The 72,089-nt window shown below is 37.5% G+C and overlaps 1 protein-coding gene across 40 annotated transcripts in view, besides 3 other annotated features; it reads left to right on the top strand.

Moving 5' to 3' along the window:
• SOX5 (SRY-box transcription factor 5) overlaps positions 1-33,405 on the top strand; it is a 1,033,147-nt gene extending 999,742 nt beyond the window's left edge. For all 40 annotated transcript variants that reach the window (XM_024449159.2, XM_024449158.2, XM_047429458.1 and 37 more), the window contains 4 exons: positions 16,485-16,593; positions 19,525-19,698; positions 26,240-26,456; positions 28,387-33,405. In XM_024449159.2, coding sequence (XP_024304927.1) covers positions 16,485-16,593; positions 19,525-19,698; positions 26,240-26,456; positions 28,387-28,690 — 804 coding nt within the window. In that variant the 3' untranslated portion in view covers positions 28,691-33,405. The remainder of the gene's footprint in view (positions 1-16,484; positions 16,594-19,524; positions 19,699-26,239; positions 26,457-28,386) is intronic.
• Positions 20,255-20,785: an enhancer, noted in NCBI's record as "NANOG hESC enhancer chr12:23695058-23695588 (GRCh37/hg19 assembly coordinates)". NCBI's record gives its function as "activates a minimal SCP1, AML or CMV promoter by ChIP-STARR-seq in primed H9 embryonic stem cells {active_cell/tissue: H9 hESC(primed)}" and the evidence as "EXISTENCE:reporter gene assay evidence [ECO:0000049][PMID:30033119]".
• Positions 24,098-24,267: an enhancer, noted in NCBI's record as "experimental_26611 CRE fragment used in MPRA reporter constructs". NCBI's record gives its function as "activates a minimal promoter by MPRAs in K562 erythroleukemia cells, with activity observed for both the introgressed and non-introgressed 12:23691661 variant alleles {active_cell/tissue: K562}" and the evidence as "EXISTENCE:reporter gene assay evidence [ECO:0000049][PMID:34662402]".
• Positions 53,443-53,627: a silencer, noted in NCBI's record as "fragment chr12:23662216-23662400 (GRCh37/hg19 assembly coordinates)". NCBI's record gives its function as "represses an EF-1alpha promoter that drives an FKBP-Casp9 reporter gene in an ReSE screen in phorbol 12-myristate 13-acetate-treated (for megakaryocytic differentiation) K562 erythroleukemia cells {active_cell/tissue: K562(+PMA)}" and the evidence as "EXISTENCE:reporter gene assay evidence [ECO:0000049][PMID:32094911]".

The following is a 72,089-nucleotide window of genomic DNA, read 5'->3' as shown; positions in this document are numbered from 1 at the left end:
GCTGAATCTTCTTTAATCAGCATAAGCTTGGATGATATCCATGCTCATATTCTAAGTATTTAGGATCCTGAGCTTGTCATAATATGTTTCCAGTGCAAAACACTGTCAAGTGTTAGATGAGTTCACAACTGGAAATTTTTACTTTATCATAAAACAAAATGTACTTATTAAAAACTTTGACGTTATTTGTATTATAACTAAGGCCAGTGAAACTTCTGAATTTGTCTGAGAGACAATGATTTCAAGCCCTTTTGTCTAAGCCTACATGGTGTTTTATTTAGAAAAATATTATAAGTTGTAAAATCCTCAGAATTATGTACTGTTGGAATAGTTGATATGTTTTGAACTGAAATTTTAAAATGTTACCCAGTGCGCTTTACAGAATCCTCTAGATAAATTGATCCAGTAGATAAGAGAAAAAATGATCAGCTACTTAGCAATAACTGGAAAGTTAATCATAATGGGAAGCTTATGAGTCAAACAGACTTGTCCAGAATGAGCAGATTGCTAATTTGGATAGCTTTCTAGTTTCCAAGGTTTTATGTGGAGTTTGATGTATAATCACTAAGAAGCTGGCAATCTGCATAGGGAAGGTGAAATGTATGGGTGATCCTGCCACAACTGCTCTTTCCCTGGTCCTAATATGATAAAAATTAAGGATGGAGAAACGATTTCAATTCTATCGTGTGTCCAGGGGAGAGAGCAAAGGATAGCTCAGTATACATCCCTTGCAGTGTTACAACATAAGACGTATGACATTGGTGTCCTGAGAAGGGCACATTTTTATAGCTAAGCACCAAAAGGAAGGGGGAAAGCAAAGTGACAGTTCTAAGAAGGAATGATAGCAAGCATAAAGGAATTTATATTCAAATATTTAAACATTCTTGAAAGGATGCTTGAACAGAAATTCCTTTTCTCTGCTCCCCACGTAGAAATGAGTTTAACACTCAGCCAGATGCTAATGCAAAGTGACTCAAGCTATTCCTCGCAAGCATAGCTAAATTGCCGTTATTTGTTAAGCGCATTGAATTCAGCTGTGGATACAGCAGTTGGTTGCATTCAGCAAGCATCTGTACCCTTTTTTTTTTTTTTTTTAATCCTCCAAAGCAGAGACAACTCTACCTATCTCCCCCTTCTCTTCCCCAGTGCTGGCTGGGAATTGTCAAGTGACAACCGACCAAATCCTTTTGGACAGGAAGCCTTCATCCTGAGTTCTATATACTTGCAAAGCAGGCCTTGTGGTTGGATCAGGGAGCCCATTAAAAGTACTTTGATGGTATGGAAATTCATCTTCATGAAGCTCCTAGGCCCCTAAGCAGCGTGCTGTTTAGCTGTGGTTACAGATCAGTCATTCACATCGGAGGGCAATAATTGCGCTGACGGCTTGTAAGGCAATGGAAGTACATAAAATAATCCTAGGCCTTCCACCATGGCACTGTGAGTTAATCTTCTCTAATACAGATCAGCTGTTGTTCTAACACATGACTTTATGCTGGCTTCAGTGACTCTGCACAGCCTTTTGATTAAGTAACAGGAGTGGAACCATCTGCATTCACTTTATTCCATACTTGTCCATTGTTAGGGGACCTTATTGCCACTTCTCGTTCCATCTCCACAGTCATACTTTATTTCTCTGATTAGCACCTCCTACTTGGGTTGCAGGAGTGAGAGTTGCCTCCGTTGATAGCTACTGCTTCAATTTTCCTTTCTCTTTTGTACAGTTATAACAACTTTAAAAAAATCCATTTTTGAAATAATACCTTCCAAAACCTGTTGGACAGTTAAGATGTCTCTGTTCTCAAGATGATCATCATTCCTGAATCTCTTCATCATGTACTTTCAATGCAGTTGAGTTACATCTTGAACTATGGTCTTATAATTTAGGAGTTTTTAAGTGAAAAACTTAAATTATGAAAATGAAGTAGTTTCATCATTGTAGTAGTATGGCAAACTCTTGTAATATAAAAGGAAACCTCAATCAACGGATCTGAATTATCTCATCCCTTATGTTACTCTGACACCTGAAAATGAAATTGAGATTATTGAAACTCTTTGAAGCAGGTATTACTCTAGTTTGTGGTTGACTTTTCCTGTTGAAATAACTTGGGTGTCATTTCTAGAATATTAATGATCAATCTATGTCTGTGTACATCATGAAAATGAGATAATAATGTCACACTTACATCTTTTAATTAGTAATTATTCAACATTAGCACATGCTATGTATTAGAGACGGTGGTAGGTACTGGAGGTATTGTATTAAACCAGAAAATATGAGCTCTGCCTTTATAGAACTTACAGTTTGGATCAAATTATTATCTGACTGCTACTCATTACATATTTATGTGTGTGAGCCCACCTATAGGAATTGAATAAAGACTCCATATTGCTTAGCATGTCAAATCAGTTACATCCTTGAGTTGACAAAGGTAGATATGTTTTCTCTCATATAAACCACATATCTATGCATATAGTGTTATTTTTCTAATACTTATCTTTTTATTAGAGTTTTATAATCACTCAATATTATCTATGGCCAATAAATATGTGGATTAGTAATTGGTTTGAAATTTTGCCATAGAGTTTAGTGAAAGACATAAAAAATATATGATAAATTCCTCTTACATTTTGCACTATTATCTTATATCACTTGAATCCCAAAAGAAGGGCATTTTTTTCTGTCTAAAGTAATACTCCCGGCCAGGCACGGTGACTCAAACGCCTGTAATCCCAGCACTTTGGGAGGCCGAGGCGGGGGGATCACGAGGTCAGGAGCTCGAGACCAGCCTGGCCAACGTGGTGAAACCTTGTCTCTACTAAAGATACAAAAAATTACCCGGGTGTGGTGGTGCACGCCTGTAATCCCAGCTACTCAGGAGGCTGAGGCAGGAGAATAGCTTGAACCTGGAGGCGGAGGTTGCAGTGAGCCGAGATCACGCCATTGTACTCCAGCCTGGGCGACAGGGCAAGACTCCATCTCAAATAATAATAATAATAACACTCCTAACTCCCCAAACCCAGAAAATATGTGTAAGGTAAGGAGTGAGAGAGATAAAGCAGAAAGAAAGAGGGAAAGGAACTGGGAGAAAGGAAAAAAAGAAAAGAAGTTCAGCCGGGTGCTTTACATCAACATAAAAGATATCATGACCTGAGCTCCAGATGATTGAAATCTTGTGGTGGAGATCTGTTTTCTTGGGTACACAGCCTTATACACATTAACTTTTCTTCATATCTCAAATAGCCAGCCACGTGGTTATCCCAGCTAGAAGGTCTTAATTCTGAAAAGCTGTAATTGGACAGTGAAAACAATTAGAGGTGTGAAGATAGGGACTGATGATTTCTCAGTGATATGTACCAAAACACATCATGAAAGTCATTTTTACCGAAACACATTTTAATGGAAGACTTCTAAGAGATTTTTTTTTAACTTCTTTACTTTTCCTGGAAGTGTTTCATCATACCCAAGAACTGTATGTGTCAGGTTTCTTGGAAACTCTGGGACACAGTGTTATTTATAATTGTCATCTCTGGTTAATTGTAGACTGATTGTATATTCAAATAATGTTATCTTTTGCCACACAGCTTTGTCACAGATTAGTGTTGTGGGTGAAAAAGTGAGCTTCTCAGGTATGAAGGAACAGAAAGAAGCCTCTCATATTTTGTTTTGTAAAAAACACACTTTGCTTCATTACCACCCAGATGGCACAACTTTGTTCATAGAGTCAAGTACAGATTCTTGAGCTTGTGTTTGAAAGTATCCATATTAATAAGAGATTATAAAAAGCTCAGTTTTTGTTGTCCTGATCCCACCAGACAGTCTTAATACAATAGAGGCCCAGTGCACTCAGCCGAAATGAGAAACAGACCAGAAGCTTTTCCGTTTGTGTCACTCACTCCATATATACTTAACCTGGGAAGACTGTGCCTTTACTGTCATAGCTGTTAGGAACGAGTTTCGCTACATGTATCAGGAAACCTGAATGTAGTAGCTTAGATAGTGATTCATGGCCGGGCACGGTGGCTCACACCTCTCATCCCAGCACTTTGGGAGGCTGAGGCAGGCGGATCACCTGAGGTCAGGAGTTTGAGACCAGCCTGACCAATACGGAGAAACCCCGTCTCTACTAAAAAATACAAAATTAGCCAGGTGTGGTGGCGCAAGCCTGTAATCCCAGCTACTCAAGAGGCTGAGGCAGGAGAATCACTTGAACCTGGGAGGCAGAGGTTGCGGTGAGCCAGGATCACGCCATTGCACTCCAGCCTGGGCGACAAAAGCGGAACTCCGTCTCAAAAAAATAAAAAAGTAGTGATTCATTTTTATCACATAATTGAAGCTCAGGACTAGGAGGTTGGTGGCATGAGTTCATCAACTTGATATCAGAGTTGAAATCTGTGATTCTCTTGTCTTTTCCCTTTGGGTCACAAAATGGTTGCTGCACCTACAGCTATCCCATCCCCACGAAGGCAGGCAGATTCAGGAAGGAGAAGTCATTTTCTCTTTGCTAACTTCAGTCTTCATTCATACGGGGGTATTTCATTCCTCTTCTCAAGCTGACTTCCACAAACATCTCATTGGCTAGAACTGGGTTATATGAACATCTTTAAGACCATTACTGGCCAAAGGAAAAGAGACTACTTTAAATTGATCATGAATTATTTTTTACCACTAAATTAGAGAGCTAATCCTGTCTTCTCTGAGATCAGGGGATATCTTCAGATCAAAGGTAATGTTAGCTGGGAAGGAAAGAAGGGCAATGGCTACTGGGTAGGAACAGGCGATTGTCAGCCACAGGCATATTACAAAAATGACATCAAAGCTCTCAAATATTTCCTTCATGAAACTGGTTTGTTTTGTTTGTCTTATAATTGTTACCATCTATCTATCTTTTGCCCTTCCACTCTTACATGTCCAGGGTCTTTTTTTTTTTTTTTTGAGGCGGAGTCTCGCTCTGTCACCCAGGCTGGAGTGCAATGGCGCGATCCTGGCTCACTGCAAGCTCCGCCTCCAGGGTTCAAGCGATTCCTCTGCCTCACCCTCGCTAGTAGCTGGGACTACAGGCGTGTGCCACAACGCCTGGCTAATTTTTTTGTATTTTCAGTAGAGGCAAGGTTTCACCATGGTCGCCAGGATGGTCTCAATCTCCTGACCTCATGATCCGCCCGCCTTGGCCTCCCAAAGCGCTGGGATGACAGGCATGAGCCAATGTGCCTGGCCCATGTCCAGGTTCTTATACCTTGTCTGGGGTTCACAAAGAATTGAATGACACAGAAGCATGTGCACAAGAAGACGTTGCTTGATAACAGGTTAAATCTATAAACGTATATTCACATACACACCGTATACATGTTAAGACCAACTTCTGTATTTCTTTTCTTATGTAAAACAGATGTCACTCACAAAAATAAGCATGCATATGTGTGCATATATCTCTTAAGGCAGAGAATTTATTCACTGAACATTAATTGCCTACAGTGTACCTGGAATATAAACATATAATGCATGCTATGAATTCATCTGTCATTATAAATCATAGCTGGAAAAATGTCTTCCTTTTTCTGCTGAGCTTTAGTGAAAATTCTTTGTAATTTTCTGTCAAATAAGATGGAAATTTGGTAAATAACATGTATATTTTAATTAAGAATTTACTCAATAATGACAGTAGTTTCATTTTTGACCCTTTCTGAGTCATATTCATAAGAAGCCTTACCACAGACTATATAGGCTGATTGTAAGTAAAGGTTAGTTTTGTTTGTCTGGCACTTGGAAACTCGTCCATTACAACCACCTCTTTCCTGCCATTGTCCAACCCTTTTCTTTCCCTTTAACAGAGTGCCAAACATGAAATGACAGTGACCAATGTTGACTTAATGTGGATGTTTAATAATAAAAAAAAGTGTGTCATTCCCAGCATTAGTTACAAATGGCAGTAAGTGTATCGGATGGCAGCCCTGTAATAATTTTACATCCATCATTCTTTCCTGATGCTTCGCTGGCCATCTGATGGATGGGGCCAGCAGTGTTAACTCTTCGGAAACTGACACAGTGTATGTAGTTCAGCATTATCTAACACATGCTCCTTCCCTTAGATAAGGAGAAGGGCTGTGAGGAATTGTGAATTACAGGTTTTGCTTTAAAAAAGTGAATATGAAGGAACTCATGCCTCTCCAGTCGGTGGAAGTTGCTTCCATTAATGATTTACGGATGGGTTTTATAAATGTTGCCTTTAGCTAAAGTGAATTATAAAAGTCAAATTAGAAATAGATATTTCAATAGCTAGAGAAAAATTGTATAAAGGAAGTAGGCATGTTAGGTAAATCCTTCTGGAGGAAAATAAGATAGACCTTTGCAACAGTGTGGTAAAGCAGATTTTACTAGGGGTGTGTGTGTTTTTAAAAAATGTTCCCAATGTTTTAAATCCTCTGGTTAGAATTTGCCTAAGAACAAATTAAAATAACACAAGTGATTAATATTTTCTCGTTTTAAAGTGAGCGTATATTATTTTTTAATCTCTACATTTACATGTAATTATTTATTTGGTGACTTTAATTAAAAGATACACAAAACCTGAAGTTGAATATTTGCCTTCTTATTATCAGAGTCTCTCTACCCTGCAAATTTATATAAAATGAAAGGGAAACGGCTTTCTAGGCAACTGATTATTAGAAAATCTAGACCAGCTTTTTATGTGCAAGTTGGCATTTGATCCTTAGGTTTTCTTTTCTTTTGTTTTTTCATTCATAAAACCTTCTTAATTCTGAGTATCTTAGCTAGGGAACACTTCTTATGGGACAGGAGGGGAGAGGAAAACCCCTTAGTGAATATTATCAGCACAGAGCAGCCAGTTTTCAAAGACCATGACAAAAAGGCAAATAGGTATTATGTCATCACCATCCATCACTCTGTATGTCAGCCTTTCAATAATTCCAATCGACATTCTCGACAGGCTGATGCAAGTTAAAGGGGCTGTTTGTTTTTAGAAATTGAGTATAGGCTGTCTATAGCCTTTTGTTCTAGATGGTTTTCTTCTGTGTCTTTTCATTTCTTTCTCTTTATTTCTTTTCTTTTTGGGGGTATTTAATTGAAATACATGCCGAGTCTGCAGACTGCAAAGATCAGAGCTGTTTTCGTCCAGCAGTGGTAACTATGCATTAAACATTTTGATTTGTTTGAGCTTGAAGTTTAGTCCTTTTTTGCCATTTGCTTCATGGAGTTTGTGTATATTTACAGCCTCTGCATTTAATGGCCACATGCCTTATTTTCACAGATGGCCAGTGGAAGACTTTTTCTTTCTCTTAGTATAGCCTGCTTTCAGTTTTGCTACATTTGTCACAGTGCCACTACTTGCAGCTAGCAAGTGCCCACGCTTGGTGGGGAGCAATTATGGTGTGAGTTTTTAAGGAGCTTTTTAAAGGTTTTTTTTTTTTCCAGTAAACTTTTTATGGTTTAATTTTCTAGCCTAGAAAAGCTGTGCATGTTTTCAAACAGAGAGTCTTGTGTTCTTTACATCATTCTGGTAGAGGGGTTAGTGTAGGATGGTCCAATAAAATGAGACTCATAGGGCATGCCAAATTGGGCTTTCAGAGAGACACCCACAGGCCTCTCTGATGATTGAAACTGTCTATTTGTTTAGGGATTCGAGGATATGCTCACAATAGTACTTCTGAAAAGATAAGTTTGAAAACACCATGTATAGAATGATGTTGATTTTTTTAAGTATATTATTTCCATAATGCATAGATAAAAGACTAAAAGAATATACAACAAAATGGCAACAATAGTTTAGTTATGCCAAGGTTATGGGGTTGTAAATTTTCAAATGTATTTCCACATTTCTGAATTTTCTAATTTTCAATAAGTAAAGTAAGACTCACTTTTGTTGTTGGGCCAGAACTGCTCTTTATAAAAGCCTAGCCTATCAAAGAGTGGTCTTTCTTTTCCCCCTTGATTCTTTCCTTCTTCTCCTCAAGATCAAACAGCTGCCCTCAAGACACTTACTTACAATGAAGACACTGAAATAATAAAGGAGAAGTTTGTTTTGCAGTTACTCTCTATATTTAGTAGATAGATTCTTTATTATGTTTATTGCAAGCTATTTTACCAATATGGATTTAAAACTATTATTAGGAAAATAGGAGGAATGTCGCATTTATTTAAAGGGTCTCATTGAATCTTTCCAATCACATCTCTTCTCCTCTTTTACCAATAAAAAAGACTTGCTTATGCCTATGTCATAGGAGTATAACAGCTATTGATATTTATTTTGTACCTTAACATTTTCTCATGGCTTTCCCTTCATATTTTGTTCTCACTCTGTAATGTAAATAGAACAGTATTCTTTGTTTAAAACAATTTTTTAACTTGAGATTTGAGAAGAATAGAGGAATTCAAGTGGCAGATCAGTCTTTAAATTGAAGTCTTACAGCTCAAAGCCCAGTCTCTTTTCTAACGGAATATGGAGAGGGAATTCCAGAAAGTAACGCAGTTCCTGTTCAATTCGCCTGTGCCCCAGCATTGGTCATGTGTAGCCCTTGGCACATTTTTGAGACTTGATCAAAAAAATTTTGTTTAAGCAATCACCATCTCCACAATCTGTACATCTGTTTTCCAATTCTTTATTTTTCCTGTATTTGCTCCTTCCTTCGTTCTTCCTGTCTTCACTGCGCACCAAACCCCATCACTGGAGAAAGAACCAAGAAAGCAAAAACAATATACTCAATCCTAGTTACTTTGTTTCTCCTAGCAGCTCTGATAAAACAAGTGACGAAGTTTCAGCTATTCATTATAAGGAGATTTAAAATATCTATTCTAATATATATTTTTCTCTCTCTGTATTTAAAACTACCATGGATAGTTGAAAAGAGAACTATAACCCTGATGTGCCTGTTTCTATTGTCAGACCCAGCATTTCTGAACCAAGCCATGACTCTTTAAAATGGTCAGATTATATTTATTTAACTGAAGTAACTACTGGCTACTGAGGCTACATTTGTAAGAATCCTGCCAGTTTTATAGCTTTTATTCCATGAACAGGAAAATTTGAAGAAAGTAATCCTATATGTTTCTGTAGCTCAGTAACTGAGTTACCCATTGTTTATAGAATAATTATCATCAGACAACATTCCACTTTTGTGTTTACATTTGTGTAGCCCTCCCACCAACTGGACATCCTGTGTAGGTTGCAAATTGTATTATTTTTCTTAGTTGGCCTCCTGATTTTCTCACATTAACCCTTCTGATTTGACTCAGTATGTATAACATGTCTGTCTGCCACGGTTTGGAAGAAACACAACCTTTTCTTTAGATATTGGCTGAAGCCTGACCATATATAAAGACATTTAAAATCCCAGGTTTTGTTTTTTTCCCCTCCTGCCTCCCTTCTTCCACATGTACACACCATAAGCACCATGATAACAAAGAAGCAAGGGCCCATATTTTACTGTGATAGTATTCCTGTGTAAAGTTCTTGGTGAATTGTTTGTTTTCTATACATTCTTTTGAGTAGCTTTTCTGTACATTACACATCCGGGCCATAGGGATTTTTTTCCTCCCTGTGGCAGCGGTTTTCTATTTTAAGGACTAAATTCATAATGTTGAATGGGGACGTGTAAGTGTGTCTTTAACAAAGTACCTGAATTTGTAAGTGTAATTACTGTTGGACAGTCTCTTCACAAAATATGTCTGAAAAGCAATCAGATTTTTGTTTTTTTCATAATTTGAAATGTCTTCCTTGAATTTAAGAAAAGAATTATGGAATTATTGATTACAAAACCATAGCTTTAAGTGTTGAAACTTATTAATGATTTTTGAGAAAATTATCTTTTATGAATAGAGAAAGTATAAAAATATGACAAATTACACAAGAACCTGAAAAAGAGACTTCAGTGGAGTGGAAAGAAAATATCAGCGATAGTTGTCTTTAAATATCTTGCACATCTCCAGGTTTAAAAAGAATCAAAGCCTGTTTTCTGTGAGATATGTGTCAAAATAGTTTTGTTATATTGAGTTCAGTCAAGTAGGACATAAAATCATAGAATTGAAGGTTTGAAAGAAAATGAAAAGGGCCTATCATTCAACCTTGAATTGCTTCTTCAGTATCTGTAATATGCTAGGCAGGTAGTCGTATGTCCACCACTTGAAAATCTCTAGGAAGGTGGAAACTTCTTCCATCCTGAGACAGCCCATTCAATGGATAGGCAGCTCTGACTATTAGATCACTCTTCCTTCACTGGTTCATTATCTTTCACCTGATAACTTACAATCTTTGATCAGTGTTCTATCTCCTGACTACATATGGCCAAACTCTATCTCTGTTTCACAAATAACAGCTGTTTATTCTTTTTAAACATGGAGGTTCTTAAGATATTTTATGTAAAGACAATGATTGTTGATTTTTTCTTCCTACTCTACTCAAACCTTTTTTTTTCAGGATCCTGTGTAATTTCTTCATTATGACAACAAGGTTTAATGGATAGGAGGATGCTCAAAAACTGAGTTAAACTAAGTTAAGTCCAAGCAATTATTATCATTGAGTTTCCCCGGTCTGCATTCCAACACCTATTAAAAAAGAAAATGAGGCCATTATAACATTAGTTTAGTGAATCCATACCAGCTTCCTGTCATTACCACAACCTCTACCAAGTGCTCTGAACTAATCTTTATAGGTAGCCCCATCTTTTCTGGAGTATACATTAAGTGCTAAAGTCATATTTCCTCAAATTTCTCTCTTCATAAAAATCAAAATTAGATATTTGTCATCAGTTTTGAAATATCCCTCCCATTTTAAAATCACTTCTTTGAAAATCATTAATAAGGATTCATCAGTATTATCAAGTCATTTTCATATATTGAAAAGTTATTCACCTGGACCAAAACTCTCAAATTTCTACACTGTGTGTTTCTGAACCATCTTCGACTTTGTAGTACTTCTTAAGAAAACTTGATCTGTTAATACATTTCACTTGATCAGATTGCCTGATGAAACTAACCTACTAAGAAGTTGAGTCAGAATTATACAAGCAACTTTTCATGAAGCAAGCTACCAAATTTTACAAAAGGAAATTAGATTCTGGAACAAAATTATGGGTTTCAATTCATGAGGGAATTCAGAAAGGGAAAAAAAAAAATCAGTATTAGATAAGGCAGATTTTGTGGATACCTAGACCAGAGGATGTATATGGACCTTTCCATCCCCTGAGTTCATATCTCACTATAATTCTCAATGGAGAAAATGAATAGAAAAATTTTCTTCAAGGATTATTAAATTCCAGAATACCAAAGGGTCTATGGCTATTCTCACGGATAAATTCATACTTGATGGAGGTAAAATTAGTGACAGATCTCTTCAACATGTACTTTTGTTAGAGTTAGAGGAAAGTGTGTATTTGTGTGAGTGTGTATGTGTGTGCACACACATATAGTTTATATATCATTTATACATAACTTACAAGAAACCCTTTTCTCCCATTTTCGGTGTTATATTATGTGGGTAGATGATTATTTTCTAAAAAAATTGAGATATTAATAAGCAAGAGTGAAACGAGAGGTTAAAGAGTGGACATGCGCCTTATTTCTTTACACTTAAGCTGATGAAAAAAATCTCCAACTGATAAATCGTTATGACATTATAAGTAATCTTTCATCTTCTTTGGTGGTCTGTGAGGTTCACATAATTGGAGGGTTTTTTGTTTCTTTCTTCCCGTGTCGTTAATATAGTAGAAGACCATAAAGAAGTGCAGCCAGAAGAGGTTTAACTGTTACTGAGTCAACATTTGACAGTCACACTCTATTCTGTCATTTCATGCATGTGCTTTTTATGACTTTTATAGCTTTGTGAGCTTTATTTCAGGGATGTCCATTATGATAGCTGATCCATAGCCTATCTCTTTGTGTATGTGTGTCTGGTGGAGAGCGAAGCTCATCACTTAGCTGAATCCCAGTTTCAGGGAGTAATAGATGACTTATCTACTCACGCACTGTTTAATTTAGGATTAGGTAACTAAGGAAATATCTACCTCTAAAGTACAGTTTGTGTGTTCTTTTGTTTTGACTGCTCTGTAAAATATCAACATAGGATGCCTATTAGAACCTTTGCAAAAATAGTGAATTTTCAGTTGTTTTTTATTTTTTTTAAGTCAAAATAATGGAGCAGGGAAAATTTTTCAGTTTAAATATGTACTAGACTTACAGTCTGGAACTGTAACTCATCATGCCTGAGTATGAAATTGAAATAAAAAACAATGATTGAATATATTGTAAATGATAGACAAAGAGGGGAAATTTCTGAGAATATTTAGAGTTGTTACTAAAATTCCCTTTTTTAGTGCATATTTGGTTATACAGAATAGAGTTTATAATCATAACAGGCTACTTAATACTGAAATTTAACTATTTCTGTAATTCTCACATGTTAGATTCCCTGTCTTTTCAATTTTCCCCACTGACATTTTAAAAATAATATTAAAAGTATATCTATCTTAAAATTTTCAAACTAATGAGAATCTAACACATGTTTAACTATCATTTTACAAATTAGGATTCTGGGACTCGAGGAGGATAACATATTTGTCTAAAGCAGTATGGCTAATATATACGGCAGAGAGTTTGATTAAAATATGATATTCCTGATGCCAAAACTCATTATTTTCTAACCTCAAAAGTGTCCTCTTCCCATGAATCCCTGTGGCCTTTCGCCATTCAGAATGGTTTTTGGCTTAGAAGTATGAATTGATACTGACCACCTCCAATCAACAAAGTGTCCATATCTCTTTAGCTATTTCTTGGCTCCCCTTTTAGATTCCCACCATAGCCTGGGATTATGTGCAAACAGTACACATGCTGTTTTGCATTATGCAAGTCTCTGGATAAGTCACAGAGCACAAGACCAGCTACCAAGTTCCCCAAGTGAATACTAATACGTTAATAATAGTTTTCTGTATGTCAGATTTTGGAGTTACTCATTTGCACCCAGGAAACCATGTGGTCTACAACTGTCTTCTGTCGATGAGATACAATTCACTTCGATCTTGTTTCAAGTCAACATAAAATCAGAAGATTTTTTCAAGTCTGTTTTTAAACAGACTTAACCTAATGTTTCTCCTTGATCTCAGCAAACCTGCAGAGTTGTAAAGATGTGATTAGGCAGATAAGACTCATCTTTGCAAAGGAATCTAGTTGTTATCCCATTGCTAGTTTTTATTCAAGAGAGAAAGCATACAGGTCATCTTGTTTGGCCCATACCCCAGGACTTTTACATGTTGACTACTTTGTTGTAATTAATCTCTTTTTGCCCTCTATTCTGACATCATTCAGCGCATTTAGAATTCTGGCGAGTATTCCTTTAAATGTATAAAAATGTAAAAAGAAGGTAAAGGAGAGAAGACCAATCAATCTTGTCATTTTCATATCAGCATTCCTAAGTGCTGTGCTGGATTTGTGTTCCAGAATGGTGACCTTTAAATGGGGGAATGGGATGCTATTTTTCTGCAGAAACTCTTGAGTAACATGATTTTTATCAGAGCCGTGATTTTTATCAGATTATAAGATCTATATCACCAACATGATTTTTATCAGATTATAAGATCGGTAAAAAATTGTCACTTGTGCCCATCAACATTTATTTGTTTTCCCAAAATCAGTTTCTTTGGTGTTTCCCATTTTCAACATCTTCCCACTTAACCCTCTGCTTACCTGAAATCTACTGTCCTTGTTTTGTTCCATCTGCCTCTATTTAGAAAAGAGTAATTTATTTATAAGAAATTTGAGAATCAAAATATTACCTTTTCCAGTAGTATTTGCTCTTATGAAAAAACACTTTTAGAAAAGGAAATATTTAACCCACAGAACAGAACCTCAAATGGTTGAGCTTTATACATGATAGTGCATAGGTGAACTCTTTCAGAGAGGGGATGGCTGGAGACAGGTGGGATTAAAAGGATAGAGTAGGAGAGATTTTTCTAGTGTGTCAGCACTTCTGCTTTATAACATTTGGCTGAGTCTTTCCCCTCCTATATGCCATTCAATTGAATTTAAACTTTTGAGAACTATTCTTAAATCCCATTCATTCTTTTGGTGGTTCAATATATTACCTAGACACCTAACCACATATAAATTTATATCTACTTTTATACATAAGTACTATGTGTCAGCTTTATAGGATCAGTTGTCATATGGAATTATAGGACAATTATTTTTTACTTAAGTTATTGTCTCCTCACATCAGTTTCTTTTTCTTCTGAATTTATTGTCCACACTTTTTTTAAAAAAAATGTGGCAACGTTATCCTTTTGATTTGCATGCTGTTATAATCTGTTTTAATTAAAGGCATACCTCACATTCTCCATTTCCTGCAATCACCTTTCCTTTTGCCTGTTCTCATGTCTGTTAGCTTAAATTACTATACAAAGGGTTACGAGAAAGTACAGCTTACTGTGTTGACTTCCACTATGTCCCACTGACGTCCTCTTGAGAAGCATAGTAAGTTTTACTTTTGGGTAGCTAACTGAATCATTTTATTAATATTGGGTGCATTAGTGGTGGATAATTATAGGTTACTTATTGTAAAAACTGAGTGTGACTTTCCTGCTCATATTTGTTAATTTTAGTCTCTTGGTAAGACAGCACAGCATCTGTAGAGCTGAACTCAGAACCTTGGAAGTCACTTAACGTGTCGTTCTTTTTCTACTTTGATTAATTTTGCTTTTTCTTCTTGAAAGACTTTGCTTCAGAATGGAAAACTCTCTAGAAAATGTGTAGTATTATTGCCCTATACTGTTAAATCAAAAGCTAAGAGGTGATCCAAGCCCCGTACATTCCTCAAAGAGAGTACAGTAAAGTCTTCATTGACCCGAGGACTATCAGATCATGTTGATGGAATGTGTGTATGTGTGCGTGTGTTTTCAAATGTAACTGTCTTTTGTTTTAACAGCTACATTTACTGTAAAGAAAGTCTGTTAAGCTGGTGTCCTTGATGCTCCTGAGCTCAGCTGAATATATACAGCCGACTCTCTCAGCAAAAGACATCCAAAACATATGAAGCAGCTGAAAACAACAACTTCACACACAAAACAAATCGAGTCAGATTCTACAGTTTTAAATGCGTAACTTATTTCAACTTTAATACTATTTAATTCTATAGAACTAAAGTTAATATAAACTATTTTGTCTCCAGTTTCTCTACTGTATTTTATACTGATTGACAATTTAAAAATAGTTTTCTATTAAATAATGTACATAATTTGATGAATAGAGTACAGGAGTTCCAAGGCCACTGACTTAAGAGATTTTTTAATTTAGTATGTACAGTTGTCACATTGTCAGAGACTTCATTGAGATAAAGCATGTACTGTGTTAAGAATTTCAATATCTCATTAGTTCTTGGTGGGAACATTAGTTGGGCCCTTTACCTGTAATACAATTATCTTACATCATTGATTACTTTCTGTGAACATTTTATTGTGTCAATAGCAGTTCTGCAGTGTATGTCGTTCACTAGTATGATTCATGACTATGTTCCTCAGAAAATGAGGTGAATAATTATAAAGAAACTTGAGATAATGTTATGAGATCCAATGGATGCATTTCTTAAAACTGTTTTGGTGCTGTTTGGTACTACATCATCCTCAGAGCAGTGCTGGAGAGTTCACGAGAAAGTTATCAAGTTTCATTATATGCTTTTTCTGTTCCTAAAGTCACCCAGTTTCTTAATTTGACAGTAATGTCTCATATGGTTTAGATTAAGCATTATATTTTTCTTAAAAATAATTTATTTTGAAATGCTATGTTCTCCATGAATGTGAATCGTGCACTGCATGCTTAAACAACTTGATGTCTCTGTAGATCTAATTTTGGTATATTTGTATCTCAAATAATTCGCCAACTCAATATTTTGGCTTAGCAATCCAAATCAAATTGTGGTCCAAGTAGCAGGCACTCACATTGGATGTACAGAGACTTGACAAGCAATTAGCAATGAATATTTAAACGTCTTCATTACCCTTGCATGAGGAATGCAGATGGCATTTGGGAAGATGGCAACCAGAGGGCACTACTGTGAATTATGTTTCTATTATTTGGTCACCTGACTATTGGAAGACTTTCTCTGGGCTTCACGCCACTCCTATACTTCTACTGTCTGGCCAAAAATAAAGCAGACATTCCAAATGTAAAACAGGTTGCTTCCATGAAATTTCTGTGCACATTTTGTAATTTGGGAAGGTTGTCTCCAAGGATCCCGGCATATATCCCTTAGGCATACCAAACCCAAACGCCAAGACTTTATAGGGGTCTATGAGAATCAGAGTTCCTTCAAAAATCGTGCTGATCATCCCCTTAATGACTTCAGGTTAATGTGCTGAACGTAAAAAGGTGAATATATCAACATTGCATCCTTTCCAGGAGTTAATGTATTATATATGTGGCCCAAAAAAAGAAAGTCTTCAAATAATTTTAATTCCTAGACTGATCTCTCATTATAATTTTTTTAAAGGAAAAAACAACACTGGAGAGTCTGACTCAGCAACTGGCAGTTAAACAGAATGAAGAAGGAAAATTTAGCCATGCAATGATGGATTTCAATCTGAGTGGAGATTCTGATGGTTTGTGAAAATTGTTCATACATATTCTAATAATGCAAGAAAGTGTCTAGGTAGTGCCAATTAAAACTGCTAAAAAATAGACTAGACAGCCACCTCATACCTCATCATTACAATAAGAGGTCACATATACTGAGCAGTCCCCATGTGCCAAGCACTCTGCTGAGTGCTTTGCAGAAATCGTCTCATTTAATTCCTAGTCAACCTAGGATAAGTCCCATTGCAGAGAAAGAGCCTGAGCCTCAGGAGTTTTGAAGCATTTTCCCCAGGTCACAGGGCTCTAAGTGTCAGAGGCAAGAATTAAATTCGAGATGGCATGATTCTAAAGCAAATGCTCAAAATGCTTAGCTTCCCAGGCTCAAGTGATCCTCCCACTTTAGCCTCCCAAGTAGCTGGGATTATAGGTGCATGCCAACATGCCCAGCAATTTTGTTTTTTTTTTTTGAGATGAGGACTTACTTACTATGGTGTCCAGGCTGGTCTCAAACTCCTGGGCTCAAGTGATCCTCCCACCTCAGCCTCCCAAAGTGCTAGTTTTATAGGCGTGAGTTACTGCATGCGGCCTCACTTCCCTATTTCTTGTACCCAAAATGAACTTTTTCAGAAATTTGTTTCTATTGGCTCATTTTTTAAGTTTCTATTTGTCAAGCCCTCACCAGAATACATGGCTCAGAGGACATTTCCACGATAGTTTCTTACATTTTGGAACCCTTCTCCCTAGTGCTATGTACTACATAGTCAAGTGTCGGGCCCACTCTCTATAACCTAACTAGAAACCAGCTGCACAGCTTTATGCTCCCTTCTCATAGGCCTTCAGACTTCTGTTTTCTGTATCATCTCTGAACATTCTAAACATCCACAGTGAGAAGAAATTAAATTGATACTCTGATTTTTAATAGCGTAGCAAAGAGGGAAAAAGAAGGAAGTGCTGTTCTTCTTATACAATACCCTGACCGGGAACATCTCTCTACTGTCAGGTGGCATCCATGCATTTTAAGCATTCCTTTGGCAGTACCGCCCTCAACTTTGTTACTACTACAGGGAAGTTCCCTGCATATAGAGAAGAGTGCACAAAGGCAAACCAGTGAGATGCATACTTTGAGAGGGGGTCCCCTTGAATCCTCCAATATACACAACTGTTTACTCTGTGCCTTGGGCCAATTCTACTTTTAAGACCAGGTCTATACTAATCAAGGGACTAAACAAACCTGAACGTTGAAACACGTAATTCTATCAAAACTGAATTTTACTCAATTGGATTCAATTTGCATTTTTCTGGGTCTAATGTTGCAAACATTTTCTTCTATTTTCAGCTCCACTTAGCTAAGATAAACCTAGCCTATGTACATTTAAAGAGCTTGTTTAGATTTGATGAAGACACATAATGTTCATTTTATTGCTTATGTTGCTGTAAGGTGTAAGAACAAGAAAAGGCAGATGTGCAAATGATCACTTGCTAGTTACAAACCCATTTTAGGAAGATGTTGCCATATATTTGCACTTATTTTGTCAATAAAAGACAATTACGGGTAATAACACATTTCATAAATTTTAAGTTGTATTAGCATGATAAAATATACCCACAGTAATCAGCATTAACACATCAAAGTTTTTGTTGCTGTCATTACCTAAATTCAATCATGCTTGTATGTGAAATATTTTCTACTTTTCATTAAATCAAAGAGCATGTTATTAATGAAAAATATTGAGAAACTTCACCAACAGGTATGCTATGTTTTGAATGTGCTGCTATAGAGGTCTTCAAGTTTGGGCAATTTTGTTTGATTCCTGTGTCTCCAAATTTAAAAATAAAGAAAAGATGAGGAATGAATACAAAGCAAGAAAAGAAAAGCAGTGCTTTTGTTGATAATACAGTCTCTACAAGTCCCCAAAGTATTTTTAAAGTTTTGGATACTATCAAAATACATCTACTTATTTTGTGATAATACCCAGTGAAAACCTACTGTCAGAGTTCTACTGGTTCTCCTTATTTTCTCTTTGCCTAAACTCAAGTATCTTGGAAGCAATTTAATCTGCTGAAGCCATTCTAAGGGGTCACATAAGGCTGGAGGAGTGAATGCAGCTTCCAAAGCTATCGTTGTTAACTCTTGAATTGTGTTTTATCATCTGTGAATCTTACTGATTGAAATGTGACTGTCCATGGGACTCTTTGGATAACTTTAAATATTAGGGGGAAAATTCAAAGGAAATTATTATTTTTCTCATCTTAAACATGTGACTGTAGACTCCTTAAGAAACTAGAGGAATGTAACTGTTCATTTGTTCTTTTCCATACCAGTTTTACATATATTTTGGGGGGCAGACCTGTCATTGCTGTATCAGCATATGTCATGCATTTGTCAGCATATAATTTCAAAGAAAAGCCAATTATATTACAGGGAAATACCTATATTGTTTTTAACCTCAAAATTTGGTCAGTGTTTTTATTTTTGTAACCTCGGAGAGAGAAAGAGAACATAAGGTACTATATGTTCAGACAGTCTTTAAGTAGCAAAGATATATCCTCCCCTATAATCATCCATTCTGCCAAATTGATTTGTGCTTCTTTACCTATTTAATGTTTCTACACTACTGGTATGCCTGTTGATTTAATCTGACTATCCTCTTTCCGAATTGCATCAAAAATCACATATCGGAGTTTATTTTGAGCTGTTGAAAGTAAATGGTGAAACAGTCCATTGAAAGAAAGAGAAAACAGATTAGAAATTGGTTAAAAATACAAATATAACATTTGCCACCACAAGGCTTATCAGAAAAACTTCATAAACAAGCATCTGTCTTAAGAACTGGAAGTACCATTATCAGAAGTACTTTTTCTTTTCAGATATCTTAATAGACTGAAAAATAGGAATGCAAGGAAAAGAGCTGACAAAAGTTTTAACGCTAACACGAAGTGATGTTTCCTGTTTTCAGGAAGTGCTGGAGTCTCAGAGTCAAGAATTTATAGGGAATCCCGAGGGCGTGGTAGCAATGAACCCCACATAAAGCGTCCAATGAATGCCTTCATGGTGTGGGCTAAAGATGAACGGAGAAAGATCCTTCAAGCCTTTCCTGACATGCACAACTCCAACATCAGCAAGATATTGGGTAAGAAAACCATTAAGAACTAAGTGACGTATGGAATAAAGGTACTGTTCTGTTTTCTGCAGTTGTGGAAGGATCCTGGATTTGGAGGCCATACAGGTCGTGTTATTTGCTTATCCAGAAAATAAACATCATCATTGAGGCTTCTTCTGGTGATGAAGCATTCTATGTCCATTGAGAAATATGCCATATTTCTATAGCTCATGTAGCTGTTTGTCTTCATACTAATTATTTTAATGCTTTATCTTCTTCAAAAATCTAGAAATATTTTTACTAAAGCTGAGAAAAAAGTTGCTTTCACATGAGCCACTAGATATTGCTACTGATCATTTGTATTCATTTCCTTGCATACTATAGACAACTTACTGTTAATCTTAAGGCCTCCTTCCTCTCTCATCATCCTCTGTAACAGAAGGATAAGGAGTTTTATTTGCGGAATTCATCTTGTTGTGGGGGTGAGGGTGGAGGTGGGGAAGATGTTTGTTCCAGTGCTATAATTGAAAATCAGTTTTAGATTTTCAGAACACAAGAAGATGTAGAGTGTACATTTTTACATTTATACTTTTAGTAACCTTAAGTACTAAAGGTACTTTTAGTCATACTAAATACTTTTCTGCCATTGCAACATTCAATTGAACAGAAAACAAAGTACGCATTTACTCTACCCACACAGAGACTGTAGCACACAGGAAAAATGGTTGGGGAGAAAGGGTGCTGATTATAAAGATACCTATTATAGACCAGTTCAGGTCCCAGGGGGAAAAAGAAAAAAAGAAGATTCCATTGCTTTTGTGCCTTATCTGACATCATTATCACTGTCATTGTCATTCATCACTGTCTGATGGCCAGATACTAGACAACCTAAGAAAATTTTGATGATTCACTCTGTGACTTCTAAGAGTTAAGTGACAAAAATAGAATAGAAACATTTTATCAGAAAATGTTGGTTTTAACAAATAAGTAACAAAATTTGTCAAAATTATTAAAGTTTTATTAGAATTCGTAAGGCACTTGGAATTACACGGAGTTTATAAAAATAGTATCACTTTTGATTCATTACAGATCATCTATAAATGGCAAACATATGCATGAGGTTTTGTTTTGCAGATGGAGTCTCGCTTTACCGCCCAGGCTGGAGTGCAGTGGTGTGATCTCGGCTCACTGCAACCTCCGCCTCCCGGGTTCAAGCAATTCTTCTGCCTCAGCCTCCTGAGTAGCTCGGATGACAGGCGCGGGACACCATGCCCAACTAACTTTTGTATTTTCGCAGAGAGAGGGTTTCACCATTTTGGCCAGGCTGGCCTCGAAGTTCTGACCTCAGGTGATCCGCCCACCTTGGCCTCCCAAAGTGCTGGGATTACAGGCATGAGCCACCACGCCCGGCCGTATGTTTTTATGATCCCATATTCTCAACAAAGATAATAGATGCCACCTAGTCCACAAGGTGCATTTGTAATGGGATCAAAACAAACCATTAGCCACTTAAAATTGTGTCTCATTTTTCACCTAAATGTTATCTAAAAAGACATGAACATGCAAAGCTTTCAGTAGTATACATAGAAAATATGAAAATCTGTGTGTAAAAATATATATCATGCATAATCAAAAACTTGAACTGATCAAGAGGAAATACACATTTTTTTACATCTCTACCAGCTCTGATCTATTTTTCCCTTTTGTGACTATATTTTTTGTGACTATATTCTACCTTCCATGTGAAATTTCCTATCTTTAAAAAACAACATACCAGTTTCATTTGGGAAAACTCTAGAAAAGAATACTTTATGTAAGCATATTTCATGTTTTAATATATCAGTTATTCCCAAATTAGAAATCCAAAATTGTCAGAATAAAAACCAAGTTAAATACTAAGATTTCAAAACTGTCTTTATATTATTCAATTCTTGTGTCTGAATACCAAAAAGGTGATAATCATTAATTAAAACTATCTTAACTATAAGAGAAATATCAGTTTTGATGATAAGAAATGATATTTTAGGAAATGTAGCAAAAGTATCTATGGAAAAGAGATGACTGGCTATGAGAATTCCCTTCTGATTTGAGGGAAAGAATATTAGAATGACCATATGATTATATTATAATAGACAACATGAAAGAGAATACTGCCTAATTTCAGTCTTTCTGATGAAAATGTATTCTTTAAAGATATAACATTTATATTTAGGAACAAATAAAACATTGAGGTATTTTGGGCTCAATATTTAGTCACAGCTTTAAATAAATAAGTGATCTTCAAATATCCACAAGATCATTCTAAATGACCCATTTCATACAAAAGTACAAAGAAAGCTTGATGTTTTCCTCTTTGCTGATTGTTTTGGATAACAGCCTCCGACAGCATGCCGCTAATTCATTCTGCTTAAAACAGGCGCTTGAGCTGGGTTGACATTTTACGTAGTCTCTGGGGATCGTAGTTGACATTTTAAAGGGCTTCTAAGCATTTTATAATACCCTAAAATCTGGTTTTAATAAGCCATTCTGCTGAAATTGTTAACATAAGGAATCACCTTTTACTGCTTGGCGCTAGATCAGGGGAAGAGGGACATCTTTTTCTGATTAGATATACAGTAGTTTAGTTGGAGTAAAATGTGCAAATTCACTACAGACCCCACGGAGATGACAATGTTGCCCAGCGCAAACTCTTCACTTTCAGTGTATTGCCAGATTTAGAAAGGAAAGGAATAATCGTTGGACCTTATTTTTTCCCCTATTTTGAGCATCAAATACTTTTGATTGAAACTTCCTCTTTTGTCATCAGGAGGAAAACCCAATTGTCCTTCTCTGCTTTTTATTATTATTATTATTATTATTATTATTATTATTATTATTATACTTTAAGTTTTAGGGTACATGTCCACCATGTGCAGGTTAGTTACATATGTATACATGTGCCATGCTGGTGTGCTGTACCCATTAACTCGTCATTTAGCGTTAGGTATATCTCCTAATGCTATCCCTCCTTCTCTGCTTTTTTATTCTAAAACGACAACCTTTTGAAAGCAGCAGGGAATGAATAAACTCCCTGTACATCAGTCCAGAGTAAGCAGCCAGCCACCCCCAAATCAAGTAGATATTTTTTCTCTCTTTTTTTTTTTTTATTGTTGTTTATCCAAAATATTTTCCTGCCATTCTCATCAAGTATGTTTCAGGGGTTAGTTAACACCTCAGCTGCATACAATGGTTATAGTACCTGCAAAGCCATTGAAATCAAAACCAAACTTGTCAGTTGGTTAAGCTAATTCAAGGTTACTATTTTGAAAATGAAAACTGGATTTACCACCAAATGGAAACACTGCCCTGTACTGTCATAAAATATAGTAGTCAGTCAGCCATTTGACCCGGTTAGTACTTAGCCTATCTTTATTCTTAGTTTTGAAAAGACTTGGAATTATTATATGGCCATATTTTAAAGTGTAATTTAGGATTCAGTGATACTCTCAAAGAAATTATACTATCAAGAGTTAAACTATTTTATAATTCCCGTTCATGCCAGATTTGGAAGCCAACTTATCTGAGAATTTACACATCTTTTATTATCCCATTTCTTTACATACACGCATCTTTTTTTCCTCTTTTTTTTTTTTTTTAAGCCAGACCAGCTTTCTTTAAGTTAGTCTAACTCCTCTTTCCACCGAAAGACCTCAACTATTATATTCTTCCTCAATAGGATGCTCTTCTCTTTGTGAGCCCCACGGGAGTCATTTCTACAGCAAAGCCTTCCTGACCTGCAGAGGATTGATCTTGCCTCATCATATTCTCTTACCTTCCTGTACTTTCTACAACTATAAGGAAAATAATAAATTTTGTAATTAGATATTTAATGTATATTCCCTGACTGAATATAAGCTGCAAAGAGACAGGAACTATAACTTTCTGTATTCACTCACTACTATATATTTATTAAGGAATGAATGCAACATTATGTACATAGTAGGAAATATACAAACAAACAGCTCTCGCATTCCAAGGCAGATTACTTCTAAGCATAAACATTTTCTTTCCTTTGAGAGGCCAAAGCCTTTTGGCGTATAGATCATTTAAACTTAGGGAAGAATCTTTGGCAATTCCCCTTCTAATTGAAAATGCTTGGCCAGGAGTGGTGGCTCACACCTGTAATCCCGGCACTTTGGGAGGCCGAACCGGGCAGATCACGAGATCAGGAGATTGACACCATCCTGGCTAACACGGTGAAACCCCATCTCCACTAAAAATACAAAAAAAAAAGCTAGCCGGGCGTGGTGGCGGGCGCCTGTAGTCCCAGCTACTCGGGAGGCTGAGGCAGGAGAATGGCGTGAATCCGGGAGGTGGAGCTTGCAGTGAGCCGAGATCACACCACTGCATTCCAGCCTGGGCGAAAGAGCAAGACTCTGTCTCAAAAAAAAAAAAAAAAAAAGAAAATGCTGGTTTCGTTTTCGAATTTTGGGATAAAGCTAGCTAATAAATTTTATATTAGATCAACCATCCTTGATCCATTTATCAGTGTATTCCTATTTGTGAGTTATTTATGGTAAGCTCACTTTCCACTCCCTGATCTGAAGTTCAAAAAACTGGTATAAATGCTTGGAAGAAACTCAATGAAAACGGTTGTTCTAGTTCAATAGGATCATAACCATATCTGTGTTTATATAGGCCCTGAGAATAACATAATGGTATTCAAGTATCTTCAGAGAATAATGCTGGGCCAACAAGGAGTTTGAGATTGTCCCTACAAATGATATGGCTTGACCAACCAACCTAATGTTGGATGATGCTATTTAAACAGAAGTTTACGAAAGGAATAGAAAAAGAAACTCTATTATTTGCACTGTAACCTGAGTTTATACTGTAAATAGAATAAATTCACATTGGCTTTCTAGATTTGGAAAAATCTATATTTATACCTATGCAATACAATATCTCTTCCAATGGTAACATTTCTAAGGGAAGAGATATTGCCTCTTTCACTGTATGCTTTAATAAATGTAACAGCCCATATTGAGGAACTCTTTACATGTGTAAGGAAGAACTATTCAACAGTGAGCTATTTGCATTTAAGATAGGGAGTTACGGGTGAGTAATGAACTCATTCGAAAGATTCTAAGATCTTACTTAGATGACATTTGAAGGCAGGTATAAGGCCATTTGGTAGGGATATCCTAGTTCCAGTTTATCGGTCTTTGTGCATTCGCGTTGAGTTGAGATGACTATTTGCAGATAAACACACTTCATCTGCAAATAGATTTTTAAATCACTATTAAAAAAAAAAAAACGCTATTACTACTGAGGGCTGCCAGCACGCTGTCACCTCTCAATCCGAACATCAGAAGGAACAAACTCCGGACACACCGCCTTTGAGAACTGTAACACTCACCGCGAGGGTCCGCAGCTTCATTCTTGAAGTCAGTGAGATCAAGAACCCACCAATTCCGGACACATTACCACTTCTATTACACATAGCCATACTGACAGAATCCAAGTTTTAAACCATATCTAAAATGTGAATTAGCATAAACTATTTTTATTTAAGCTTCAAACTTGTCTTTTTTAATCCCAGCTAAATTCACACCAAAATTAATAGTGAAAAGAAAGGGGGAAAACAATTTGGGTTATTATTACTAAAGCAGACTGTATCATGGGAAGTGACGTCTTTGTATGTTATTGAAATTGATTTATTAAGAGAAAATCGTAATACGCATTTACAGTAATTGTGACCTCTGCTATATTTTGTATAGTAGGTGGCCATATGTAGGAAAGGGCATACATTATAGCACAATTTAAGTTATATCAAATCTGAGTTTGAGTCACAGATCTGTACTTCAGTAATTATGACCCTGGCTAAGTTAGTCCATCTATTTGAATCTCAATTTTCTCATCTATGAAAATAGATAGAAATGCTGTCTCTTTTATAAGATTGAGGTGAAAGGTAGGAAAAAGACATCAGTATGTCAAGGTTTCAGCACAGTGTCTGGCACATAGTAGTTACCCACTCCATGTTTATTAATATTATAATTTTAATTATAATTAAATGTTTAATCAAAGGAATTTTTAATTACTACCATTCCTGTAAGCTTAAAATACTTAAACATTTTGGGGAGGATGAGACTACATGATATATGTTGGGAACTTTTGTAGTAAAAAACATCTCCCACATAAAAATATTCAATAACTAGATAATTAGTCTCAGATTCAAAATGCATGATAACATATCATGTAACTTTTCTGTTCACATGTGAATTATATCATGATCTAATGTAGAAATGAGAAATGTATCCATTAAATTATCTATGAGCTTTAAGGGACATAATACAAAAGTTTGGCTAGAATGCAAACCAGAAAAAAAAAAATACTGCCCAGTGTTTATATCTTTAGGTACAAAACCACCACCACCTCTGTTCTTGTGGGATCTCACTAATCAAAAACAGGTTTATGTATTTCTGGGTTTTGGCTAACATCTCAACTTTAGATTTTCTTGTTCTCAGCCATATCACTTTCTGGAATGCTTAGAAGCTGTGCAAATTGGAATCCTAACCTCCTTTCTTCATAGGATCTCGCTGGAAAGCTATGACAAACCTAGAGAAACAGCCATATTATGAGGAGCAAGCCCGTCTCAGCAAGCAGCACCTGGAGAAGTACCCTGACTATAAGTACAAGCCCAGGCCAAAGCGCACCTGCCTGGTGGATGGCAAAAAGCTGCGCATTGGTGAATACAAGGCAATCATGCGCAACAGGCGGCAGGAAATGCGGCAGTACTTCAATGTTGGGTATGTACCTTTTAGTCATTTTTCTCATGGGGCAAACTTCCTGTTATACTTAATGGGATGTGAAACATATTTGTTCAGTTGCAAAAAGACATTTTGAAAAAGAATCTGAGCTCACAGTATTTTCAGAGACAAATAGTCTCCCACATGATCTTGAAAAATATGTCCATATGAATCCACTGCAAGTTCCTAGCTCTACCATGAGATTTGTTAACAACTGGTTTAAAAACAAGATATCTACAAGCAAATGATTTTGAAGTTTTCTATTAAAAACTTAGAAGTATAACTGGTTCTTTTCTTCATTGGTTTGCATTACTTCCTAAGCTTCACCATGATAAATTCTAAAACTAACAACTTTGTTGAGACAATACAAAATAAAAATCATTTCAAAAGCAAAAATACTTATTTCTAAATATAGAGAGGTTAGTGAGCTATCAAGGTACATGTGTGGCCTTTGTGGATCACACAAGCTAGGGATTATATTTAGGGTGTAACAAGGTTGGGAACAGGAGGTTTCATTCTGAATTGAGAACGCAGCTCCGAGATGTTTTACAATGCTCCCGTGGCAAGGTTGTTGACAGTGCTGTAGATGGGCTACAGAAATGCATTGCTTCTATAGAATTCTCTCAAAAACCCAAAATAAAGTTGTTCATATTTGAAACAGAAGTTAGTTTCTAAGAGCTTCTTAGAATAATAAATATTGTTCTAAATATGGGCAGAGAAGGACTCATAAAACCTTTCCAAATCTGCTCTGTCCCCTCCAGTTCCTTGGAAGAGGCTGCATGCTCTGTCCAGTGGTCTGTGATTCATATGCAAGCACATGACTCCTCACAAAGCTAAACACAATGCCCAACAGTTCTTGGGCAAATAGTAAACATACGAATGAATAAAAACAAGCATAAATGCACATCATCTATTCATCCTTTCCAATAGGACCACCTACATTATTTATAGGACCAGATGCAAAAATGAGGAGACAGGGTCTCTTGTTAAAAAGTTATTAAGAATTTCAAGTCTGTGGCAGCACAACTTTAAACCAAGTATGGGACCTTAGTGCAGTTGCACAGTTTGTACATCCATGAAGCTGCTCCTGCTTCCTACCACTACGAGGCCAGAACTGTTTCAGAGACTCAGTGGACAGTGTGAATTTGTTCAGTTCTGGTGTGTTCTGGGCAGTAAAGTTTTATTTTGAGAACTCTAATGCTTTAGGATTTTCCCATTAAAATTTAATTATCTTTAGATTTAATTCTAGGGAAAAATACTATTTCTGCATGTTATAATGAAAGAAAAATGAACTTGGAATCAAGGACCTGGGTTCTTCTGCTTCATCTTTCTGCACCTCAGTTTTTTAATAAAACAGTAGTAACAAACAGGATTAAGAATAAGATGGACAACACATGTCAATATCTTGTACTCTATAAAGCACTACCTAAACATAAGGTATTAGGCCTGGTGCGGTGGCTCACGCCTGTAATCCCAACACTTTGGGAGGCCGAGGCAGGTGGATCACCTGAGGTCAGGAGTTCAAGACCAGCCTGGCCAACATGGTGAAACCCCGTCTGTACTAAAAATACAAAAGCTAGCCAGGTGTGGTGGCAGGCGCCTGTATTCCCAGCTACTTGGGGGGCTGAGGCAGGAGAATCGCTTGAACCCTGGAGGGGGAGGTTGCAGTGAGGCAAGATCACGCCATTGCACTGCAGCCTAGGCAACAGGAGCGAAACTACGTCATCTCAAAAAAAAAAAAAAAAAAAGAAAAGAAAAGAAAAACAAGGTATTAAAGTTCAAGTAGGATGGAGTTTGAAAAATGTTAGGCAATTAGATAAAATTAGTACCTTAGAATTGGACATTGCTGAGCAAATTAATTATGTAGTAAAGTCCACATCTAACTATTCACTTACCCACGATGTCTTTTTGGAAATTCCTTTCTTGACAGGCAACAAGCACAGATCCCCATTGCCACTGCTGGTGTTGTGTACCCTGGAGCCATCGCCATGGCTGGGATGCCCTCCCCTCACCTGCCCTCGGAGCACTCAAGCGTGTCTAGCAGCCCAGAGCCTGGGATGCCTGTTATCCAGAGCACTTACGGTGTGAAAGGAGAGGAGCCACATATCAAAGAAGAGATACAGGCCGAGGACATCAATGGAGAAATTTATGATGAGTACGACGAGGAAGAGGATGATCCAGATGTAGATTATGGGAGTGACAGTGAAAACCATATTGCAGGACAAGCCAACTGATAAGGGTCAAAAGATTGTTGTGACCTTAGGACTTAAAGAAGCCCTAACTGGTTCATCCTTACCAGTGGCCAAGCACATTAACTTTCTCATACACTGACTGTTACTTTAACTGTTAGTCTTAAATAGTTGGGACATCAGCTGACTAATAGACCTCAGCCTCAAAAGGCTTGGAAAGAAAAAACAAATACAACAAGCAAACAACAATATCAACAACAAGAGATTGAAATAAGCTATGGGTAAAATAATGCCAGTAATTCAGCTGCTACATCCAAGCACTGAAGTCTTACCCGTCAACTTTTTTTTTTTTTTAAATAAACTTTATGGCTGTTTGTTCTACAATGTTCTAGAAATTCTCACTCAGGTACACAGTGCCAACAAGTGGCTTGTGAATGTGTTTTGTTGTTTTGTGCTACAATTTTTAAAAAGAAAAAAGTTTTGTTTTGTTTTTTGGGGTTTCTGGGTTTTTTCCTTTTCTTTTTCTTTCCTTTCATTTTTTTTCTTTGTAATGCACCTGACAGAAAAAAAAGAAAAATGAATTTCTCTTTACTTCTCTCCACCTTCTCCATCTCTCTACTTTAAAGATGGAAGTCTGTGCATGAGGGGAAAGAGGGAAAAAGAGCCTGTTTTTAACTTCCTTGCTATCCACCACAAAATAAGCAATTATTTTCTTTAGAGGACTTTATCTATTGCACACCACACTACATCTTTGAGCAAGTGCCAAATTTGTACTGAAGTGTTGACCAAGTTCATTTTTTCTCTTTACTTTTTCCTTTTCCTTCTTAAGTTAGGACAGTGTTAAATCTTAGACAATCCCTTGAAAAACCTGAAATACCAGCAGCTGGTGAGATTTGACTTTTTTTTTTAATGGAAACTGTAGGTGCTGTTCTCAGGTGAAAAGAGAGAGAGAGAGAGAGACATAAGAAATTTAGAGAAAAATATTTTCTGATCTTGGATTTTTGTGTGTATGTATGTATGTGATTATGGTACTAATAATAGGAATAACGTTGGACCATTGTGAGTTAAACCCACATCTGGGGATGAAATCCCACATCCTCCCAAGTGACTGGTCTAGAAATAATCTTGACCTTGACTTTGCACTTCAAATGACAACTTAACCAAGTATAGGGCTCAGAAATTATATTTTTAAATGTCTGATTATTATTGGATGGATCAGGTGGCCCTGTGTAATAGAGGTGTGCATGTATAACATGGAAGCTACTAGCAAACTGCTCCCAGATGTCCTTTCTCCCTGGTCAGTTGGTTCCATTAACGTTTGCTACTTAGTGATTTTTGTTTTTCCTGTTGATATTTTGAGCAAAACAATCATTGTTTTCATTGAATATATTTGGCCATTTTTTCAGACAAATAGAATTAGCTTATTTCTTCAACATTCCATCCTTTCCCGATCAGGAAATGAAACTGATGATTTTATAAGGTATTTTTCACCCCTCCATGAAGTGAGGTGGAGGCCTTTAGCATTTCAGAAGTGTGGGCCATATGTAGTTCATGCCATAAAAAGTAGGATTTAATTAAAAGTCATTGCAGCCCAATAAAATGGAGCCTGGCTGCACCCAGGGATCCTTGCCACTGCTCTTCCCTTGCTGTCAGATTAATCCACTGAAGTCCAACTTTGGTTCAAGCAGAGTATTTGCAAAGAGCAACAACTGAATGTGATGGGACTGCTTATGTAGATTTTGCCAGCCAAATGCCAAGGCAGTTGTAGGGCCTGTACAAATAAATGCAAAATCATTTCAAGTCAATTGCCATTATTTGTATTGAAGTATCAGATAGATAGTAAATACTGCAACTAGTAGCTTGATGTGCTATAGTTTTCACTCCAGTCATCATTTTCCTATCTCACCCCCCGAAACACCACCCTAAAGTTGGATTTTTACATATAAATAAAAAAAGAATCCCTTTTATTTTTCTCTCTCTCAGAAGACTTGCTCTGGGGTTTTGCTTGGAGGAGCTGATCATATCCTGCATGTCAGAGATTTCATTTTGTTTGTTTTTCTGTTTGTTTGTTTTTGATGACTTTATTTACATTTGAACTGCCTCTTTTTGCTAGTGTTGTAATGATGATGATGATAAAATAATAATAATAATAGTAATAATAATAATAATGGTCAGCTGTTCCCAGATTAGTAAGTTATGTATAATTTATTTTATTTCTCCCTTTCTATTTTATTCTGCTCTGATTTGGAAGTGCAGCCAATAAGCTGTTAGATATTTAAAACAAATTTCCATCTCCAACTCATATATGTATGTATATGTATATATATATATACATATATATACACACATATACACACACACACACACATTTACCCACAATTTTACTTCTCTTTCCGTAAGTTTTCTCTTTTTTAAGAATTTTGGCCCCAACAATATCAGTTCTGATGTTTAAAACAAAGGAGTGAATTAATAGGAGGGTCGTGTTCAATCTTAATTAACTTATGCTCTCATCACTCATTTTAGTTATTTAATTGCCACAGTCATCTAGAGCCAATTTTTTTTTGTTTTTGTTTGTTTTGTTTTTAAGCACTCTGGATAAGGAAAAAATAGACACTTGTTTTTATATCATTTTTATGTACAATGTGAAAACAGATTTTTAAAAAATTTGTTCTCTGTCTTTGTTAACAAATTCCTTCCGATTTATGTGGGTTCACCTCTCACGTTTGCTGGATACTTACTTTACACCATGTTATGAAAGATGCTTTGTTTTCATTTCATGAGTTTGGGCTACAAGAATACTTTGTTTTAGCTCCAGGTAGATGCCATTGAAGGCATTCATGGCTGAAATCAATTCTAACACACTTACCGATGAATTGACAACACTTTGGTGTTTGGTCTTTTTTTTGTTATATTTTGTTTTATTTGAAGGGGAAAACAAAATTGTTAATGGTGACTTTTAACTGCTGAAATTCAAAATTTGATTTTAGTTAGGTTTATGTCCGAGACTAAACTGTGCATGAACCGAAACAAAAAGCAAGTTCATACCGCTGCATTCTGTTCTCTTGTTCTGACGGTTAATTCACTGGACATCAAATTTTCTTTGCCCTAGTTTTCCCCAAAAGAAAACAAAAGCAAAAATAGTTATATTAATGTTGAAAGTGCTTTGAAGTCACTTGATAAAAGGTGCTATGAATAGCAACTTACTGTGTTACTACATTGCCTTTTTGGCATTGGTTGATTTATAATTTTGGTAAAGGATCCTAAAACCCTGTATTCTTTTTCTGTGCCCCATAATGACCAAAAAAGATAAAGAAAATGAGAGTAAGATCAAAAGATCAAACTAAAACATAAACAGTCTCCTTCCTGTCTGCTTTCTTACCTATCTGTTCACACTTTATCTCTTTCCCTTTCTCTCTCTCTCTCACATGCGCGCGCGCGCGCGCGCACACACACACACACACACACTTGCCCCAACACTGAGAAATAATCTTGCCAGAATTCTGGTTTTTATAGTTGTTGTAGTCCGTTTCTCTAAAAATAGTCCTGTTTTCATATGAATCTAAGAGAACATTACCGGAGAAAATAAAGTTACTCATTTATAGTTACTAATAATAAGTTAGTGATTAACTTACCACAATTGGATAAAATATAAAACTATTCTTCAGCACATTTATACCTAAATTAGTGAAGTCCATTTGTGAAGTTCATTTGGCATCTGCAGTTAAGAGTTAACCATGTATAAAATCCCTCCCAAAGAACATAATCATCGTTAGAACCAAATCCTCTTATAAAGAACAAATATAAAAAAGTTTTCTGTGGTGAAGCTATTTTATAGATTTGATTTCCGGAGTAGAATTTTACCTTAATTCACTTAAAGAAAATTAACCATTTTTTGGTCCAACTTCAGATATTTTCTTAATCCAGAAGCTGTGACTGTTCCCAGAAGAAACCTCTTATATCACATTTAAAACATAAAAAATAATTACACTTTCACTCATTCTAATGGGTAAATTGTTGAATTGTAATAAACAACTGTATATTTACAAACAGGTTTATAAGGTATTTGTCTATCAAATTAATAATAAAATAAAACTTACGGGGTCTGCAAGGAAAACTATGAAGGCCACTTAAAGTGGTTCAGGTATCCCTTTGTCTTGTAGGGCATAGCTGTTGGTTTAGCCAGGCTTTTACAGTATTTAATTTTAAAGTATCCTATAACTATCAACTTCCCAGGTTGAAGACGATGTGTTGAGTTTCCTACTGATTGATTGATTCCTGTCCTCCCCAGTGTTTCCGTCACTGGTTCACTAAAACAGTATTTATATAGCTCCACTGGCTCTAAAGCTCTTAGTCCTTCTAATATTTTGGATTTTACAAGTAAAAATGGAAAAAAAATAGAAAAGAGACAATCAAATGCCTGGAGCTTAAAACAAAGTATGTGCAACCTACCATCTCACTTGAAATTTAATAAAATAATAAGTAATTATGTAAATATAACATAGAGTTATAGATTTATATTTTGTTCATAACACATAGTGTAATATAAGTTGTATATTTTCATGTTTTTGGTTTTATGTTATCATTCATGCCACAATAAAAATAAAACAGGAGTTTATGTGCTCTTAAAAAAAAGATGTGGGTTGCCACCAACCTGTTTTTCGTTTTTGTTTTTTGTTTATTTTATTTTATTTTTTTGCATTCTCCTTTTTCAGTATTACTGCCATGCAAGGCACCAATAAAAACAGCAAATGTGTTCTTTACTTATTATACTGTGTTTCTTTTCACAATTATTGTTATGAGGGTGTAATTAGTTTTATTATGAAAAGAACAAAAGTATGGAAATTTAATTTTGTTTTTAATATAAATAATCCCTCTTATTGAAGTTGACTTTAAGAACTAAAGGTTTAATTTTTAGCTGTGGACATTCCCAGAAAGACAGTCAGGACTTGATATAATGCATTTCACTCAGACAGATCTAGCTTCACCATACTGTCAAAAGATACTGTTCTTATATGTAATTGATTCAACACAATTGAAAACCCAACAGTCTAAAGCACCTTTAATATTGTTGTTTTCCCTGGCTGGACACTATCCTTGGGTGGGGGATGGGGGGTTTCTATGCTTTAGAATTGTGCTTTATCCTTTCGTTTGTATAGAAGATTTATAAATTTCAGATCATGAAATTACTAAGAACTATGAATAATTTTCACCTCGCTGGTATCTCATTTTGAATAATGGATATTTCTGAATTGTTTAACATTAGCCTCTCAGTTCTACCTTAAACTTTTTTAGTGAATGTTAAAAACAAGAAGTCTCCTTTCCTTTCAATGGCCATTTTTGCTTGTCTCTTCCACCATAATATGTTTTTCTACCTTGATAGTTCTATATGTAATAGTTTCATTTAAGGGTGTTTGCTGGTTGGTTGGTTGGTTGGTTGGTTGGTTGGGTGGGTGGGTTTTCTAAATAGGTATCAAGACAATGGGTCAGGTAACATTTGGTTCAAATGAATACAAGTATATAAAAGGGTTTATTCTGGAAACACTGCCCACTGTATCCCTTAACAGAAGTATTTTACAAAATCTGGTCCACGGACCACCTACTTCAGAATCAGCAGTGAAAAATGTAGATTCCTGGGCCCAACCCCAGGTGTAGTGAATCAGAATCTCTGGGGATAGAACAAAGCTTTTGCTATTTAACAACTCTAAATAATTCTGCATACTCTGATGTTCCAAAACAACCAGGAGGTGGGGATATTTGTCTCTTCCTCTGCCTACCTTATCTTTGCATGTCAAATTCTGCAGCTCCTATTACCTACCATACTTTCTCTTTAGGCCTCTGAGAAAACCTTGAAACAGGGTCAGTAAGTAGGCAAGGGTTTGAGGTTTTAAGGAGCTCCCAATCCCTCTATTGTTTGGAGGGCATTTGGTCCATCAGAACCAGGTTGCCACTCCTTGTTTACCTGTCTTACGTTGCCCGTCATGGCAAAGCAGTAGACGTCAGAGACTCCAGGCAAGTGGAACACTAAAAATATAACAAACATGGAAAACTACAAGCCACTTAATATTTGCAAAACAAATTGATGTTCTTTGAAAGGAAAATATCCATTGTAGAAGATGAGAAGTAAACATTCTGTACAGTGTTTATAATAGACCACCTATGGCTACAATGGTCATGATCTCACCCTACGTTTCTCCGGGAAATAACATTACCAGGATATGCTAAGTATTATGTGGATGGGGAAAATCTTGCTTGTTTAGGAAACTTGGCTCACCAAGGTGGAAAGCCCCAACCACCACCCTCTTTCTTCTACCAAATAAAGTTTACTTGGAAACATTCTTTTCTTGGTTTTTTAGTTTCTTATGTAGTATTTATGACTAGAATATAATAATAGATTATTTTCCTATTGCCAATGCCTTGAACAACAAAAACAATACTGGCAATAGTGAAAAGAAAACACCTTGTTTTTAAAATCTCAATTTTGCTAATTTTAGTTGCTGGTGTTTGAAGTTCACGTATGTGTTTTTAAAATCGGTATACTGTCATTCTTACCAAATTTAAAAGTTCTGAAGTCATCTCTATAACTTCACATCATCACTGAAACCTCAGTTATAACAATGGAGGTGAAGGTAAGCATGAATTAGTTCAATGTCTGATTTAAAGAATATTTATGAAAAAAATCCAATCTATTTTCTTGAGTTTCTAAAGCAATCTAATAGCTAGCTGAGAAGACCTGTTTTATAAGTAAGCATTGTAATTAGTATGTAAAGTGTATGCAATAGTATTGCTAAAAGTTCTCTAAAATAGTATGTTTTCTTAAGGAGGCTAAACATCTGTCCTACAATTTTAGTTATTCTACCAATTTGCTTAGCAAACTATTTTTACCACAAAGAATGAATTGGTTCAGCTCTGTTAACAATATATTATTTTTCAATTAGGTCCAGATACATGAGCTTTTACTCCCCTTATTGCCAGTTTCTAAAGATGCAAACAAATATGGAATGGAATGGTACTTTTTTGCTATTCAAAATATAACCAAGAGGATAAAATTTGTGTTATCATTGATGTCTCCACTGATACAATTTAAAAAGAAAAAAAAAAAGCTACAAGAACAATTGTAGGAATTCAGTAGGCCTAAGTAAACACCACTATTTTGTACATTGCTTGTTCAATTTATTCTTAAATTTCACAATCTGGAAAGCAATCCTAATTACACACAAACTGTAAAATATATTTGAAATAAAGTCTTTTGTTTATAAAAATTACTGCTGTGACAACTTTTTTCTAAATTCATGTGGTCCTGCAAGAAGGTAGGGGGACCCATAGAACATATTTAGACAATTATTTACACCAAAGGCTGACTGTATTCAACTTACTCCAGCATTGGCCCTCAGTAAGGATTCTTTTTGCCTTGTATTTCATACCTACAATTACGTAGAGTACAAATTTAAAATTGTGGTTATATGAACCTAAGTTTCTTTAGTCTTAAATTTCTTTTTGGGACTATAATCAGTCACTAGTAGACCCCAAATAATTACACAAATTGTCATTTTTATTTGGAAATGATCCTTCTAGCAACATTGTCTTCCACTGGGTAGGCATACATGAGCAGAATTAACAACCTGGTTTTCTATGGGAAGATTTTGGGGGTTTTTTGTTTTGTTTTGTTTTTTGAGACAGAGTCTCACTCTGTTGCCTAGGCTGGAGTGCAGTGGTGTGATTTAGGCTCACTGCAGTCTCCACCTCCCGGGTTCAAGCAATTCTTGTGCCTCAGCCTCCCAGGTAGCTGGGATGGACCAGCCAGGCTGGTCTCGAACTCCTGGGCAGATACTTTTTAACATCTGGAAAACGGATTGAAATTTCTGGTGGTATACAATTTGGAAACAATAGCGTTTAACTATAGATTTCAAAGAGAAAATTTTAGATTATACTCATTAAAGAGTTATCAATTTCCTCCTAACCCACTAATCCCACAGATCTACAAGTTTTGATACTATAGCCTATTACGTTACTTATGTCTTAACCTCTTGCTTATCAAATCCTCTGCTGGAGATATACCTTTGTCTTTTATTGTCATAGTAAAAACTTTAAAAGATCACTTAATTTTTTCAAATACTTCAAGATTCCCAAAATTCATGTCAACAAACTAAGAAAGCTTTCTAAATTTTATACTTTTCACACAAATTTTAGGCATATAAAAACTCACTTTGAATCATGGAAAGATATTTAGACATTTTTATAAATAAAAAATGCAAGTCAGGGAAAATGAGTGGTAAGAATAAAGAACCCTAAGAGATTTTGTGGTTTGTCTTTCTCTTGTCTTAATGATTCAATATTTGGCAAATATTACATGAACGCTGCTAACCTGGTCTGTCTGACAATCAAAAGCCTAATTCTTGCCAAAGTTGATGAGTCACTGGTACCTTAGGTCATTGTATTAGCTTATGTCAATTCATAGGCTCATTTATCCATTTTCAAAATTTGATGTGCCTTAACAATACGTACACAGTTAACACAGCACAAATAAAGAGGAAAAAGATAAACAGTAAGAAATAAGGAATCATACAGCAATCCACACACTAGACAAACATACACATGTGTGTATGTATATATATGTGTATATACACATACATGCACACGTGTTTACACAAATATCTGCACATACAATAACACACACACGTAAGTGTGTGTATATATACACTGACTGAAGAGAACAACTCCAATCAAGCTCTTATTTTCATAGCAGTTAGAGTAAATAAGAAAGTTCATGAATTAGACAATTCGTATTGCTTAATTGAAAGAAGCATGCAACTTTATAATGAGAAATAAGCTTTTCATTGCCATAAATTCTCAGATGGAGTTCACATTTAAGGGATAAGAAACAATTCAAATACCCATCTTTTTTTGGTAAATAGATATACAAAAGCTGTAGATTTGTTTTACATATGTGTATCAGTCCTTGAGGAGAGTTTAATAAAGACAATTTGCAAGGGGTCAGAGAGAGCTAGTATACATATAGATAGATAACTGGATATATGATTAAACAAGAACTTACAAGGATAAAACTGGAAGAATTGTGATTATGATGAATAGCATGTCACCAGACTAGATTTTTTAAACTATCAGGTGTTTCAAATTGAGTTTTAGTTATGCTATATGTAGTATAATGATAGGTCTATACAAAATACAAAACAATAATCCTTCCCTCAAAGTTTCTAATATGCAAGGAAATAAGACCAACACACATTAAGCAACAAAACAATATAAGATATGATTAATGAACCAGAAACTAGGTGATACAGGATTCCAAATGAAAACAAGAATCATTTTAATATTTACTGAGACTTCTGCTTCCAAATAGTATGTAGTAGGTGGCAAATGGCCAACCTCGTACTAGGAACTAGAAAAAGCTGGAAAATTACAAAAATTGTGTCTTAAAAGCATTAAAAAGCTTTGGAAGAAATGAGAGCTAGATGAACCACAGTTCCAGATAAGCAAGAATCCATCCAAAGTGAAACTGATGATTGCTAGCCATTTGTATTTAGTGAAGGCATAAGCAAATTCTGGGTGTTGCTATAAAAGCCTTGGCAACTGCTGGTAGAAAGCAAACCAGCAAAGCAGTTGTGTAGCTCTAAAGTGACAAATTGGAATCTTAAGGACCTGAAATGCAAGACTAGTTTTACTGATGACATATTTGATAAGTTGTAGGGCTTTGTGGAATTCTGCTGGTAGTGTATGACAAAGCTTCTAAAAGAAAGACTGAAATGATTTACTGCTTAAAAAACAAAGACAAAACAGAAATACAGGACCCACCTCAAGCATACAACTAGTTTGGCTCTTGATATTTGCCAGATTTCATCTTGAAGGAGTAAGGATACTAGAGAGTTGAGCTGGGAACATTGGAAGAGCAGATCTGAATTCCCTGTAGTCTTTCATGGTTAAGGAGACAAATACCATGTTCACAAGCAAATCTTGGGAAAATCATGTCCTGAGACAAAATAAAGGAAGCCTGAGTACTACTAAATTGCCAATCAGCCTCAACACAGCTAAATCCCTGATAAGATTAAAGTGATCAGCTATTTGCCCTAGTCTTATTAGATAAGAATGTGTAGTTAGAAACTCCACTCTGATGAAAGATTAAATCTATGGGTTCTTTGTAGTTAATTTTACATAAAATGCTTAGGAATCAATTTTTTTAAAAAATACATAAAAATGCCTGAAAAGGTATTTTATTTTATATAAGATGTATTGTATTTTTTAAAAATAAATTATGTATTTATATTTTAAAAAATTAATCAAGGGAAAAGCAAACATTAGAAGTAGTTATACAAATGATACTGATATCAATGTTAGCAAATAAAGACTTTAACACAACTATACCTAATATATACAAGAAAATTGATGAAAATCATAAAAATAGATAAAAAGGTGAAATTATAAATAATCAGATTGAAATGGAAAAGCACGAGATTAGTGAAAAGTAAAACAGTTTAATTTTTAAATATACATATTTATCACAAGAAGTACTTTAACTGGTGATTGTTGAGAATTTTTCAAAACTGATCGAAGATATTCTACAGATTCAAGAAGCTCAAGTAATCCAAGCAGTATAAACAAACAAAAACCCCACATATAACATTACAGTGAAACCACTGGAAACCAAAGATAAAGATAAATTTTTTAAAGTAACCAGGGAAAAGAATATGTTATCTTCAGAAAAGTGACCATAAGATCGACAGCTGATTTCTCAACAGAAACAACTGAATCAAGAAACAATGAAATCACAATTTTATAGTGCTACAAGAAAATGTGTCTGACTAGTATTCTAAATACAACAAAAACTACTCTATCACAATGAAGTTGAAATAAAGATATTTTCAGACAAATAAGCTTGGAGGATTCATCACTAGCATATCTGACTAAAAGAAATACCAAAGAAATTTCTTCAAGCTGAAGGGAATGATTCTACATGAAAAATGGAACTGAAGCTATAAATAAAGAGAACTGAAAATGGTAACATATGTGTGTTAATATAAATGAGGTGAATCTGTACACAATGCCTTCTCAATTTTTAAATAAATGTAGAAGTAAATACATGACAATAATAAAGGAAAGAGAAAAAGGTTAAATGGATTTAAAAGATTCTAAATTTCTAGCAATATCAGGAATTCAGTGATGCATGCTGTGATCTCTAATCAAAAAACAGAATGGTGAAAAAGAATGTACAACTCACTTATTCACAGAAGTGAAAAAAAGAAATAAAAAAATTTTAATCTAAAGGAAGTCTAACTTGTCAGAGTGAATACAATTAAAACAAAACAAAACAAAACAAAACTGTATGCTACCACAAGAAATGTAACCCAGAACCCAGGGGCCACGTGTGGTTGCTTATTCTTATAATCTCAACATTTTGGGAGGCCAAGGTGAGAGGATCACTTGAGCCCAGCAGTTAAAGACAAGTCTGGGAAACATAGTGAGACCCTGCCTCTACAAAAAATCAGGAAAAAAAAAATTTTATATATATATATATATATATATACACACACACACACACACACACACACACACATACCAAAATAATTGGAAGTAAAAGCATGGAAGAAGCTATATTATGCAAACATTAATGAAGAAAAGCTACTGTACCTACAGTAATATCAGACTATAGGAGATAGAATTATTACCAAAGGTAAATAAATGTATTTCACAATGATAAAATATTCAATCCAATAGGAAGATATGAGAATTTTAAAAGTCTACATATACTAAATATTAAAACTGCAAATGACATAAAACAAATAAAATCAACAGAAGTGAATAAAAATATACACAACTCCACCAGCATAACAGAAGGCTTTAATACAGTTCATTCAATTGCTGCTAGAACAAGCTGAAAGATAATTAGTGACGATATAGAAGATCTGAATGATACAATTAACAGACATGACCTGCTTGACATATATGGAATGCAGATCACAACAATGACAGAATTAAAATTCTTTTCAAGTGCCGGCCAGGCGTGGTGGCTCATGCCTGTAATCTCAGCACGTTGGGAGGCCAAGGCAGGTCAATCACCTGAGGTCAGGAGTTTGAGACCAGCCTGGCTAACATGGTGAAACCCCATCTTTACTAAAAAATATGACAAATTAGCTGAGTGTGCTGGTGGGTACCCAAGCTAGCTACTCAGGAGGCTGAAGCAGGAGAATCGCTTGAACCCAAGAGGTGGAGGTTGCATTGAGCTGGGATCACACCACTGCACTCCAGCCTGGGCAAAAAGAGCAAAACTCAGTCTCAAAATAAAACAAAACAAAACAAAATTCTTTTCAAGTGCCTGTGGAACATATGCCAAAATTGACAAGAGTCTGCCCCATAAAGAAATTGTTCATCATCACACTCTGGTGACTGTTGTGGGGTGGGGGGAGGGAGGAGGGATAGCATTAGGAGATATACCTAATGCTAAATGACAAGTTAATGGGTGCAGCACACCAGCATGGCACATGTATACATATGTAAATAACCTGCACATTGTGCACATGTACCCTAAAACTTAAAGTATAATAGTAATAAAAAAAAAAGAAATAGAAGAAAAAAAAAAGAAATTGTTCATAGTATATTCTCTGACCGCACTGGAATTGAATGAAAAAATACAACTAATATATATAACTTTAAAAATTACAACTACATGGATATTAAATAATAGTATAAATAAAAAATCAAAATGATGATTAGAAAATTTGAAGATAAGACCTATCAAAACATGCAGTGCATCTAAATCAGTGCTTAAGGGAAGTGCATGGTCTTAAATAAGTAAATTATAAAAGAGGAAATGAGAAAAATGACTTAAGTTTCCATTTCAAGAAGCTAGAGGGAATAATAAATAAAACCTAAGGAAATTAGAAAAAAAAGCAATAATAAATATAAGGACATAAATCACTGAAAGACAAAACGAATGATGGAGCAAAGGAGCAAGTCTATAAAAATGATTCTTTGAGGGGGAAGAACCAAGATGGCCAAATAGGAACAGCTCCAGTCTACAGCTCTCAGCGTGAGCAATGCAGAAGATGGGTGATTTCTGCATTTCCAACTGAGCTTTGAAGAGACTAGTGGTTCTCCCAGCATGCAGCTTGAGATCTGAGAATGGGCAGACTGCCTCCTCAAGTGGGTCCCTGACCCCTGAGTAGCCTAACTGGGAGGCACCCCCCAATAGGGGCGGACTGACACCTCACACGGCCAGGTACTCCTCTGAGACAAAACTTCCAGAGGAACGATCAGGCAGCAGCATCTGTGGTTCACCAATATCCACTGTTCTGCAGCTACCGCTGCTGATACCCAGGAAAACAGGGTCTGGAGTGGACCTCTAGCAAACTCCAACAGACCTGCAGCTAAGGATCCTCTCTGTTAGAAGGAAAACTAACAAACAGAAAGGATATCCAAATCAAAAACTCATCTGTACGTCACCATCATCAAAGACCAAAGGTAGATAAAACAACAAAGATGGGAAAAAAACAGAGCAGAAGAACTGGAAACTCTAAAAATCAGAGTGCCTCTCCTCCTCCAAAGGAACGCAGCTCCTCACCAGCAACGGAACAAAGCTGGATGGAGAATGACTTTGATGATTTGAGAGAAGAAGGCTTCAGACGATCAAACTACTCTGAGCTACAGGAGGAAATTCAAACTAATGGCAAAGAAGTTAAAAGCTTTGAAAAAAAATTAGACGAATGGATAACTAGAATAACCAATGCAGAGAAGTCCTTAAAGGACCTGATGGAGCTGAAAACCAAGGCACAAGAGCTACGTGATGAATTCAGAAGCCTCAATAGCCAATGCAATCAACTGGAAGAAAGCCTATCAGTGATGGAAGATAAAATGAATGCAATGAAGTGAGAAGAGAAGTTTAGAGAAAAAAGAATAAAAAGAAACGAACAAAGCCTCCAAGAAATATGGGACTATGTGAAAAGACCAAATCTACATCTGATTGGTGTACATGAAAGTGACGGGGAGAATGGAACCAAGTTGGAAAACACTCTGCAGGATATTATCCAGGAGAATTTCCCCAATCTAGCAAGGCAGGCCAAAATTCAAATTCAGGAAATACAGAGAATGCCACAAAGATACTCCTCGAGAAGAGCAACTCCAAGACACATAATTGTCAGATTCATCAAAGTTGAAATGAAGGAAAAAATGTTAAGGGCAGCCAGAGAGAAAGGTTGGGTTATCCACAAAGGGAAGCCCATCAGACTTACAGCTGATCTCTCTGCAGAAACTCTAGAAGCCAGAAGAGAGTGGGGACCAATATTCAACATTCTTAAAGAAAAGAATTTTCAACCCAGAATCTCATATCCAGCCAAAATAAGCTTCATAAGTGAAGGAGAAATAAAATACTTTACAGACAAGCAAATGCTGAGAGATTTTGTCACCACCAGGCCTGCCCTAAAAGAGCTCCTGAAGGAAGCACTAAACATGGAAAGGAACAACCAGTACCAGCCACTGCAAAAACATACCAAATTGTAAAGACCATCAAGGCTAGGAAGAAACTGCATCAACTATCGAACAAATAACCAGTTAACATCATAATGACAGGATCAAATTCACACATAAAAATATTAACTTTAAATGTAAATGGGCTAAATGCTCCAATTAAAAGACACAGACTGGCAAACTGGATGAAGAGTCAAGACCCATCAGTGTGCTGTATTCAGGAAACCCATCTCACATGCAGACACACACATAGGCTCAAAATAAAGGGATGGAGGAAAATCTACCAAGCAAATGGAAAACAAAAAAAGGCAGGGGTTGCAATCCTTGTCTCTGATAAAACAGACTTTAAACCAACAAAGATCAAAAGAGACAAAGAAGGCCATTAGATAATGGTAAAGGGATCAATTCAACAAGAAGAGCTAACTATCCTAAATATATATGCACCCAATACGGAAGAACCCAGATTCATAAAGCAAGTCCTTAGTGACCTACAAAGAGACTTAGACTCCCACACAATAATAATGGGAGACTTTAACACCCCACTATCAACATTAGACAGATCAACGAGACAGAAAGTTAACAAGGATACCCAGGAATAGAACTCAGCTCTGCACCAAGTGGACCTAATAGACAACTACAGAACTCTCCACCCCAAATCAACAGAATGTACATTCTTTTCAGCACCACACCACACCTATTCCAAAATTGACCACATACTTGGAAGTAAAGCTCTCCTCAGCAAATGTAAAAGAACAGAAATTATAACAAACTGTCTCTCAGACCACAGTGCAATCAAACTAGAACTCAGGATTAAGAAACTCACTCAAAACCGCTCAACTACATGGAAACTGAACAACCTGCTCCTGAATGACTACTGGGTACATAATGAAATGAAGGCAGAAATAAAGATGCTCTTTGAAACCAACAAGAACAAAGACACAACATACCAGAATCTCTGGGACACATTCAAAGCAGGCTGTAGAGGGAAATTTATGGCACTAAATGCCCACAAGAGAAAGCAGGAAAGATCTAAAATAGACACCCTAACATCACAATTAAAAGAGCTAGAAAAGCAAGAGCAAACACATTCAAAAGCTAGCAGAAGGCAAGAAATAACTAAGATCAGAGCAGAACTGAAGGAAATAGAGACACAAAAATATCTTCAAAAAATTAATGAATCCAGGAGCTGGTTTTTTGAAAAGATCAACAAAATTGATAGACTGCTAGCAAGACTAATAAAGAAGAAAAGAGAGAAGAATCAAATAGTTGCAATAAAAAATGATAAACGGGGTATCACCACCAATCCCAGAGAAATACAAACTACCATCAGAGAATACTATAAACACTTCTATGAAAATAAACTAGAAAATCTAGAAGAAATGGGTAAATTCCTCAACAAATACATCCTCCCAAGACTAAACCAGGAAGAAGTTGAATCTCTGAATAGACCAATAACAGGCTCTGAAATTAAGGCAATAATCAATAGCTTACCAACCAAAAAAACTCCAGGACCAGATGAATTCACAGCTGTATTCTACCAGAGGTACAAAGAGGAGCTGGTACCATTCCTTCTGAAATTATTCCAATCAATAGAAAAAGAGGGAATCCTCCCTAACTCATTTTATGAGTTCAGCATCATCCTGATACCAAAGCCTGGCAGAGACACAACAAAAAAAGAGAATTTTAGACCAATATCCTTGATGAACATCAATGCAAAAATCCTCAATAAAATACTGGCAAACCAAATCCAGCAGCACATCAAAAAGCTTATCCACCATGATCAAGTGGGCTTCATTTCTGGGATGCAAGGCTGGTTCAACATACGCAAATCAATAAATGTAATCCAGCATGTAAACAGAACCGAAGACAAAAACCACATGATTATCTCAATAGATGCAGAAAAGGCCTTTGACAAAATTCAACAACCCTTTATGCTAAAAACTCTGGACAAATTAGGTATTGATGGGACGTATCTCAAAATAATAAGAGCTATCTATGACAAACCCACAGCCAATATCATACTGAATGGGCAAAAACTGGAAGCATTCCCTTTGAAAACTGGCACAAGACAGGGATGCCCTCTCTCACCACTCCTATCTACGTAGTGTTGGAAGTTCTAGTCAGAGCAATCAGGCAGGAGAAGGAAATAAAGGGTATTCAATTAGGAAAAGAGGAAGTCAAATTGTCCCTGTTTGCAGATGACATGACTGTGTATCTAGAAAACCCCATTGTCTCAGCCCAAAATCTCCTCAAGCTGATAAGCAACTTCAGCAAAGTCTCAGGATACAAAATCAATGTACAAAAATCACAAGCATTCTTATACACCAATAACAGACAAACAGAGAGCCAAATCATGAGTGAACTCCCATTCACAATTGCTACAAAGAGAATACAATACCTAGGAATCCAACTTACAAGGGATATGAAGGACCTCTTCAAGGAGAACTACAAACCACTGCCCAGTGAAATAAAAGAGGATACAAACAAATGGAAGAACATTCCATGCTCATGGATAGGAAGAATCAATATCGTGAAAATGGCCATACTGCCCAAGGTAATTTATAGATTCAATGCCATCCCCATCCAACTACCAATGACTTTCTTCACAGAATTGGAAAAAACTACTTTAAAGTTCATATGGAACCAAAAAAGAGCCCGCATTGCCAAGTCAATCCTAAGCCAAAAGAACAAAGCTGGAGGCATCATGCTACCTGACTTCAAACTATACTACAAGGCTACAGTAACCAAAACATCATGGTACTGGTACCAAAACAGAGATATAGATCAATGGAACAGAACAGAGCCCTCAGAAATAACGCCGCATATCTACAACTATCTGATCTTTGACAAACCTGACAAAAACAAGCAATGGGGAAAGGATTTCCTATTTAATAAATGGTGCTGGGAAAACTGGCTAGCCCTATGTAGAAAGCTGAAACTGGATCCCTTCCTTACACCTTAGACAAAAATTAATTCAAGATGGATTAAAGACTTACATGTTAGACCTAAAACCATAAAAACCCTAGAAGAAAGCCTAGGCAATACCATTCAGGACATAGGCATGGGCAAGGACTTCATGTCTAAAACACCAAAAGCAATGGCAACAAAAGCCAAAATTGACAAATGGGATCTAATTAAACTAAAGAGCTTCTGCACACCAAAAGGAACTACCATCAGAGTGAACAGGCAACCTACAAAATGGAAGAAAATTTTTGCAACCTACTCATCTGACAAAGGGGCTAGTATCCAGAATCTACAATGAACTCCCACAAATTTACAAGAAAAAAACAAACAACCCCATCAAAAAGTGGGTGAAGGATATGAACAGACACTTCTCAAAAGAAGACATTTATGCAGCCAAAAAACACACGAAAAAATGCTCATCATCACTGGCCATCAGAGAAATGCAAATCAAAACCACAATGAGATACCATCTCACACCAGTTAGAATGGTGATCATTAAAAAGTCAGGAAACAACACATGCTGGAGAGGATGTGGAGAAATAGGAACACTTTTACACTGTTGGTGGGACTGTAAACTAGTTCAACCATTGTGGAAGTCAGTGTGGCGATTCCTCAGGGATCTAGAACTAGAAATACCATTTGACCCAGCCATCCCATTACTGGGTATATACCCAAAGGATTATAAATCATGCTGCTATAAAGACACATGCACACGTATATTTATTGCGGCAATATTCACAATAGCAAAGACTTGGAACCAACCTAAATGTCCAACAACGATAGACTGGATTAAGAAAATGTGGCACATATACACCATGGAATACTATGCAGCCATAAAAAAGGATGAGTTCATGTCCTTTGTAGGGACATGGATGAAACTGGAGACCATCATTCTCAGCAAACTATCGCAGGGACAAAAAATCAAACACTGCATGTTCTCACTCATAGGTGGGAATTGAACAATGAGAACACACGGACACAGGAAGGGAAACATCACACACTGGAGACTGTTGTCGGGTGGGGGGAGGGGGGAGGGATAACATTAGGAGATATACCTAATGCTAAATGACGAGCTAATGGGTACAGCATACCAACATGGCACATGTATACATATGTAACAAACCTGCACGTTGTGCACGTGTACCCTAAAACTTAAAGTACAATAATAATAAAATTTAAAAAAAATGATTCTTTGAAAAGTAATAGAATTGATAATATTTATTGAGCAATTATTTGTTTATTTATTATTGAGCAATTATTTAGCACGGTAGCCATAGTCACTTAGAGTACTTTAGGAAGATTTCACTCATAAGATGATAGTAGTTAAATTTCCAGGAATAGATAAGGTTATGGAAAAATTATCACCAATTTTTTTTAATTACAGCCTTTTCATTGAATTTTAAAATGATGCTACCTAAGACATTGTTTAGGTAATCGCTTTTGTAAATTTTGTAAAATTTTCACAATCCACCAGGATACTTTCTTTTACAACTGAGTCTTCTTGAATGAGGTTAAGAATAAAACAAAATTACTCTGATATGCAAACAATCTAATTTATACTCCACAACCATAGATTTGAGAGTATAGTATTAAAGCTTAAGAACATCAGGGAATCTTCACAAGGAAAAACAAAAAATATCTACTATAAGTTATATATGTAAATGATACATGAACTAACCATAATTTAAGAGTTGAAAGGAAAAAGATGAAAGCTCAAAAAGAAGAAATGTCTGAAGGAAATGATTAAAAATAAAAATGCCAAATTTCTTTTTGTATCTTCTCTAAAAGGTATAAAGCTAGGATATCCTATTCTATAAATTACTATCAGATTATATTAAATAATTGCATACAGTGATGATCATGATTTCTCTAAAATTTATATAGTAATTTTTAGTGTACTAAAAGCCATTTTTAAATTGTTTATATAAGGACATCGTAACAATATTCTGGGGGAAACTTCCATTTGCAGTTTCATACTTGAAAGGGAAAACAAAACAAGGAACATATATAGGAAGAACGGTGAGGGTTCTAGAAATATGTCAACTGAGGAGCAGCAGAATAAATCAGAGAAAAGTAGCCTGTGGAAAGATCTGGGGAATAACCATAAAAGATGTCATTAGGTACTTTAAGGACTGTCACAAAATAGGTGGAATGGCCTCATTCTCTATTGTTGCAGAGTATACAACGGAGATTGATTAATGGAATTTGCAAGAAATCAGGTATCCAATCAGTTTAGAGCTCTCCAACGTGGAACTGCAGGAAGAATGTCATCATCTATTCAAGCAGAGATGGAGTCACTCATTGCAGGCAAACTGTATGTAGATTAGCTTCTTGGCTTGCTTTGGAGATTGGACCAGATTGTAAATTGACTCTGAAACAGTCAACTAATTCTTTTTTTCCTTAATTTTTTAAATTATTGAAAAAGAATTTAAAAGAGGAATAATCAGTGACAAATTTAACTTATGTCTCTCTAGTTAATAAGAGAATAAATACGATAAAATGAAGTGGGCCAATGCTGTCTATTTCATAAGCACTGAAATTTAAATCCAGGTTTCAAAGTTATCCCTTTACTTTTTGAAGACTATTTGAAAAATGGATGAGCTTTTTCATTGTTTTTCACTTGCTGCAATAGTTGCTGTATTAGTCAGTTTAGGCTGCTATATTTTTTTTTTTTTACAGTTCTGGAGGCTGGATGTCCAAGATTAAGGTGCCAGCAGGTTGATTTCTTCTAAGGTCTCTCCTTGGCTTGAAGATTTCACTTTCCTTTTTCTACTTTTTCCTTTTCCTTTTCTTCTCCTTTCTTTTCATCATGAACAAGTAAAACAGATAAACTCAGAACTTCTCAGACTATAGAAGGAAGGACAGAGAGCTCTTCCTATCTGGTTCAGGTACCTTACCAGGTACTTTGGAGAACTCTAGTAAGTCTTTTTAGAAAATCACCATATTTTTCCAGATTAAATTGGTATTTGTGATAATAGTTTTCATGTTGACTATTTCACATCTGTCTCTTTCACTAAAGCATGACTGACATATCTGTGGGCTGAATGAAAGCACATAGTGTCAGTGGTGGGCTATGCAACTCTCTGAAAGCATCCACCCAAAAAGAGTTTGTCTTTTGAGCTACTACACCACCTTGTTTTGCTTCAATCATAGGATTCTTGGCTGGTTCAATTAGAAGCAAATTTCAAGATTGTTTTGATTCTGATAAAAAGAAGGGCATATTGCTTTAATTATTCATTCATTCATTCAATAATGGCTGCTTTTCAGATGTTGGGTAAAGCATTGAAGATAAAAGACTGTCTACTCACAAAAGTTCTTAGTCTAACAAAAAGAGGGAAGTCATGGAACTGAGGATGTGAACTGGGAGGTTACCATCTGAATCCGTCCTGTGGCTTTTTTCACCAGCACATTGTTTTGTTGTTGTTGTTTTGGGGTTTTATTTTTGGGGGGTATTTTTGGGGTTTTCTTTGAGACAGAGTCTTGCTCTGTCACCCAGGCTGGAGTACAGTGGCATGATCTTGACTCACTACAACCTCTGCCTCCAGGGTTCAAGCGATTCTCCTGCTTCAGCCTCCCGAGTAGCTGGGACTACAGGCAGACGGCACCACACCTGGCTAATTTTTGTATTTTTAGTAGAGACAAGGTTTCACCATGTTGGCCAAGCTGGTCTTGAACTCCTGACCTAAGGTAATGCACCCACCGTGGCCTCCCAATGTGTTGGGATTACAGCAGGCCTGAGCCACCATGCCCGGCCACATTGTTTTGTTTTTAATCCAATTTAGAATGCCTTTAGGCTGGGCCCGCCTACTCCAGTAGGCAACATTACTACCACTCCCAGCTGTTACACCTGGCTGTTTTGTATATTTACATAAGTATCTCTCCACAGAAAGAAAGCATTTGAGTTGTAATTCTGGATATTTGTTAAGTATCATTTTAGTCATGTTGTAGGAAATGGGAGCAAAAGGAAGGAGTTTATTAATTATGGTTAGAAATGTCAAAGAAGTATTTCCTAGAAGTGAAACTTGAGTTGGGCCCTAATGGGTACATCTGAGTTTGTCACATAGAGAATGCAGGCACGGTGTTTCCCTAAGTGGAAACAAAGTGAACAGACTCATGGGCTTCTGAAAATGTATGGCAGTTTCAGAGATGTGGACTCCTCGTACATATAATATGGAAGAAGCTGTCAGGAGACCAGGCTGGGAACACACGTTAGAACCTGACTGAAAAGATACTTGGGAAATTGTTTTTAGAAACTATACAACTGTAGAATCAAAGGACATGAGTTCATGCCTCTTTTGGTGATATCAAGTTAAAACCAGGTACCGTTATTGCTCACCTGACTTTTGGTTCTTCTGAAATTGCTTTTTGTGTAGACAGTTGTTAAATTTGGTGTTCCTGTGGGGAGGATGATCAGTGGAGGCTTTTATTTGGCCATCTTGCTTCCCCCACCCCCAGTCACTGAGCTCTTAACCAGTACTTTAATTTCCTTCTCTTAGAAGAACATCATAAAAAAATCTGTATTTTATCCAGAAAATATTAAGAGATAGGAAATAATAACTTTTTAAGACTAAATGTATAACAGCTTTATTGAGATATAATTCACATACCATGAAATTCACCCATTTAAAGTTTTCATTAAATAGTTTTTATCATATTCACAGAGTTGTGCTATCATCTCCACAGTCAATTTTGTAGCATTTTTATCATACCTGAAAGACATCTGCACCCACTAGCAACCAATCTTCACTTCTCTCAACCCCCAGCCCTAGTCTACTATTAGGGCATGATTGTTTTTTAAGCTGCAGAATTATATGGCCCTATCTTTGGTTTCACTGAAGAGAGATGAACAAGGAGGTTGAAGAAGGAATCCAGGTGAGCAAGGAAATGAGCAAAACCGTGGTATGCATGAAGCTTATGGAACATGAGATGTTGGAGGAGAATTATGTGGCTTATTAAATGAGGGTGCCCTTTCCTTATTCACAGGCAAAATCTGTAATTCACAGGTAAAGATTTGACTGAAAGGCACATTCAGGAAGAAGTAGCAACACACACATCTTCATTAACCCTAAGACTCCAGCCATCCTCTATACAGCATACTATTAATCCACGGACATTTAAAAAGTAAAAAAAGTCACTAATTTAACTAAAATATGATAATTTCTTGTCACATTGATTGCAAGATGCATCTTGATTCCAAAGATGTTACAAATCTAAAAAAATTGTGCATCTTAAAATTAATCATATATAGTATTGAATGTCAGGCCTCTAAGCCCAAGCTAAGCCATCACATCCCCTGTGACCTGCATGTATACATCCAGATGGCCTGAAGTAACTGAAAAATCACAAAAGAAGTGATATTTAAATGGCCTGTTCCTGCCTTAACTGATGACATTCCACCACAAAAGAAGTGAAAATGGCCGGTCCTTGCCTTAACTGATGACATTACCTTGTGAAATTCCTTCTCCTGGCTCATCCTGGCTCAAAAAGCTCCCCCACTGAGTACCTTGTGAACCCCACTCCTGCCCAGAGAACCCCCCTTTGATTGTAATTTTCCTTTACCCACCCAAATCTTATAAAATTGTCCCACCCCATCTCCCTTTGCTGACTCTCTTTTCAGACTCAGCCCGCCTGCACCCAGGTCATTAAAAAGCTTTATTGCTCACACAAAGCCTGTTTGGTGGCCTCTTCACATGGACATGAGTGAAATTTGGTGCCCTGGGATTGGGGGACCTCCCATGGGAGATCAATCCCCTATCCTCCTGCTCTTTGTTCCATGAGAAAAATCCACCTACGACCTCGGGTCCTCACACCGACCAGCCCAAGGAACATCTCACCAATTTTAAATCGGGTAAGTGGCCTTTTTTTTACTCTCTTCTCCAACCTCTCTTACTATCCCTCAACCTCTTTCTCCTTTCAATCTTGGCGCCACACTTCAATCTCTCCCTTCTCTTAATTTCAGTCCCTTTCCTTTTCTGGTAGAGACAAAGGAGACACGTTTTATCTGTGAACCCAAAACTCTGGCTCCAGTCACGGACTCAGGAAGACAGTCTTCCCTTGGTGTTTAATCATGTGGGGACACCTGCCTGGTTATTCACCCACGTTTCAGAGGTGTCTGACCATGCGGGGACGCCTGCCCTGGTCCTTCACCCTTAGCGGCAAGTACCGCTTTTCTGGGGGATGAGGACTCCCCAACCCCTTCTCTCCATGATCTCTACCACTTCTCCGCTTTTCTGGAGGGCAAAAACCCCCCAACCCCTTCTCTCTGTGTCTCTACCCTCTCTTTTCTCTGGACTTGCCTCCTGCACTATAGGCAACCTTCCACCCTCCATTCCTCCTTCTCCCTTAGCCTATGTTCTCAAAGACTTAATACCTCTTCAACTCACACCTGACCTAAAACCTAAATGCCTTATTTTCTTCTGCAATGCTGCTTGGCCCCAACACAAACTTGACAGTTGTTCCAAATAGCCAGAAAATGGCACTTTTGATTTTTCCATCCTACAAGATCTAAATAACTCTTGTCGTAAAATGGGCTAACAGTCTGAGGTGCCTGACGTCCAGGCATTCTTTTACACTTTGGTCCCTCCCTAGTCTCTGCTCACAGTGCAACTTGTCCCAAATCTTCCTTCTTTCCCTCCCGCCTGTCCCCTCAGTCCCAACCCCAAGCGTCGCTGAGACTTTCCTCTTTCCAATCTTCCTTTTCTACAGACCCATCTGACCTCTCCCCTCCTCCCCAGGCTGCTCCTCGCCAGGCCGAGCTAGGTCCCAATTCTTCCTCAGCCTCCACTCCCCAACCTATAATCCTTTTATCACCTCCCCTACTCACACCCGGTCCGGCTTACAGTTTCCTTCCACAACTAGCCCTCCCCCACCTGCCCAGCAATTTCCTCTTAAAAAGGTGGCTGGAGCTAAAGGCATAGTCAAGGTTAATGCTCCTTTTTCTTTATCCCAAATCATATAGCGTTTAGGCTCTTTTTCATCAAATAAAAAACCCAGCCCAGTTCATGGCTCATTTGGCAGCAACCCTGAGACGCTTTACAGCCCTAGACCCTAAAAGGTCAAAAGGCCGTCTTATTCTCAATATACATTTTATTACCCAATCCGCTCCGGACATTAAATAAAACTCCAAAAATTAAATTCCAGCCCTCAAACCCCACAACAAGACTTAATTAACCTCACCTTCAAGGTGTACAATTAATAAAGTAGAGGCAGCCAAGTAGCAATGTATTTCTGAGTTGCAATTCCTTGCCTCCACCGTGAGACAAACCCCAGCCATATCTCCAGCACACAAGAACTCCAAACGCCTGAACCACAGCTGCCGGGGTTCCTCCAGAACCTCCTCCCCCAGGAGCTTGCTACAAGTGCCGGAAATCTGGCCACTGGGCCAAGGAATGCCCACAGACCAGGATTCCTTCTAAGCCGTGTCCCATCTGTGCAGGACCCCACTGAAAATCGGACTGTTCAACTGACCTGGCAGCCACTTTCAGAGCCCCTGGAACTCTGGCCCAAGGCTGTCTGACTGACTCCTTCCCAGATCTTCTCGGCTTAGCAGCTGAAGACCGACACTACTCGATTGCCTCGGAAGCCTACAAGACCAACACAAATGCTCTGGGTAACTCACAGTGGAGGGTAAGTCTGTCCCCTTCTTAATCAATACGGAGGCTACCCACTCCACATTACCTTCTTTTCAAGGGCCTGTTTCCCTTGCCTCCATAACTGTTGTGGGTATTGACGGCCAGGCTTCTAAACCTCTTAAAACTCCCCAACCCTGGTGCCAACTTAGACAATACTCTTTTAAGCACTCCTTTTTAGTTATCCCCACCTGCCCAGTTCCCTTGTTAGGCTGAGACACTTAAACTAAATTATCTGCTTCCCTGACTATTCCTGGGCTACAGCCACACCTCATTGCTGCCTTTTCCCCCAGTTCAAAGCCTCCTTCACATCCTCCCCTTGTATCTCCCCACCTTAACCCACAAGTATAGGACACCTCTACTCCCTCCTTAGTGAACGATCATGCACCCCTTACCATCCCATTAAAACCTAATCACTCTTACCCCGCTCAATGCCAATATCCCATCCCACAGCACGCTTTAAAAGGATTAAAGTCTGTTACCACTCGCCTGCTACAGCAGTTTAAAGCCTATAAACTCCCCTTACAATTCCCCCATTTTGCCTGTTCTAAAACCAGACAAGGCTTACAGGTTAGTTCAGGATCTGCGCCTTATCAACCAAATTGTTTCACCTATCCACCCCGTGGTGCCAAACCCATATACTCTCCTATCCTCAATACCTCCCTCCACAACCCATTATTCTGTTCTGGATCTCAAACATGCTTTCTTTACTATTCCTTTGCACCCTTCATTCCAGCCTCTCTTCCCTTTCACTTGGACTGACCCTGACACCCATTAGGCTCAGCAAATTACCTGGGCTGTACTGCCACAAGGCTTCACAGACAGCCCCAATTACTTCAGTCAAGCCCAAAGTTCTTCCTCATCTGTTACCTATCTCGGAATAATTCTCATAAAGACACACGTGCTCTCCCTGCCAATCGTGTCCATCTGATCTCTCAAACCCCAGCACCTTCTACAGAACAACAACTCCTTTTCTTCCTAGGCATGGTTTGACTTTAGATACCTGGTTTTGCCATTCTAACAAAACCATTATATAAACTCACAAAAGGGAACTTAGCTGACCCCATAGATCCTAAATCCTTTCCCCACTCCTCTTTCTGTTCCTTGAAGACAGCTTTAGAGACTGCCCCCACTCTAGCTCTCCCTGACTCATCCCAACCCTTTTCATTACCCACAGCAGAAGTGCAGGGCTGTGCAGTCGGAATTCTTACACAAGAACTGGGACCGCGCCCTGTAGCCTTTTTATGTGAACAACTTGACCTTACTGTTTTGCCTAGCCCTCAAGTCTGAGTGTGGTGGCTGCCACCGCCCTAATAATTTTAGAGGCCCTTAAAATCACAAACTATGCTCAACTCACTTTCTACAGTTCTTATAACTTCCAAAGTCTATTTTCTTCCTCACACCTGACACATATACTTTCTGCTCCCCGGCTCCTTCAGCCATACTCTTTGTTGAGTCTCCCACAATTACCATTGTTTCTGGCCCAGACTTCAGTCTGGCCTTCCACATTATTCCTGATACCACACCTGACCCCCATGACTGAATCTCTCTGATCCACCTGACATTCACCCATTTCCCCATATTTCCTTCTTTCCTGTTCCTCACCCTGATCACACTTGGTTTATTGATGGCAGTTCCACCAGGCCTAATCACCACACACAAGCAAAGGCAGGCTATGCTATAGTACAAGCCACTAGCTCACCTCTTAGAATCTCTCATTTCCTTTCCATCGTGGAAATCTATCAAGGAAATAACTTCTCAGTGTTCCATCTGCTATTCTACTACTCCTCAGGAATTATTCAGGCGTCCTCCCTTCCCTACACATCAAGCTCAGGGATTTGCCCCTGCCTAGGACTGGCAAACTGGCTTTACTCAACATGCCCCGAGTCAGGAAACTAAAATACCTCTTGGTCTGGGTAGACACTTTCACTGGATAGGTAGAGGCCTTTCCCACAGTGTCTAAGAAGGCCACCACGGTAATTTCTTCCCTTCTGTCAGATATAATTCCTCGGTTTGGCCTTCCCACCTCTATACAGTCCTATAACAGACCGGCCTTTATTAGTCAAATCACCCAAGCAGTTTCTCAGGGTCTTAGTATTCAGTGAACTAATGGTCTTTGAAAAACACACCTCATCAAGCTCAGCCCCCAACTTAAAAAGGACTGGACAATACTTTTACCACCTGCCCTTCTCAGAATTCAGGCCTGTCCTCGGAATGCTACAGGGTACAGCCCATTTAAGCTCCTGTATAGGCGCTCCTTTTTATTAGGCCCCTGTCTCATTCCAGACACCAGACCAACTTCGACTGCGCCTCAAAAAACTTGTCATCCCTACTATCTTCTGTCTAGTCATACTCCTATCCACCGTTCTCAACTACTCATAAATGCCCTGCTCTTATTTACACTGCCAGTTTACACTGTTTCTCCAAGCCATCACAGCTGATATCTCCTGGTGCTATCCCCAAACCACCCTTCTTAAAGTAAATAAATAAATTTCCTCTTAAAGTAAATAAATAATCTTTGCTGGCAAGGCTATGCTGAACCTCCTTAGGCACTCTCTAATTAGATGTCCTGGGTCCTCCCAATTCTTAGTCCTTTAATACCTGTTTTTCTCCTTCTCTTATTCTGTTTAGTTTTTCAGTTCATACAAAACCATATCCAGGCCATCACCAATAATTCTACACGACAAATGTTTCTTCTAACAACCCCACAATATCACCCCTTACCACAAAATCTTCCTTCAGCTTAATCTCTCCCACTCTAGGTTCCCACGCTGCCCCTAATCCCGCTCAAAGCAGCCCTGAGAAACATCGCCCATTATCTCTCCATGCCACCCCCCAAAAAGTTTTTTTCACTGCCCCAACATTTCAATACTATTTTATGTTATTTTTCTTATTAATATAAGAAGGCAGGAATGTCAGGCCTCTGAGCCCAAGCTAAGCCATCGCATCCCCTGTGACCTGCACGTATACATCCAGAGGGCCTGAAGTAACTGAAGAATCACAAAAGAAGTGATATTTAAATGGCCTGTTCCTGCCTTAACTGATAACATTCCACCACAAAAGAAGTGAAAATGGCCGGTCCTTGCCTTAACTGATGACATTAGCTTGTGAAATTCCTTCTCCTGGCTCATCCTGGCTCAAAAATCTCCCCCACTGAGCACCTTGTGACCCCCACTCCTGCCCACCAGAGAACAACCCCCCTTTGACTGTAACTTCCCTTTACCTACCCAAATCTTATAAAATGGCCCCACCCCTATCTCCCTTTGCTGACTCTCTTTTCAGATTCAGCCTGCCTGCCCCCAGGTGATTAAAAAGCTTTATTGCTCACACAAAGCCTGTTTGGTGGTCTCTTCACAGGGACATGAGTGAAATTGAATAATACTAGTGATAGTATTTCTAACAGAGAATTATAAGTAGTGTTCTGACATAGTTCTTCTTAAAACACATCATTTATTTTATGAGGTTGATATCATGAAGTATTTTAAATAAGTTCCAAACACAAATCACATATTCCATTTACTTAATCTAAAAGTATATTTGTAAGAAAAGAAAAAAAAACTTCTCAAATATTTACTTTTGAGCAATTTATAACTGACCATTGTGATTGAAAATGCTCAAGTTTTCTACTGTAAAGTAAAAAGTATCTGAAACAGGTATCAATCAATTTAGAAGTTTATTTTGCCAAGGTTATGGATCATGACCCATGACACAGCCTCAGGGAGTTCTGAGAACAGGAGACCAAGGTGGTTGGGTTACAACTTGATTTTATACATTTTAGGGAGATAGAAGTTACAGGCAAAGACATAAATCAATACATGTAAGGTGTACATTGGTTCAGCCTGGAAAGATGGGACATCAGGAAGTGGGAGCTTCCAGGTCATAGACGGATGTAAAGATTTCCTGATTGGAAGTTGATTGAAAGGGTTATGCTCTCCCTGAAGAGTTGAAGTCAGTTTTAGTTAAGGTAAGGGGCAGGATAGTGGAAGTCATGGGTCTTGTCATGTAGATGAAGCCTCCAGGTAGCTGGCTTCAAAGAGAATAGATGTGAGTGTGTCTTATCAAATGTGTCAGACCCCAGAGAGACCTAATAAGGAAAGGGGATTCTCTACAGAATGCAAATTTCCCCAACAAGAGACAGCTTTGCAGAACCATTTCAAAGTATGTCAAAGAAATATATTTTGGAGTAAAATACTTTGATTTCCTTTTAGGGTCTATTTTCTGTCTTGTGATGTTACATCAGAGTCAGGTTGGAGTTAGTATCTTATTGCTATGAACAGTCTGTTCTGCCAGTCTTAGGATCTCTATAGTACGTTAATACTGGTCAGCTGTGCTTGAACTCCAAAGGGAGGAGAGTATAATGAGGCATGTCCCACCCCACATTCCCATCATGGCCTGAACTAGTTTTTCAGGTTTCTTTGGGTCCCCGTGGCCAAGAAGAGGTTTCATTCAGTCCGTTGGTAAGGCCTGACTCTGATATAACATCACATTACAGAAAACAGACCCTGGAATTTTATTTTTGCTTTACACTATATTTGTGCTGTTACAGCTTCCAACAGAGATCTGAGGCACCAACAAAAGCACAGGCACAAGACAAAATATCTTTTGAAATTAAGAATAATATCAGGACTCCTAGTTCCCCAAAGCCATAGTAACACTTTAAAAACTACCAGTTAGCAATATAGCTACCATATGTGGAATAAATGGTTTGTTCCCTGGCTGGTACACTTGTCTCTGACCCGTTTTTGACATATTTCTATTTGTTGGAATCTACTTAATTTCCATTGCTTCATTTCCACTTTGCTTATTTTTCCTGTGTCCCCATCTGTTTCTAGATATAGGCAACAAAATTTACCATGACCACATGTCCGTGAGTTCTACTTGCTCTCCCAGTGCTACCATTGGAACACGTGTGGGCTGGTACCTCAGGGCTTTCTCTTCCTTCCAGAGCAGACTGTCTGCAGGGAGATGGATCCACTACTGCCTCCTCCTGGTGCATGTGATCTCCCTGCACTCTTGTGTGGGCCTAGTCTTTTCTCAAACAGATTTCATAAGCCCCCTCCCTCCAGGCTAGTTCCAGTCTCTTTTCTTGTCCCTTTCCAAGGTCTTCATATTATGAACTAAGTAATGGAGAATTCTTTTGTCCCCATAACAAGCTTCAGGAAAAAGAAATTGCCCAAGTGGCTCTGGCATTTTTGTTCTCCCCTTCCTTCTATTCCTGTACTTCCTCTACCTTCTGTTCTGCTCCTGGTTTTTCTGAATGCATGAATTCTTCCCTTGCTTTTATTTATTTTTTTGTACCTTATATATAGCCTTTGCTGTTTTATCACATTTTCTTTGTGGGCTTTCCTCTCAAATTAGAATATCCCTTTGCGCTTCTTCTCTCCTCCTGCAAACAGTATGGAATAAGAAAGACTAGTCCGGGCTTTGAGGGCTTCCAGCTGTGCCTTGACTTAGATAATGGCAACAGGAGGTTTGAATTCACATTAGTGTTATCTTCTAAAAGACTAACTAGAGCTTACTGAACACTGCAAAGTATACCCCAATCATAATACAGTCCCCTTGTGAGAACATACTCACTCTTGTGTCTGGGTATTAATGCTGTGAAGCTCTTTTTGTCATGTCTTTTCAACAAATCTCCACCAAGTGGGTAAATGTGTGTTTAAGACCAGGTGGCCAGGCTATATCTAATGGTGGACACCAGCCCGTGTAAATCTGATTGAGTTGATGGAAGCAACGGTGGAGTTTCCTCAAACACCTGGATGTCGACCACTTAGCTTGTTGTTCATTAATGATTGACACCATATCACTAAAAATTATTTTACTCAGTACTTTGGAAGGAAAGAATTAACTGACTAAAATCCCAGCAATAATATAAGTGAGTCTTCAGCAGTTCTACTAACAACAAGCTTAAAAAACATAAGCCATGCCTATCCATTGTTAATAAATGCATTGTGTCCTAGAACTGGGTCCCTGACTTTTACGTCTCAATTTATTCATGGCTTATTCACACCAGGTGCTTTTGCAATTCCTCTCCTTTTCTCCACTGCTGACTCCTGTTAGTTCTCAGCTCTTCCTGCTTCTCCCACAGTAGAGGCAGTCAGTGCCCGCCCGTCCTCTACCTGCATTACCCGGTGCTGGGCTTGTCGTCTCGGGTGCTCCTTCCCATGGCTGTCTTATGCATCCACAGAGTAAGTTCAGCTTTACTTTGGTTAAAAAAAAACCTGTGTGCTTTCCCTATAATAATGACATGTATTAAGGGACAGGGCACTAGAAACACAGGTTTGGTTTTTGTCACTTGTTTGATGTCGGGTGCAATGGACACAGAGAGAGAAGGCAAACTATGTGTCCTCTAGGAGCTTACAGTCTAGTGTTCGCATGGAGGCAGACACATGTTCATTATTATAATGGAATAGGACCAGCCATGACTGTTTATTCCACAAAGCTTGCACAAGATTTCTGTGCATTTCTGGAGGCTTCAGGTATCATCTTGGTGACTTTCAATTCTTACTTCCACAGGTCTCTTATCTGACTCTCATGTCACTTCTCACAGCTATTTCCTTCTTGCTCCAAGTTGACAGTGTTGAATCTTGCCTGATCCCTACGTTCCTGGAGAAGAGTAGTTTCTGAAACGCTTTGTGTTTCAGAAAATGGCTTACCGCAAAGAATTACCCTTCCCCAAATGATTTAGATAAGATTCAAGGATGTCTGCCCTGTTTTCCTATGATAAGGCCAGATGCAGTCTTTCAAATTTCCATTCTTCACCTCCTAAATAGTTAGCTGAACTGCTTGTCTCACTCAGAACAAAATACTGGTTTATCAAATTTTGGTTAAGCTTCTCTCCTTCCCTCAGGCCCTGAACATTGACTCACCCTCAGTTTGAGCCAGCTTATAGCCCCTTCTAAGAGTAGCCTGGCCTGATGGTCAAACATGCCTGGATCTACTAGTTCACCAGGCTACCCTTCCATACCACTTCCCCCACACCTGGTTCTTTCTAGCCTTGTTTATTTCTCGCTATAAAAGAAAACTCTTTGGCGGGGTGTGGTGGCTCACGCCTGTAATCCCAGCATTTTGGGAGGCTGAGGTGGGAGGATCATCTGAGGTCAGGAGTTTGAGAACATCCTGGCCAACATGGCAAAACCCCATCTCTACTAAAAATACAAAACTTAGCCAGGTGTGGTGGCACACTTCTGTAGTCCCAGCTACTTGGGAGGCTGAGGCAGGAGAATCACTGGAACTCAGGAGGTGGAGGTTGCAGTGAGCCAAGATCGTGCCATTGCACTCCAGCCTGAGTGACAGAGCAAAACTCTGTCTCAAAAAAAAAAATAAAATAGGAAACATCTTTTTGCCTAATCCCAGAGATTCTTGCAGATTCGATGGTCAGAGAGTTCTCTCTATTGTAATTGTCCCCCTTGAAACCCCAAACTCCCTTCTTGCCATGTCCTTTAGAATGTAGTCTTTTCCTGCTAAATCTGGATTTGTTTTTTATTTGACAAAAATAAATTCAGAAATGAAATGTAATTTTTTTCCTTTTCATTTCCATTCTACAAGACATTGATGGATACATGGTAGGTTTTTCTGAAAGTTTAAGAAGACAGAGTATACAACTTGCAGCCACACAACTAAATTAAAATGCCAATTATGCTTCTGAGAATGCCTTCTGGCCTTGACAATTTGGGGCTCCAGCTTGAATGCTCTGATTTCTTGATTCTCTTCTCATTCTTTCATACTCAAAACCCTTTGCATTTCTTAAGTCTAAATAGAGTTCTTTATTTTGTTGTTGCCTTTCATCTCCTGCCCTCTAAGCTACCTATCTCCACATACTTAGCACTTTTTTTTTTAAGCAAAAAAAAGAAGAAAGCCAGTTCTTTCCCTAAAAATAAACTATCCACTGGAGATAGGCACCAGACATTATGATACTCAGAGAAGGGACAGCTCAGCTGTAAGTGGACATGGCTGGACTAGGTGGATCTGGAGCTACTCTGCAACTCACTAGCTTTAGGATCTTGCTCAAGTCACATCTCTGTTCTCTTCTTTGTTTGTTTTCTGTTGGGTGTTAAATTGTTAGATGGCTTCAAATATCTCTTCCAACGCTAAGGTTCTACAGCTTATTGAACGTTAATACAATGTGTCCAAAACAGGAAGAAATGTCTTGAATAACAATGGTGTAAAAACAAGTTAGTAGAGGAGAGGAGAAAAATCTCCATGGCAGACACGCTGACAAGGAGGTGTGCTACAAACAGTATTATATAGAAGAGCATGGGGTGAAAAGGGAACACTTCTACACTGTTGGTGGGAATGTAAACTAGTACAACCAGTATGTAAAACAGTATGGCGGTTCCTTAAGGAACTAAAAGTAGAACTACAATTCAATCCAGCAATCCCACTACTGGCTATCTACCCAAAGGAAAAGAAGTCATTATATGAAAAAGACACGCATATGTATGTTTATAGCAGCACAATTAAAAATTGTAAAAATATGGAACCAACCTAAATGCCCATCAACCAATGAGTGGATAAAGAAAATGTGATGTGATATATATATATATGCCATGGAATACTACTCAGCCATAAAATTGAGTGAAATAATGGCCTTTGCAGCAACTTGGATGGAGCCAGAGGCCATTATTCTAAGGGAAGTAACTCGGGAATGGAAAACCAAATATTGTATGTTCTCATCACTTACACATGGGAGCTAAGCTATAAGGCTGCAAAGGCATAAGAATGATATAATGGAGGCCGGGTGCAGTGGCTTATGCCTGTAATCCTAGCACTTTGGGGGCTGAGGTGGGCAGATCATGAGATCAGGAGTTCGAGACCAGCCTGACCAATAGCTTGAACCTGGGAGGCTGAGGTTGTGGTGAGCCAAGATCGCACCACTGCACTCTAGCTTGGGCGACAGAGCGAGACTCTGTCTCAAAAAAAAAAAAAAAAAAAAAAAAAAAAAAAAAATATATATATATATATATAGTGGAGTTTGGGGATGGCAGGAGAAGGTTGGGAGGGAAGTAAAGGTGAGATGACATATTGTGTACATTTGTACACTGCGGGGGTGATGGGTGCACCAGAATCTCAGAAATAACCACCAGAGAGCTTATCCATGTAATCAAAAGCTACCTATACCCCCAAAACTATTAAAATAAATTAAAAACAATAAAAAATAAAGAGCATGGGATTTGGGGACAGAACAGTTTGGATTCAAAATCTGATACTACTTCTAGTCACTAAGCAACTTCAGGCAAGTTAATGAGTCTCTAAGCTGAAGTTCTAACAGGTAATGGTAATACTCAGTTTTTTGGTAAAGATTCAAGGTAAGAGTAATGACATCATTTTCGATAATTTTGCTATAGTTCTCTGCTTAAATATTTTTCATACATTCTCTTCTGCCTTTCCTTCTTTGTAGTAGAAGTTATTCATTTGTGTCACTTTGCAGGCTGTGCATACTTTAAAAATATTATTTAAAACACAATATTATTTTGCAAATGTTTTGCTAATTGGACTGTGAACTTTTTTTGAGATGGAGTCTCACTCCACCACCCAGGCTGGAGTGCAGTGGTGTGATCCCGACTCACTGCAACCTCCACCTCCCAGGCTGAAGTGGTCCTCCAACCTCAGCCTCCCAAGTAGCTGGGACTACAGAGGCATGGCATGCCACCACACCCAGCTAATTTATTGTATTTTGTGTAGAGACAGGATTTCACCATGTTGTCCAGGCTGATCTTGAACCCCTGAGCTCAAGAGATCCACCCGCCTCAACCTCCCCATGTGCTGAGATTACAGGCATGAGCCACCATGCCCGGCCTGAACTGTAAATTTCTTTGAGGGAAGGGAGTGTATCCTTTTTGGTGACATATTCTCAGTGGCTAAGATAGTACATGACACTTGCCAATAACTTTGGAGAAAAAATAATAAAGGATACATGGATGATGGACATGGAGATTTCACTAATGATTCTTGTTCATAGTTTCATACAAATGAATCTTCCATTCTCATCTGCAAAAGCAATTGCTTGAAAAGCTAACTTAAGGTCAGGCTTGGTGGCTCATGGGAACTCGAGATCAGCCTTGGTAACACAAAGAGAACCTGTCTCTACAAAAAATAAATTAGCAGCGTGGTGGTACATGCCTTGTAGTCTCAGCTACTCAGGAGGCTGGGGTGGGAGGATTACTTGAGCCTGGGAAGTTGAGGCTGCAGTGAGCCATGATCTGCACTCCAGGCTGGATGACAAAGTGAGATTTTCCCTCAAAAAAAAAGTTAAAATACTAAGGATTTCAATAATGTAACCACATGACAGTTTCATCTTGCTAGCTGCCCAGATAGAGCTGATTTGTCAGGACAGTGGAATTGCAATAGAGAAGGATTTTATTACATGTAAAGGAGGCTAAATGAGAGACTGGAGTTTTATTATTACTAAAACCAGCCTCCTAAAAAATTCAGAGGCTGGGGTGTTTTAAAGATAGTTTGGCAGGCAGGGAGAGGTTAGGGAATGGGAAATGCTGATTGACTGGGTTGAGGATGAAATTGTATGGGGTCAAAGCTGGTTTGTCTTGCTGTCTTCTGTTCCCGGGTGAGATTGCAGAACTAGTTACGCCAGATTACCAGTCTGGGTGGTTCTAGCTATTCCATCAGACTACAAGGTCTGAAAAACACCTCAAACATCAATCTTAGGTTTTATAACAGTGATGTTATGTATAGGAGCAATTGGGGAGCTTAGGAATCTTGAGGTCTCTGGCAGTTATAACTCCTAAACAAGAATTTCTAATCTTGTGGCCAATTGTTAGCTTTATAGAGGTGGTCTGGCCCTTAGGCCAGGAGGGTTTTGCTTTGAGGAGGGGCTGTTATTATCTCTGTCTCAAAGGTAAACTTTAAGCTGACTTCTTCCCAGAGTTAGCTTGGCCTACACCCAGGAATGAACAAGGACAGCTTGGAGATTAGAAGCCAGATGGAATCTGTTAGGTTAGATTTCTTTCACTGTCACAAATTTCCTATGTCAGATTTTTCTTACTATCATAATTTTTGCACAGGTGGTCTCAATGACATCAGTGAGATTGTTACTAAATTTTAAAGAGTGATAATCTTACTGTATTGACAGTCCGTAAACTTGTCCCCAGAGCTGGGCTAACTACATCTCAGCCTTGGGGCCTTGATTCTATTGATGTTTTAGAAGTCATTCTTATTAAATTCATTAATCTATCTGAGTAAACAATTTGTTATACATTCCTTGATCTTTGCTCGTAGTTTTGAGAGCAAGCTCTAACTCTTAATTTTCTGAAAACCTAAATTGAACAATTAAGACACAAGTTTATCAGTTTAACAAAAACACAAAAACCCCTAAAACCTGCTCCCAGAAACTGTGCCTTTATAGCATTCATAATGTATGTATTTTCTTACTTAAAGAAGAATCAAAGAGGAGGCGTATTGGAACTGCCACTTTTCCTGGGCATCTCTTAAGAATGTGTTCTGTTTCTGAAATTTCAGAAAATACTTTCTGGCTTTCTCTCTTTTATGAGTGAAGAGGACAACTTATGAATGGGTTGGTTTTGAGAGCAAGTTTGCAAATTTTTAGACCTTAGTTATTGTTCAACCTCAGTTTCCAAATTCCACCTGAAAGGAACACTGGGGAAATGAAGTAGAAGTGATTTTAATTCTCAAAGGTTCTTTTGTCTCTTTCCTGATAGAAAGTGAAGTTCTATGTAGGAGGTGGGTAGTACCATCGTAACCTACTTTATTCTGCCTGAATAAGGAAGGTCAATATATTATCCTATCAGGGAGGGGGAAATTGCATAGACAAGTCCTCGAATGACAATAAAGATGTCCTTGACAGCATGTTGAAAACAGTGGTAAAAGTTTCTTTTTTTTCCCGAAAAAAAAAAGTCAGTGTTTAAATGACAGATGAAGGTAAATGATGGACAAAATGCATTATTCTTAAAGCATCTCCCAGTTTTCTGAAAGAACTGTTACATTTGAATACTGAATGCAAATGGTTTTAATAATAATATATCAGTTTATCAATAAGATAACAGAGCTGTTCTTTGAAGCAATGTTTTCAAAATTTCTTGTAGTGCTAGCTTTGTTGCCCAGTATCTAGTGCCTTAAAAACAACTGAGAAAAAAGAAAACTCTTCCTTTATTTTAATATAGGATTTTTAATTTATTTTATTGTATTACAGTTTGCAGTTTATAGCCTTTAACTTCAGGAATAACAAATGATGGAGGTTTTCAAAATGTTAATGACTATCCTCTTAAAGAGTTTAGCTAAATGGAAACTGCATTCATTTGAGCCAATAATCTATTGGCAGCTTAGGAATTCTTATCATTTGCGGTTGCTCTGCAAATTACCAAAATGATAGCACAACCGGGCCTGACTTGATTTAGACTAGCATGGTTCCACCTGCTAAGTCATCATTCCACTTCTCTTATATCAGAATGGACTTAACCCAACAAAGAGATTTAGGAAATAAATATCAATTTAAGATGTCATAATCTTCTAATTTAATAATCCAAAAATGACTGTATGGATGAACACCAATTAAAAAACACACCTAGGCCGGACACGGTGGCTCACGCTTGTAATTCCACCACTTTGGGAGGCCGAGGTGGATGTATCAAGAGTTCAGGAGTTCATGGCCAAGATGGTGAAACCCTGTCTCTACTAAAAGTACAAAAATTAGCCAGGCATGGTGGCATGCGCCTGTAATCCCAGCTACTTGGGAGGCTGAGGCAGAGAATGGCTTAAACTAAGGAGGCGGAGGTTGCAGTGAGCTGAGATCATGCCACTGCACTCCAGCCTGGGTCACAGAACGAGACTCTGTCTCAAAAAAAAAAAAAAAAAAACAAACCAAAACAACATAAACACCTATATATTTATTTCTGCTTTTAAAAGTAATGTGCTAAGAATGTTGTCAGTATAAAATAGGAATAATATTAGGAAATGGTCATGGTGGAGTTTTTAACCCCTGGAGACTTACTTCTACACATGACATTTTATGAAATTGAGAATATAATAAATATAATATTTCCCTTTTAGTTTAAAATCTTAACATTCTATTTAGACACATAGATAATTTTCAGTTTTTGCTTTATAAATAATATTGTGAACATTTATGTATATAAGCCTTTGTTTTTTTTTTCTTAAAGGTGTAAGTAAAACAACATGTTTAAAAAATTTCAGGCTACATTTCTTTCCATAAAATGCACAAATTTACATCTCTGTTGCTTGTAATCGATTTTGTACTATACCCACATTAAGGCAATTGAATTCCTACCCTAAGCCTCCACTCAGTTTGCCTCAGAAAAGATTTTTCTTGTTTTGAAAGTAAAGAGTTTAGAATCTCCATTGAAAGAATGGGTGACTTCCATTTATGATAAAGGACTCCTCTGCAACCCAATTCATAAGTCTGACTCAAGCAAAGACCCCATTTCTGCTTGGGAAATCCTCGAAGACAGAAATAGCAAAACAAAGTGGAGAGAGTAGAGACAGACTAGGGTTGAATGCCCAGTTTTATTACCAGCTGTACATATGACTCAGGGTATGTTTGTCAGTCTTTACATCTATAAAATGATGTCATTGAACTGGACAATCTTATAACTGTAAGTTATAAACTTATAACCACTTTCAAAAAATTTTTATGGATCACCTTTTTGAAGCCCTCTGGTGACCACCTTAGCCAGCATTAAATTCTCCCTTTTCTCATCTCCAATGGTAACTTATCGCCCAAGAGCCTTGATCAACATAGGCACTAGAGAGAACAATTCTTATATTACTATAACTAATATAATTCTTATATTACTCATGGGGTTTTAAAATTATTTAATAAATATCACCTTACCCATGAAATAACTGATAATTTGGCTTGGAAATAATAAATCTGTTCCTTTTGAAAATAACAAATATAACCCAAATCCTTTCTGTAAAAAGGAAAAAAGATAAGTAATATGTAGTAACTCATCAATTTTATAAAAACTACTTAGCTGTTTTAAATACAGCTTTAGGTAATCTCTTACATGCTTAAGCGTTGTTAGAACTGTTAATGTTTTACTCCATATTCTGAGAAATTCAGAATTATTATCATTATTTTAATTAAAAATACATTAAAACATTGAATGACATTTAGAACTTTAACCCAAGACACCCAACAAGTTTAAACTCTACCAATTCTTTATAAACAATGAGTTTTGAATAAGTAACACACCTACTTGGTTAAGGTTTGCACTTTCTGGAGGAAAGCATGATTGGAGCTGCTGTTTATTGGTTTGTTCAATTTAAAATATCTTTTTGCAAGATCCTTATAATTCTCAGCAGAAAAGAAAGCGCAACCTCCTTCACTCTAAAGACCCTGCTGGGAATAATTCCAGCTTTTGTCCCCCAACCTTCACTTGATTCCCATCATAAGTTAAAGGAATTTTCAACCTTGTATTATGAAGAGTCTTCTTAAGTTATAGCTAGAAGGATGAGCATCATCTTGGTAATAAACAGGTCAGAGGCAGCTGGTGGAGAAGGGTTACACAGCCTCAGCTGGCCCTGTTACTGCACCTCAGTTGACTTTTAGGGAATGCTCAAGACCATAGACATCTTTATGAAAATGAAATTTGTGAAGTTCAATTGAGAACACTTTCCTGCAAGGAACCTCCCAACTATTTCCTTTTTTCATTTCTTTTGCTGTGAGCTGTTTATGTAGTTTGATATATTTACATGTCTAACGAAGGTGCAGATCAAAATTTAAACATATAAACTTTTTTAGGAGCAGTTAATGGGCTACCATGTGAGAAAATAGCAGTATTTTAAAAGTCCAAATGTTTCATAGTAACAGTGCTGACAATTTATTGGCATTACTGTCTTCCATGTCCTAAGATAACAGAAAGTATAGCAGAAGAAAAATCTTAAAAAGGAATGAAACTTTGGATGTAATGACTTTGACAACAACAAAACAACAAAAAACAAACAAAACCCTATAATCAAAACTATATGAGACAATAGCTTACTTTTGTTACTGAGCAATAAATAGGCTTGCTCTCCAATGTACCTGAAAGCCAATACCAAGGCTCTGACTTTTGAGAAAAGAAAAGATTTATTGTAAGTCCACTGGCAAGGAGTCAGGAGGAAACAATCAAATCTGTCTCCCCAGGCTGGGAGCTAGGTCAGGTTTTATAGGCAGAGGAGGGTAATGAGGCGTGATGTGATTGGATCTTACAATGAGGTGATGCCAGGAGGCATAATCTGACTGGATCCTGCCATAGGGTAATGCCACAGTTCAATCTGATTGGATCATGGATCCTGTCATGTGAGGTCCACTTCTTAATTCAGTCCCCAGTCCTTGGTCTGACACTTAGATTCCACCTGTGGTTGTGAACTTGGTTCATCTGGGCATGCTCTGTTTACATGACCTTCAGCCTGCTGGTCTAGGGCAATTGACTCACAACTTTGTTATGTAAAAGTTGAGCCAGACTGGTCTGCTGTGTCTACACTCTGAAATACAAAAAGAAATAAAATAAAATGGATTGAGGGATGTATAGATGCATAGATATGTGAAAAATCCAGTATAGTAAAGTATTAAAGGTAGAACCTAGATGGTAGGGATAGAGATTTTCATGTAATGTTCTTTCAGCATTATTATATGTTGCAAATATTAATGATAAAACATTGGTGAAAATAAACTATGAAAGACAAAGGAAATAAAGTTATAAACATAAAAAATGAGATATTTTATTGAAAATGTAAAGATAAGTCTGGGTGCGGTGGCTCACACCTGTAATCCCAGCTCTTTGTGAGGCCAAGGTAGGTGGATCACCTGAGGTTAGGAGTTTGAGACTAGTCTGGCCAACATGTTGAAACCCCGTCTCTACTAAAAATACAAAAGTTAGCCTGGTGTGGTTGTGGGCACCTGTAATCCCAGCTACTCGGGAGGCTGAGGCCAGAGAATTGCTTGAAACCAAAAGGTGGAGGTTGCAGTGAGCCGAGATCGCACCACTGCACTCCAGCTTGGGTGACAGAGCAAGACCTTATCTCAGAAAAAAAAAAGAAAAAGAAAAAGAAAAAAAGAAAACGTAAAGATAAAAGAGAAAAAAATGCAAAGCAAATAATCAAATATAATAATGAAGGATTGGCACTGGAAGTAACATATCATAAAGGTTAAGAATATGCTCTGGAATCGGGCTGTCTTGGTTTGAGTATTATTCCTGCCACAGGCATGCAGTGCCATTTAGTCAAATTACTTAATCTCTGTGTCTCAGCTTCCTCATCTGGAAATGAGGCTCATGACCAATACCTACTCCACAGCTTGCTGTAAGTATTAAATGAGTCTATATAAAAAGGGCTTAGAACAGTTATGGCATCTAGCACGCAAACTTTAAAGGGTAATTATTATGAGACACGTGTTTTTTAAAAAAAAGAGGCATAAAAGGCGGGGCATGGTGGTTTACGCCTGTAATCCCAGCACTTTGGGAGGCCGAGGCGGGCGGATCACGAGGTCAGGAGATCGAGACCATCCTGGCTAACATGGTGAAACTCCGTCTCTACTAAAAATGCAAAAAATTAGCCTGGCGTGGTGGCAGGCACCTGTAGTCCCAGCTACTCGGGAGGCTGAGGCAGGAGAATGGCATGAACCAGGGAGGCGGAGCTTGCAGTGAGCCGAGATCATGCCACTGCACTCCAGCCTGGGCAATAGAGCAAGACTCTGTCTCAAAAAAAAAAAAAAAAAAAAAAAGGTATAAAATAGAAGAGGTTAACATGAAATAGATTAAGAACGAGTGATTAAAGGCAGAACTCATTTATCCATTAATGTATTCATGCTATAAACATTTATAAACCCTTCTAAGTTTCAGACACTGTAAATATAAAAAGAAATGGTCATTTCTGACCTTAAAGAATATGCTGTCCAAAAAGGAGATGACAAACATGGCAATGTAAATATGGAATATGATTATTAGGACCACAATAGAAGTATGTTCAGATTATGAAGGGGGCCCCAAGGAGGCAATGGTCATTTCAACTATCTGGGATGAAGAAAGGATTCATGAAAGAGGATATATTTTAAAATATTTAAAAGCAGAGATCTAAAAGAATAAAACAACAAAATACCATGAATAATATAAAATATTATTAGCAATTAAAGAGACAATGAGATTGAGAAATAAAACCAAATATATTTTAAAACAAATTTGAAGAAGCCACAATTCAAATTCAAAACATTAAGAGGTTTAAAGACTAGGTTTAGCATTAGGCAAAAGTAATCAAAAGTCTTCAGATGAACTTGCTTTTTGTCCAGCAGACTTTATTTACAGTTGTGCTTCCAGATTTTATGGCTCCATTCTTACATATCAGAAGAGCAGTATCAGGCCAGGCACATTGGCTCACACCTGTAATTCCAGCACTTTGGGAGGCTGAAGTGGGCAGATCACTTAAGCTCAGGAGTTCTAGACAAGCCTGGACAACATGGAGAAACCACATCTCTACTAAAAATACCAAAAAAAAAAAAAAAAAGGCCAATCATGGTGGTATACACTGGTGGTCCCAGCTACTGGAGGGTGAGGTGGGAGGATAATCTGAGCCCATGAGGTCGAGGCTATAGTGAGCCAAGATAATGCCACTGCACTCCAGCCTGGGTGACAGGAGTGAGACCCTGTCTCAAAAAAAAAAAAAAAAGAAGAGCACTCTCTCTGATCTCTTTTTTGATGCCTCCCACCATTGGCTTTCCCCATAGACAGGGGCTTCTCCTGTTTGTACCTGTGGCAGCAAAATTTTCAATCAGTATAAACTCCCCCAGCCCCTTCTCAGCTGACACAACCTGCAGACAGGCAAAGTATGGGCTATGTATTAGTCTATTTTCATGCTGCTAATAAAGACATACCTGAGACTGGGTAATTTATAAAGGAAAGTGGTTTAATGGATTCACAGTTCCACATGGCTGGGGAGGTCCCACAATCATGGTGTAAGGCAAAGGAGAAGCAAAGGCACATTTTACATGGCAGCAGGCAAGAGAGCATGTGCAGGGGAACTTCCCTTTACAAAACCATCAGACCTCGTGGGGCTTATTCACTGTCAGGAAGACAACATGGGAAAGACCCACCCCCATGATTCAATTACCTCCCACCAGGTCTCTCCCACGACGTGTGGGAATTATGGGAGCTGTAATTCAAGATGAGATTTGGGTGGGGACACAGCCAAACCATATCAGGGTCCTTCCCATGAAAACAAATGGCCCCTTCAGAATCTCTTATACACAATCTCTTTTTTATCTTTTTTACAACTTCGTAAGGAAAATAATGCAGGCGTTTTTATGGCCAATTTTTTTTTAAGATGAGTGTGACAGACACATTCTAGCGCAGCTGTCCTGATTCCACCTCCTGGTGTTCATGCCCATGTGTGATTCTCCTCCTCTGGAGTGT

The sequence above is a fragment of the Homo sapiens genome, chromosome 12 (assembly GCF_000001405.40).
Source record: "Homo sapiens chromosome 12, GRCh38.p14 Primary Assembly".
In the NCBI taxonomy this organism is placed as follows: domain Eukaryota; kingdom Metazoa; phylum Chordata; class Mammalia; order Primates; family Hominidae; genus Homo; species Homo sapiens.
The sequence above is the reverse complement of the archived record's forward strand: the minus strand, read 5'-3'. Positions and strand labels throughout refer to the sequence as shown.